General features: G+C 39.5%; 1 protein-coding gene across 4 annotated transcripts; it reads right to left on the minus strand.

Moving 5' to 3' along the window:
• Positions 1–8,244: 8,244 nt before the first annotated feature.
• Positions 8,245–57,198, minus strand: LOC139756100 (uncharacterized). Of its 4 annotated transcripts, none has more exons than XM_071675169.1 (11): positions 56,911–57,198; positions 51,455–51,517; positions 50,217–50,355; positions 47,340–47,454; positions 44,349–44,470; positions 40,252–40,411; positions 37,369–37,467; positions 33,705–33,827; positions 32,800–33,110; positions 28,170–28,426; positions 8,245–17,690 (listed from the first exon to the last, which is right to left on the minus strand). In XM_071675169.1, the coding sequence occupies exons 1-11, from the start codon at positions 56,987–56,989 to the stop codon at positions 17,548–17,550; spliced, it is 1,611 nt and encodes a 536-aa protein (XP_071531270.1). In that variant the 5' UTR covers positions 56,990–57,198; the 3' UTR covers positions 8,245–17,547. The 4 variants fall into 4 exon arrangements, with proteins under 4 accessions (XP_071531270.1, XP_071531269.1, XP_071531268.1 ...); XM_071675168.1 differs by having other exon boundaries at positions 37,369–37,488; XM_071675167.1 differs by having other exon boundaries at positions 37,369–37,509.
• Positions 57,199–72,089: the final 14,891 nt, after the last annotated feature.

Below are 72,089 nucleotides of genomic sequence, written 5' to 3' on the forward strand. Positions count from 1 at the left end.
CCTGGTTTTTAATGACCATTACCCTTAATACATCTCCTGGTGCACGGTACAAAAAATGCTGTAGAATAATCTAATGCCAGATCTTGAGGAAACACAGGAATTTCCTTAAATAAAGAGAGAAAAAAAAAAAGTTAACAAGGCTCCAACAAGGGGTGTGTTCCGAGATCCGAGACCCCGGATTCACTCTCTCTCAGGGTACAATTAACCATTCACACTTCGGTCAATTAATCACCAGTCCTGGGGATATGCAGTGCTCTATATCTATAATCTAATTTGATTAATATTAATACTTCTTATATAGTTATTGTCGTAACTGATATTGAAGCATGTGAGACGACACAGTTGGGTAAAGTATTATGTCGAAATGTGACCATCACTAAAAGTAGGAGGCAGCAGCAGACCATGGCTGTGTGAGGGGGTTCGGTAAATGCTAGTAAATATTAAGTGTTGAGTTAGACCTTATATTGTAAGTTGATAAGAGCTTATTTTTCTCTCTTTTATTGAATTTTATTACATTGGGTATTACTATTACTTAAATGTATCGTTCGAAGTAGATTTTGTTACAATGCGTTGTTATCGTATTTGTTTTTTGTATCAATGTCGGCAAATTAATTGAAAATTGTAATTGCAAAGTCTGAAATGTAATCGAAAAGTCTGAAAGTAATTGAAAGGGCTTAAGGAATATTTTTCAACTTAACTATGTTTTTATGATGGAAATCTAAGTTTTTTTTTTTACATTATTTTCGCAAATTTCATTTGCATTCATATTTCATATAGTCTGTATACCACTTTAACGTGACTACATTTTCATTTTTTACATTTTTTTTCAAGTGATTCTTTAGTGTTTGATATTTGTGTTGGATCCCGAGAAATTCCTGGGATTGTGGGCTTGCGTGTGTTTGAATCCCGTTATGGCCAGACAGGGAACAACCAGGATATTGATAATCCCACACTACCCACACACGCCTGGCCTGGCCGCCACTGGGACTTGTTTGTGACCCACACACGCCTGGGCGCCACTGGGACTTGTTTGTGACCCACACACGCCTGGGCGCCACTGGGACTTGTTTGTGACCCACACACGCCTGGGCGCCACTGGGACTTGTTTGTGACCCACACACGCCTGGGCCGCCACTGGGACTTGTTTGTGACCCACACACGCCTGGCGCCACTGGGACTTGTTTGTGACCCACACACGCCTGGGCGCCACTGGGACTTGTTTGTGACCCACACACGCCTGGGCGCCACTGGGACTTGTTTGTGACCCACACACGCCTGGGCGCCACTGGGACTTGTTTGTGACCCACACACGCCTGGCCTGGCCGCCACTGGGACTTGTTTGTGACCCACACACGCCTGGCCGCCACTGGGACTTGTTTGTGACCCACACACGCCTGGGCGCCACTGGGACTTGTTTGTGACCCACACACGCCTGGCCGCCACTGGGACTTGTTTGTGACCCACACACGCCTGGGCGCCACTGGGACTTGTTTGTGACCCACACACGCCTGGGCGCCACTGGGACTTGTTTGTGACCCACACACGCCTGGCCGCCACTGGGACTTGTTTGTGACCCACACACGCCTGGGCGCCACTGGGACTTGTTTGTGACCCACACACCTGCCTGGCCGCCACTGGGACTTGTTTGTGACCCACACACGCCTGGCCGCCACTGGGACTTGTCTGTGACCCACAGGCGGAGGTTATGAGCATTCGTCAGCAACGTAACGATAATAGATTAGAAAGAAATAGATAATAATCCACTAAGGCATTCCTTGATAAATCATTGTCTGTAAGTCTTAATGTCTCATTCAATTCGCCTCTCCATCCTTTGCCTACTGCTTGACTGTGCAATACAACGGGACGTATTTTATTCCCTCATTTCTCTCTCTTGTGAATGTTCTCAGTAAAATGACACTCACTATTTAACGTTACTATCTATAGTGTTCATAAAACTCTTTAAGTTTCTTATCTATGGTGGATCCTAGCTCTTTAAGATTCGCTCTACATTCAAAGACTTTTTCGCTTTCTAGACATTTCTACGGTAGAGATGAGTTATGTTACTAAACTGTGTTATTTGCTTGTGTGTTCAACTGTTTCTCCAGAATATTTCTTCATGTTCTATTCTGCTTATTCACAGATTTATATTCAGGTATCAATTTGCATTGCTTTCTTAATTTTCTATTCTAATCACTTTACTGACTACTTTGTCGTCGTCTGCAAAGGGTTTAACAATGTTATATATTTTCTCCTTTTTTTATTATTTTCATATCAACAAATATGGATCCTTTTCCTCCCCCGTCGAATTTTTCCATTAATCCGAGGATCTATGGTACATACATCTCCCTATTTTACCTATAATGTTTGGTTAGCTTCTGTTACAATAACATCGTTTACTTTTGCCCATTGCGTAAAGAAAGTCACAGAAAAAGAAAAACCCGGGCATTGTTTTTCTTGATATAAAAACTTTCACTAAGTTATGTTGTAGTGACTTGATCATTGAACTTGGTATACTTATGTCGGACGTAAATCTATATTGACCTTCGATAATACAATCATTGTTGGACATGGGTTACAGTATATAGGTTGCTTTATCACTATTTTTTTTTAATTTACCTTAAAGACGCACATTTGAAATACCCTCGCACTTCCTCAAGGGAAAAAATTGATCTATCGTCTTCGAAAATAGACTGAACTTCTCTTAACCTACTGGTGTGGCAGAGAGTTCCGGTCGCCTAGGAAGGGGCTTGGCTACTCCTTATTTAGATCATTATGAGGTAACCGTCTCTCTCTCTCTCTCTCTCTCTCTCTCTCTCTCTCTCTCTCTCTCTCTCTCTCTCTCTCTCTCTCTATATATATATATATATATATATATATATATATATATAACTATTGCACTTTATTTCATTTTCAGGCGTATTTCGATACATCTATCCTCCTAAAAACCTTGAACACCTTTTTTTTAAGTTAAGGATAATAATTATGTGATCACACACACACTCTCATATGAGTGTGGACCATGAGTCCCTTAAGGCGTCATTTATGTATTTCATTTCTTTTTTGGGACATATTACATGTATTCTTTCTATATGTATTATTCATGCAACTGAATATCTACGAACAAAATTCCATTTAAATATAAAAAGATAATCTTATTCTTTTTTTTCCATGAAAAATATCAACTCTGATACAAGAGGTTTTTCCATTTTAATTCCAAAAACGACTACAATAGCCGGCTGGTAAATCTGGCCTCCCGCCAAGACAGAGCCGGATTAACCGAGGTGGGGGGGAACCGGACACATGTTTTCTGGGCGTCCCTCTCATCCGGGCCTATGGCTGGAATAAAATGGTTGGGGTGTAGTTATAAAGCCCCTCTACAACACAACACAACGTCTATTTTCAGACTTAAACTGGTACATTGCAACAAAACCGACATAATACTGGGTAGGGTGCGAAGGAGAAATGTATTAATTCGTCATAAAACAACAAAAATATGAATTAGAATTTGCTTTAGTCTTTATGGAGGTAAAGTTCACTTTTATGAATTTCTTGTGGATTCTATGAAGTGAATCTCATCGATTTATGTCTCTCGTGGTAGATTTGAAACGGTTCTATATTGATTTGATCTTGGCTGGTAGTTGGCTGGTCAAGATAGGTAAGGCTGATGGGAAAAACTTTCTATGGAACTTTCTACCAATGGAAAAGACACTTTCCGAACTTATAACTATCACCCTATCTGCTTCTCAGTCTTGAAAGTCCTATATGTATATAATCAGTCGTCAAAATAAGTATCGGAAATGCATGATATCTCTCCCAGCTATGGTGACATGTGGCTAGTGATGTCTATTGGTATAAAAGGTGGAGCCAAACCTCTGCTGGCCAATCAAATATGGACGACTCAGGATCAACACATTCCATGTAGCTCTCAGAGCTGCTGAGTGCTCTTAGGGCTGATGTGTCGCCTCACTCGCGTGTGTCTTCACATGTCAGTGTCTGTGATCACATTCTCATCATGAAATGGTCAAACAATTTTCCATTTATCTTATTTTTTTTGAAGATGGATCCTCACTTTTTTTTTTTATTTTTTTTTACACTTAGCTCATTTCACTCATTGTTTTCATCTAAGAATATACCGTCTTAGATATTTTTCTCCTTTTAACTGGTACTAATTCATATTTTGCCGTACTTTCTCATTAAGTATTGTTGTGTTCACATTTTGTTATGGTCTGTAACTTATGCAAATGTAACTACCCCCTACTCTCGAATGTCCTTCCAGGAAGAATGAGCACTCCTCCCTTGGATCCTCCTTGTTCCCTCTTAGAAACTATATATATATATATATATATATATATATATATATATATATATATATATATATATATATATAATATATATATACATATTCATTTATCATACTTAATCGCCGTTTCCCGCGTCACTGAAACATACGAAGAATGGCCCATCCACTCATATACATATACATAAACACCCATACACGTACATATACATATCAACTTACACACACACATATATACACATGTTTTTTTTCCAGGCATGATCTCACTCTATATACTTAATTCTATTACACACGTGTACATAAAAACTGGCCTTAATTTGAAAGGCAACACCTCTCAGACTGATGTAAATACTTTATAAAAGCCAATCTTATTTACCGGGTGTCCCACCTAATAATATTCATTGAGTAATCACTTACTGACAAATGCGCTTGAAGAAAGAAAATGAATAAATACAATTATAAACATTTACCCTGATGGTGGCACAAATCTAAAAAACAAATGGCTTCATAATAGTAAAGCATTTTTATGTTCATATCAACCAGTTTTTATATACGGTATTACAGAGCAATCACTTTTGAACAAATATTTGTAAAAAAATATGTAAAAGGAAAAACAGCCTCACAGATTGATAAATATCAAATATTTTAAGCACTAGCAATATAGCACACACGTCAGCATATTGCGCTGGAAAAAGTTTTCAAATTCACTAATTATCATCATTAAAGTCAAGATCCTTTCAATAAAGGTTCCTGAAGCTTCAAAGCTGTGCTACAATCAGTAGCAAGGAAAGGATGAACTACTTTCGAGTGAGTTCTTCACAGTGACTCTACCATGCCAAAGTTGACTTTTCCACTAATTGCCTAACCACAAGCAGGTAAAGCCTAGTCATGCCATTTCACTGTGGGACAAATACGAATAAATGTAAAATTACATGTGTATGACCACAAACAGCGTCGCAATTTGATATTCATTACACACATTTAATTGCTGGTAATTGTCACAATAAGGTTGTTACATTGTAAACAACTTGTATCATTATTCATTACCACATAACAACTGGACTCATTCTCCAAGAGGATCTTGCTGTTTTCATGGCTGCACTGCAATCAGTAGCAGGGAAAGGACTGACTCCTCTGGAGTGTGAAGTTCTTTTGACATAATCGTAACACTGGTGATACACCCTCACCAAAGATGATTTTTCTGTCACGATATAACCACAAAGCAGACGGAGCAACACCCCTATTTTCTTTACAGTAATGAAGGGTAATCACTTATGAACATATAAATGAACAAAACCAATTTGAACAAATTAATCATGACAGTAAATCTTCATACTTTGGCAGAGCTGTTGATGTATGACGTATGACACACAAAACTCATGACTTGTCATTTTGCTGTAACTCATTCTTTGCACATCACAGATTTTGTTTATCATCATTTTTCTTCCTCACTGCACTCCTATTCTTGATAAACTATGTATTTTCCTAAAAAATCAAAACAGCAGTTCAGAAATGAGTTAAGTAAGTTGTCCTGAAATAAAACAAAGCTGCAATAAACCAGTGAAATAAAAGTGCCCCATGTCAAGGAAAGTAGCTTTTAAGAATCTCAAAAGAGAATCCAATAACCAATGTGATAAGGTAAGTTATATAAATTTGCGTAGAGAAAGTATGAGGGTTATATGACAAACCAGTCATCATATGAAGCATCTATTGCTGAGAACAGCAAAGGAAACCCTATATAGTTTCATAGTTACGTTGAAGCAAGACAGTTAGTACCCAGTTAAGAGGTTCATTAATTAGGAGAAAACAGTGACTTAGTTCAGGAAAACGAAGCCATGGCAAAAATACTGAATATTTTATTGACCTTTCTGAATCTGTATTTATGATCAACAACTCAACCCATGACCCAAATCTAGTTTCACTGATAAAAGAGGGGAACACTCTCCAACAAAGTGACATAAAGCCGAAGACATACTTTTAGTAATAAAGGAAAGAAACTAACTAAAACAGCAGGCCCTTATAAGTTTTATCCAAGAACAATGAGAGTCAAAAATTGATTGTTAATTCCTTGACGGCACCCTTCAATAAGTCACTTGGTACAGGAAAATTTCTAGATATGTGTAAGTTTGTCAATATAGCCGATATTCAGAAAAGGTAGCTCAATATCTGTAATTATAAAACTTATGGAAATCGTTATTCCAGACAAAATTGCAAGCCATTTAGATTTCTTTTATGATATAATCAACATGTATGATGAAAGTAAAGCAGTTGATGTTATCAACCTAGATTTTCACAAAGTTTTTGATCAGGTTGTGTATCAAAAGTTACAAGCATATCAAGTCACACAGCATTTGATGGGGTTGTATTTCAGTGGGTAGGACATTGGCTGACCTACTGTACCATAAGGATCAGTTCTCTTTTTAATATATATATATATATATATATATATATATATATATCAACAATACTGGTAATGGGCTGCATTGTAAAATATCAAAATTTCCTGGTGATACAAAGCTGGATAATAAATCTAAAAAGAATTTGAATGTCTGTTGCTTCAAACTTACATAAAACAAGTTGATACACTGACCTCATAGGTGGCAAATGAATTTTAATATCGATAAGTGCAAAGTTTTACTCATTGGTAGTAATAATGGAAAGGCTAACTACAATATGAATAATGTTGAACTGTAAAAGGTAACAAGGAAAAAGACAGGCATAATGATGTATGGTGACCTAAAACCACGTTAGTAGTGCACAGAAGCAGTGAAAAAGGTGAACAAAATTCTTTGATTCATAAGTAAGGCCTTTGAATTCAAGTCCAGGGAAATCATTCTTATTTCTTACAGTTCATAGGTTCTCCCACATCTTGAATATTGTATTCAGTGTTGGTCACCCTAGCTAAAAAATACAGAATGGAGAGAATGCAGTGTCAAACCACCAAGATGATTCCCAGATGGAGAAGCAATTCCTAAGAGAGCAGATTAAATGACTTAGATCTACTTGGCTTAAAAAGGAGAAGATTAAGAGGTGATCTAATACAAGTATTCACGAGTATGAAAGGCTTGATTTGTCTCATTTTACACTCAGTAATGGATACAAACTTGTGTCAAGTGTTTTACCTCAAATGAGGCAAAAAGCTTTTTCTTCAACAGAATTATCATGTGGAACAGTTTGCTAATTACATTTGTTGAAAGCAGTAATACAGATATGTTTAAGTACAACTTGATATATATTTTGCTTCAAGTCCACGACTTACATTATTTGTGCCTCCTTTGTCACAATGACAGTATGCAGGTTACTGTCTTTGATTTATATCTTTATGCCTTCTAACTTTTATTATATTAATTTGTGCCTTTATGATATCTTCCATCATAACAAACAGTCTGAAAAGGACCCAGTGGTCTGTTGCTGTTTGAATTCCTCTGTATTGCCTATATACTCCTCTTACTACGACACCTCTCTGTTACCCTAACATCTCTTATTTGAGCAGTCTTCCTTACACCATATAATTTCCTCAAACCTGTAATTTCCAACATTCCCCCTAACTTTTACACTTTTGTTTTAAGGCCCATGCCTTACATCCATAGAGCATCAATGGGATTATTTACTATGAAACATATCCATCTTTGTCCTTAAAGACAGTGACCTCTCTTTTCACATAATCCTCAATGCACTGAAGACCTTTGCCCCCCAACCCACCCTATGGCGCAGTTTAGCTCCCATAGTTCCATTTGCTGCCATATCCACACTCAGGAATCTGAAACATTCAACTTCCTTAAAGTTTTCTACATTCAAACTCACATTCCAAAGAAATCATAAAAGTGTAAACTTTAGTAATAAACTGAGCATAAGAGCTCTGATGGTCTGTAAAACTAATTTCCCTCAAAAATTTTCATGTAACAATAAATAAAAAAGGTATGAAATAAAGGAAAATACAAGGGTAGTAAATGATTATATACATTTTATTGTAAAAACTTAAAAAACATATGCTGCCAATGTACACTATCAAGGTCAACCTTCCAGATGTGGAAAATAAAGGCTTTCCTGTTACAATAATTCAAGTTTTATTTCAAAGAAAAAGTTTTTCCTGTTACAATAATTCAAGTTTTATCTCAAAGAAAAAGTATAATTTACAAATGAAAAAATAAAAGACACTAGCTGCCTTGTACAGCTGACATAATAGCTCAAAATGATGCAACAAATAATACTACAGTATCATTAGATGTCTTACAAATTTGGTAAGCAATTCCATTATTAGACCAAGTGAGATTACACTTAATAACAGTTTCTCCTCATACAGGGAAATGCAAGACCCTTATTCAATTCAACACTGTAGTGTAAGTTTCAACTAAATATCTCCGATGAAGTTATGATGACCAGAATGAACCCAGTAAAGCCAAAATGAAATGGTCAATGATTACTGTACTTATCCACATTCTATGGATTCCCTTAATATTTCATGAGACTCTCATTTAAGAAGAATTAGTCAAAATAGATTTCTTAGCTGCCATCATAAAACTTGTGCCATTATCATAGTCTGAGTATATATGTACATTACAAAGATTTGAGTCACACCCACTTCACATTATGTGATTACTGCAGAGCTGCCGACAGTGGAAAAAAAAAAAAAAATGCAAAATGAAACTTACAACCACACACAATACAAGTTGCACTTTCAATACAGGAAATTGTGATATCCAGTGCTCAAGCTTAATGTTATCTCCATTCATTTATCTATATGCAGACAGTTCACAAGTGTTCACTCTAAAACCAACAAAGTATCTACTCAGTAGAGTTTAATTTTTGGTCCTCAAGCTAAGTCAACAGAGGTTCTAATGTCTGTTTGTCCACACATATTCAGTCCTGGTTGGAGCTTTTTATTATAGGTAATGGTTGCCTGTTTAAACTTCTCCAGAAACCTTTCACTGAACTTCACTTAATGGCAAGTTTGCTTTAGCACAACAATACACTTTCAGTGTGAGGAAATCTGATGATGTTTGTGTGCCAAGCTGGGCAAAATTCAGTGGAGTTTTTCCTTACCAAATTGAAAATTCTCTCATCTTCAGCATTGCTGAGCAACTTACAAGATAGCAAACATGATTCTGAGATGTACATACTTTTCCTTCTTAGTTCTGAAACAGCCACCCAGAACTCATCAGGTCTTTGGTCAAGGTACACACCTTCAAGCAGATATACCCGGTAGTGAGCAAATTCAATTTCAAGCTCATCAATCTCCTCTTCCATGAAGTGGAATTTCTTCATAAAGTAGAACAGTGATGCAAACTTTGAATACATTCTCTTCCTTGGGTCTGCAACACTTGGATTCTGAATCAGATCAATCTTCAAGGGTAACTTAAGCACATAATCACATACACAAACAAAGTACTTCTTGGCTGATGTAAAGAATTCTTTCTTCTGCTTTGATGAGAATGCTTTTGCTGTGAGAAAGTTCGTAACATTGTTCTCCTAGATGAGATCCCCATCTGAGCGTTGATTGCACTTTTTCCTATAATTGAACTGTTCAGGTGATGAAGAACTTGCAATCACTAAGGGCTTCACAAAGTGGAGCAGTATCTCTTGTAGTAATTCAAATTTTTCTACTTGGAAGAACAGCAACAGATGGAAGGGAACTAGTAATTTCTTATCCACTTCTATACCTGATAATTTTGTGCAACTTTTTGAAGCCTCAGGAGGGCCTGGCCTAGGAACAGGACTAGCCTGGTTACACAAGCTAAAGATATGATCGGACAGTAAGACTGATGGTGCAACAACTTGTGAGGTCATTTCCACAAAATGGTTAGAAATTGACCAATGTCTGATTTTTATTCTGTACACTGCATTAGTACTTGCATGTGATGAGAACATACACTATACACTGAACAGTGCATCCCAGTGAATTTCCCATACATTACAAACACAATACATGAACAAATGACCAGAACTTAAACAAAAAGTGTTTTACAAAGAAAAATTGTTCTGCCGTATTTATCTAAAAAAAATGTAATGGTTGGCAGCTCTGCTACTGTACAAAGCCTTAAATCATTACCATAAAAATGCATAAAAACAAACTTAAATACAGCATGCATATCCAGCTGCAAGGCACTGATATCTAATGATCATTCACATATGGCAGTTACAATTAAGGCCAGGCTAAAAGTAATAAATCATGTCAGAAGAATCAAGTGCTGTACCAAAGACAGTGCAAAATAATTACATTACTGTCTTACACCCCTTTCAGGATGATTATTTTTTTCATCTGATATTGTCTTCCTTTGCTGTACACATTCAAGAATGGAAAAATGAGAAGCTTCATTTACTTTCAAACTAAGATATTGAAAAACTAAACTAAGAACCACAAGGCCGTCAGAATACATAATTTATAAGTACTTACACACTGAAATCTCTGTAATTACAGTGTCCCTGCAAATTCTGGTGAAAGTGTGGCTCCTGTGGCTGTCTATATTGGTAGGATTTACCTTTGCATACTAAGGTGGTTATCCATCTCCTATAGCAGAGTCAAGTTACTTAAATCTGTACTTACTTAAACATCTGGAAGAGTATGCATCATTCTTTTTTTAAATCCCTGCCAAATGAGTTTAAAAATATGAATAACTACAGCCTCAAAACCATCACTTGTTGGCAAATTGCATTACACGAATCATTCTAATGCATCTGGCAAATATATTGATGTCACAATTCATTCAACTATATATTGTTATCCATCTACTTATATGAACACAATTCACAAAATAACAGAAATCTTAGACTGAACACATGAAGCTCATAGCTGAACTGTAAAACCTACAAGTTATTTAAAAACAAACTTCATCTAAAGCAAACAAATATAGCTAACATATTATACTCTTTTTTATAAGGCAATTTATGATACAGAATGTATTATTAGGTACAACACATGAGCATCTAATGATTAATAAGATACTGAGTGCATCAAAATCAAATATTTCTATTTCAAAATGTTAAATAATCCAAATTCTAAGTTTTGAATTGGATGGGCAATAACTATTCTAAATAACTTCCCTTAATCTATCTAATCTTAAATAATTCTGCATTTCATTAATCTCACCAAAATGCATATTCAGCTTTGGCAAACCTAGGATATATTTGGTTACTGGAATGCTGGTATCAATTAAAAATAATACAACATAAAATAAATGTTTGTTATTGAAATTACAAATTGCTTTAACATAACTGAAATAAAAATCATATTTATTTATTCATTATACTTTGTTGCTGTCTCCCGCGTTAGCGAGGTAGCACAAGGAAACAGACGAAAGAATGGCCCAACCCATCCACATACACATGTATATACATACACGTCCACACATGCACATATACATCTCAATGTATACATATATCTACACACAGACATATACATATATATACATGTACATAATTCATAGTCTGCCCTTATTCATTCCTGTCGCCATCCCGCCACACATGAAATGTCTGTGTGTGTGTATATATATGTATACGCTGAGATGTATAGGTATGTATATGTGCGTGTGTGGACGTGTATGTATATACATGTGTATGTGGGTGGGTTGGGCCGTTCTTTCGTCTGTTTCCTTGCACTACCTCGCTAACGCAGGAGACAGCGACAAGGTATAATAATAATAAAAAAATATATATATAACATGCAATCTAAAATATACTTAGGATACAATATTCATTATAAACTAAAACAATATCTGAGTAAAAATATTGACAATAATAGCACCATACACAACTATGTTCATGCAAAATGTGTCTTCTGAAGAAAGTGAACAAACTTGAAAAAGTTAAGCTAAATGCCCAAATTATGTGTCAGAACCCATCCAAGTTTTAATTACAAATGCAAATCTTATATTCCTTTCATTAAATTTTCATATTTTTTATGGAAAACAACTTTTGCAATGATATGACTGACTACCCAATAATGAAAATACAAACAGTCATGGATTTGGAAATACCTGTTTTTCTCTTGATACACACAACAGGACATTCTCCCTGCTACTGTATTCTCAAGACAATATAAAAACCTACACCTACTTAATTTTCAAGAATTCCGAAATCTTTTTTAAGAATTATTGAAAAAGTGGTCCCAAGTCACACTGGAACTATGCAGGATATCCTACTTCCATTTTAGAAACACTTTCTTATATCTCTGGGTGGAGTAAAAATATATCTATATACTGTATATATTTCTATATTACATTTTGAGACTCAGGAATGAATACTTTGGTTGTAAGTGAGACAATGCACAGCTGAAAAACCTGCAAAACTTTATGCAGCAAGATTTTCCCATAGGGAAAATGCATGAGGTCACTTTCCCATTGACACAGATCACCAAAACAACCTATAAAGAATAATGGGATTCTCCAACACCCACGACCAACCGCATAGGAAAAGTAATGCAGGATATACATCCTCCAATACCTCAAAAGATTGCACTTTTCATGTTACTGCCAAAACAAGCAACTGTCTTATCTAATTCATGAGAAAAACCAGCTAAAATGCCTGTGTTGTTCAGATATATCTCCGGCAATTTAACACTTGCCTCACCTCAAGCCTTATTCCTCACTTGCTTGCCACAATATATATCCTATGTTCACATCTCACTCTTGTCAAACTCACATACACACATAAACTTTGCAGTACACTTAGCAGCATGGACAGGATGGACTCCTCTGAAGCTAGAAGTTCATTACCTGATGATGATATAGCCTCGCCAAAGGTGACTTTTGAGTTGCAGTGCAACCTTGATCGTGCAGAGTCTGTTAAAATCCACACATATATTTTTCTTTCATGTCTATTTACAGTTTCCAGTGTCAGATAGGCAGCACCACGAACAGCTTAAGAAATGGAATGGCCTCATTCACCAGAATCCCTTACCCACAACCAGGTCCCACAGATCTTTCTGTGGTTTCCCGACACCTTCGTATACTCTCATTCAGCCCAGTAACAGCATGTTACACTTGTAAACTACATCATTCCAATTTACTCTATCCCATGCATACACCACACCACAAACTTTCAAAGGATCTTTCACTTTGTCTTTCCACCTTCTCCTTTTCCTTTGTCCACTCCACACCTAACATGTATACCCTCTTAGTCATCTTCTCCTCACTCATCCTCTCCATATGTCTACACTATTTCAGTACACATGTTTCAGTTTTCTCATAAATATTCTTCTTACTACTACAACTCTCTTTTCTCATATCATATCTTATATGATCAATCCACCTCACATGACACATAGTCCTTAGACATTTAATTTCTAAAACAGCCACAGACTTACAAAATTTGTTATATAGAGCCCATGCTTCACATCCATACAAAACTACAGGGACTACTATATAATCAAACATGCCAATCTTTACCCTAACAGACAGTGACCTCTCTTTCCACACACTCCTTAATGCACCCAAGACTTCAGCTCCAATGGTTCCATTTGCTGTCGAGTCCACTCCCAGGAATCTAAATTGTGCCACTTTTAGGCTATCTTTCAAAATCACACACTAACTAATATGTCTCTGCTCAGCTAAACCTTACTTTTATTCACATTTACTCTCAATTTTTTCCTTTCACACAATCTCCTAATCTCAGACAACAGCTTTGGCAGTTTCTTACTTGGAACTGCCACCAGTGCCATATCATCGACAAAGAGCAACTGACTCATCTCCCAAGCAACCCATCCTTAACTGACTGCAGACCTACCTCTCTCTCCAAGATCCTTGTACTCCCCTCCCTCATCACTCAAACCATAAACAGTGTACCAGGGTCGATGTGCAGACAATGGACTGAACCAGGGCATGTGAAATGTCTGGGGTGAACCATGGAAAGGTTTGTGGGGCCTGGATGTGGATAGGGAGCTGTGGTTTTGGGGCATTACACATGACATCTAGGGAATGAGTGTAAATGAATGTGGCCTTTTTTGACTGTTTTCCTGGCACCACCTTGCTGATGCAAGGAGTGGCGATGCTGTTTCCTGTGGGGCAGGATGGCGCTGAAAATGGATGACGGCAAGCAAGTACAAATATATACAGGTGTATATATGTATATGTCTATATATGTTTTTGCATATGCATATATATGATGATATGTATATGTATATGTAAGTGCATGTATGTATATGTGTATATGAACGGATGGGTCTTCCTTCATCTGTTTCTTGGTGCTACCTTGCTGATGTGGGAAATGGCGATCAAGTATAATAAATAAATGAATACATAATATCATCCCTGGGGATAGGGGAGAAAGAATACTTCCATGTATTCTCTGCTGCTGTTTACTGTGGGCATGGTAATGCTGGGAGTGGGTGGGGCATGCGAGTGTGAATGTATACATGTGTATATGTGTGTGTCTGTGTATGTATGTGTGAATGTGTATGTTTTGATATGTATATGTATGTATATGTGCGTGTGTGGGCGTTTGTATGTGTATGTGTGTATATAAATGGATGGGTCATTTTTTGTCTGTTTCCTTGCAAGGTAGTGCCAGGAAACATGAAGTGCACTGCACGTGGCAGCTGAAGACTGAGTGAGAACGAATGGGGCCTTTTTTGTCTGTTTTTCTGGCACTACCTTGCTGATGCAGGTGGTGGCAATGCTGTTTCCTGTGGGGCAGGGTGTCACCAGGAATGGATGAAGGCAAGCAAGTATGAATTTGATTGTCTGGTAACGTCTTCCTTCACCGTAAGTGGAAAATGTCGACGTCTAGAAAAGGTCACTTAATATGTGAATATATGTATATGTCAGTGTATGTATATGTACATGTAGTGTGTGTGTGTATATATGTGTTTATGAGTGGTTAGGTCTTTCTTCATCTGTTTCCTGGTGCTACCTCGCTGACGTGGGAAACAATGATCAAGTATAATAATAGTAATAATACTAATAGAACAACAACATATAAAACAATTATTAAGATAAAGAAACTGAGCATAAATTATTGTCATTAAATTACTTATGAAGAGATTGCTACCCCATGATGAGTTAAGCCAAAGTAGGTCATTGTAACAAAATGGGTACACGACTAACGTGGGCATTCATATTTGTATGTATAAACATATACATTCAAGTTCACCTGACACAAACAGTTCAGGGAATTTACTGCAAAATCTAACAGAACAATATAAAAACCAAAGAACATTATTGTGGAGATGAAGAAGAGATCAATTCATGAGTTCAGCTATGCTCGGCCATTGTAACAGTACGTCCGCTCACCTAACTTTACTCTTGATGTTTATGTAATTCAATACTAAGTAATAAAATTAAACATGAAAAATTTTTAAGACTAAGAAAGCAAGAAAAAATAGTGTAATCAAAGAAGAGATCATCATCACAAGTAACTAATTATAGCATGTCCATTTATGTCCATTCATGTTCACCTTACACTTAAAGTTTGTGTAATTTACTGCAATATGCAATAGAAAAATACACGAAACAATTATCGAGACCAAGAATCTGAGAAAAAATAAAGAATGTTACTGTGTAGTCGAAGAAGAGATCATTTCCTTACAAAAAGTTCAGTAACGTTTAGCCAGTGATACAGCTTGGCATGTAGCTAACAGACTGACTTTTTCTGAGAGTAAATACACACACACATATTCACCTTCATATTACAACAAAAGTTCAAGTAATTTATAGCAGAATGTGACAGAACAATGAGCTAGCCGTGGAGCATCTACCATGCACAGTATACTTGTGGAGCAGCACTCTTGTTAGTTAGAACACAGTGATTTTGCCTGTGACCTTCTCTGTCTGATGAAGTTCTAACATTCTGAGCCCTATTATGGATTCAAAAAAGATACTGCTATGTAATGATGAGTTCAGTAAGCATGTTACACCTACTGCCTTAAAAAAAGTAGCAATCATACAGAATCTTGACAGAGGGGATTTAGTGAAAAAAAAAAAATGTGTGCTGAATATGGTGTTGGTATGTCCATCACCTATATCTTATAGAAGAACTGGGAAATACTATCAAAATCTACACTGTATATGACCCTAAAAGAGGTATTGTTAAATGTAGAACATTAAAAGGTACCAAGTCTAGCGATCATGACAAGGTATGAGAGGTTTCACCAATCTGTAGTGAAGGTGTATCTATTTTCGGTCCAATGCTGATGATAAAGGCCAAAATATTTCATGACACGAAGAAAATTAATGGAAAACGTGAGTACTCAACCAGCTGACTACACAAATTCAGGGTTCAACATGGAATTCGACATATCAAGGTTCATGTTAAAAAACTGCTGATAGTGAGGCTGCTGAAAACTACTCAGTCAAAGGTAAAAATCTTATTTTAGAACAAATGCCTGCTACTGCTACTCTGCTGTGAAGTGTGTCTACCACAATCTTTTCCAACGGATGTAATGCATTCATCCAGCTATTCATCTATGGCACTCAATCAATTGTAACAGAAAATCGATAATGTTCAGTACTGTGATAAAGACGAAAATTATCCTACACTTGCCATATGCAGATACCATACTATACTTCTCTGCCTCGGGCCCAGCAACTATGAAACTGTCAATTACACAGCTGCCATCTGCCTATTTATGTACTCCATTCACCTATGATATCAATATATTTACTTGAATTAAGAATCTGCTGGCTCAACTAGTATTATTGTTTTGTCAGTGTATTGTAATTCTTTATATTTTAGTAGTGTAGATATCAATTCTTTCCCTTCAGTAATTTTCAGTGAAGCGCTCCATAGGACATATCTTTTTAATTCCATTTTTTAAATACACATATGTAAATTAACACAATTTTGTATTCCTTACTGTTTAAACAAACATATTGCTAGAATATTCTTGGTATAATTAGGAAAGGGGTAAGACAATTCAAAATTATTTCTCTGAGTATTTTCTCTTCAAACTAGATGATTATATTCAAATAAAAGCACTGCGATTTAGATTACTATATCTTACCAATAAAATCAGCTGCATTTCTGGACCTTATTGTTTGCTAAACCTTCAAATTCCTTGGAAATATTCACTATCTATACTCTGAAAAAATCTAAGTCTGGCAACTGCATGGTCCTGACCATTCTGAATTACAGACCTTTCACTGTAAGGTTGGGCAAACACTCACACATACATATACATACATATATATATCACACCACACTCGAATGGCTGCAAGTGAGTTTGTCAATATCGTTGAGGTGAAATTTCTTTTCTCATGAGTATCAAATAAATAAATGGTCAAACATTATAAGATAAACCATGGCCTGGGAGGAAAATACTATTGCTGCTTACAACTATCCTTGCTGTTAGATTTCTCCTTAGGTGGTTTAAGTCTGCGGTTCTTCTCTAGACTGGCTGTGCGACGCTGACCCTGGATTGGCATGTATGGGGGTACTGGATAATCATCATCATCATCAAACACTGAAATAAAACATGCAGACTGTTTCAGTATAAAAATATATCTCCTTTAATAATTTTCTTTTCTAAATCTTCACAAAAACCTTTACATATTGCATCTGCCCACTTCTGCTGATACTTATAGCTTTCATACAATTTTACTACCCACAGCATATACCCCTATAAGTGTAGTCATACACCTTAATTACCTTCCATCGTCAATATCCCCGAATACTAAACTTGCATACAGTCGTCTATTTGTGTCAAGCCTCATCCCTGACTCTCTATACTCCTTAACCCTCTTTATTAACCTAATACATCTTTAATCATGCTTATATGGTTTCATCATGATGACTGCATCCATACTTGGATACGTTGCTTCATCCCATTCCCAAATAAATTTGAAGGCAAAATTTTTCAGTATGCAGAGATACCCTGTGTCAGAAGCATTAGGAAAAAAATCCTTCTATGTCAGTTAACCAAAAAACACTAATGGGTAAAGTATGACCCCAGCCCTCCCACGTGTCTGTGCTCACTATTTTCCCTTTCATTAGTGCCAAGCAAATTTCTATGGGGTGCTAATGATGCAGATACTGATTCAGTGGATGTTAAAGTGTTATTACAAAGAGATCGTAACTTTGATCAAAATATAGGAAAGTGATACTGATTTTGAAATAGATGAAATAAAAGTGGAATATTCTGAAACAAGTGAGGGCAAGCACATGCAATGTCTGTAAAAAGCCTTGTTTGCCCCTCATATACATTTAAAGGCAATACACAGCTAAGGTTTACTGTGGGTACTAGTATATAATGTTCTCAGAATGAAATCACCAAACATCTGGTTGCTGAGATTAGAGTTTCCAACAGTGTGAGCACTATGAACCTGTCTCAGTGTGCCTCAAGCTATCTTGAAGGATAGGTGTTCTGTGCTGAATTTCTTCCACCTGTGCTTCAAGATGGTTGTCTCTTACATTGCTAAGGAGGAGAAAGCCCGAATGCTTGCCTGGAAGCAAGAAAATGTAGGTACACAACAGTGCCTCACCTCATTCAGATCAAGACCCTACGAACCCAAAACATGGGCCTAAAATATTTCTAAAACATTGCCAGTTTCATGATCAAACTTCTGCAGATGGTAATCAAGGCCAAAGGAGAGATGACAAAGTAATAAAATGTAAGTGTGACATTGCCTTTGACAATGTATGGGGAGGTAGACAATGTTTTTTGCAAGCACTGTTGATACCTCAGGTCACTGAGCAGTGAATAACAATACTTTATATAAAAGTATTAACATTGTTTCATGGATTTGTATGTAGCATTTATGGATCTGGAGAAGACATATGATAGAGTTGATAGAGATGCTCTGTGGAAGGTATTAAGAATATATGGTGTGGGAGGCAAGTTGTTAGAAGCAGTGAAAAGTTTATCGAGGATGTAAGGCATGTGTACGTGTAGGAAGAGAGGAAAGTGATTGGTTCTCAGTGAATGTAGGTTTGTGGCAGGAGTGTGTGATGTCTCCATGGTTGTTTAATTTGTTTATGGATGGGGTTGTTAGGGAGGTGAATGCAAGAGCTTTGGAAAGAGGGGCAAGTATGCAGTCTGTTGTGGATGAGAGAGCTTGGGAAGTGAGTCAGTTGTTGTTTGCTGATGATACAGCGCTGGTGCCTGATTCATGTGAGAAACTGCAGAAGCTGGTGACTGAGTTTGGTAAAGTGTGCAAAAGAAGAAAGTTAAGTGTAAATGTGAATAAGAGCAAGGTTATTAGGTACAGTAGGGTTGAGGGTCAAGTCAATTGGGAGGTAACCTTGAATGGAGAAAAACTGGAGGAAGTAAGGTGTTTTAGATATCTGGGAGTGGATCTGGCATCGGATGGAACCATCGAAGCGGAAGTGAATCATAGGGTGGGGGAGGGGGTGAAAATCCTGGGAGCCTTGAATAATGTTTGGAAGTCGAGAACATTATCTCGGAAAGCAATGGGTATGTTTGAAGGAATAGTGGTTCCAACAATGTTGTATGGTTGCGAGGCGTGGGCTATGGATAGAGTTGTGCGCAGGGGGGTGGATGTGCTGGAAATGAGATGTTTGAGGACAATATGTGGTGTGAGGTGGTTTGATGGAGTAAGTAATGTAAGGGTAAGAGAGATGTGTGGAAATAAAAGGAGCGTGATTGAGAGAGCAGTAGAGTGTGTTTTGAAATGGATTGGGCACATGGAGAGAATGAGTGAGGAAAGATTGACCAAGAGGATATATGTGTCGGAGGTGGAGGGTACGAGGAGAAGTGGGAGACCAAATTGGAGGTGGAAAGATGGAGTGAAAAAGATTTTGAGTGATAGGGGCCTGAACATGCAGGAGGGTGAAAGGCGGGCAAGGAATAGAGTGAATTGGATCGATGTGGTATACCGGGGTTGACATGCTGTCAATGGATTGAATCAGGGCATGTGAAGCGTCTGGGGTAAACCATGGAAAGTTCTGTGGGGCCTGGATGTGGAAAGGGAGCTGTGGTTTCGGGCATTATTACATGACAGCTAGAGACTGAGTGTGAACGAATGGGGCCTTTGTTGTCTTTTCCTAGCGCTAACTCGCACACATGAGGGGGGAGAGGGATGTTATTCCATATGTGGCGAGGTGGCGATGGGAATAAATAAAGGCAGACAGTATGAATTATGTACATGTGTATATATGTATATGTCTGTGTGTGTGTATATATATGTGTACATTGAGATGTATAGGTATGTATATTTGCGTGTGTGGACGTGTATGTATATACATGTGTATGGGGGTGGGTTGGGCCATTTATTTTGTCTGTTTCCTTGCGCTACCTTGCAAACGCGGGAGACAGCGACAAAGCAAAATAAAAAAATAATAAAAAAATAATGAACATTGTTTCATTTTACCTATCTATCTAGCTATATCTCTTATGCCTGTTACCTCCAGGAACTCCCATAAAAGAGTTGGCCATGTTAAAAGTCTTTGTCTATCCCTGTTCTTACATGCATCCCTTGCATACACTATTCCATGCATTCTTCCTCCAGAACTCTTCCACTCTATTCCCCCATATCATAGGTGGCCTTCCTCTCATAGCAACTCCTTTAATCTTATCATACAATCTCCCTGTAAACTCCCTGTCTTAGATTTTTTCCACATGCCCAAATCACCCCAAAGTATTACATTCACGATAGACTACCAATCAAAACAATTAAATCATAATCAGCGTATGATACAAACAACTGTAATTCTCATATACTTTTCCACACACTTTTTTTCAGTAAGTTCCTACATAACAACTGAACTAACGATTATTGACATATTAAAAAAAATTATGGTGAATATGTGTGTAAAAATTTAAGTGTTGCGGGTTGAACCTCTTTAATCCAGCAAAATTTGGACCTGGCCATTGTCAGACAACAGAAAATGCCAGAAAGCTGATATCAACCATAAGGGAACCCCTTATGTAAACATATGGCCAACCCCTAGTTTTGCCAGCTCATTCTACATACATATTGCGGTCTTATCAAAGGTAAAACAAAGCTTAAGACAGGAAATAATACAAACATTAATGCTTCCAAGCAAGGTTTTTATTACTACATCAGATTACATCATTAGTACCCCCAAATGGAGACTGCACTATCTTGGGCAAGGTTTTTTCATGGCATACAACGCCAATACAGGGCAGATTCGTCAGCATTATACACATGTTCTGGGGCTAAGTTTTCTGCTGGCACTAACTGTGCAATTCACCCAAAAACTTTATTGCAGTTTTGTGACGAGTAGTTAATGTAACGAATGATCACAGGTTGGTAGTTGACTTTGGTTGACTCTTGTTACTATGGTTGTTTTATTGTTATCATCAAGGCAGCCAGCCTGTGCTGCATCAGTCCCAGCCAGGCAGTTGGCCTATACACTATCTATCGCTCCGTACATATTGCTGTTACTTGTTTAAAAGAGAATTGAATTTTTTACAAATTCTTTTAATAAGACCTTACATTACAAGCTTCCCTGTCAGTACTACGCTTATCGCTGCACACATTATGTACTGAAATTCCATGTCTTCACTTAAACTTGTGTAACCATCCTTGCGAATATTCACAGTCATAGTCTAGCTTTAGTTCTCTATGAAAAACCTTAGCTTGCTCAATAAGCATATCGAGAAATGTTTACACCTTCATCACGTGGGAGTTTGAACCGCTTTATAAGTGCATTGTCTAATTGTGTACTCCTGGCACCTTTCAAAGTTTTCCAAAACTTTTAACTTTCTGGCTTTTATTTTCAGCAAAGAACTAAATATAAGAAATTAACCAGGCTGTTGATCAGCTTGGATGCAGTATATACAGATATTGGCACCTTAGCGTTGCCTTGGTGACAGATCAACAAACTAATGATGGCAGATTCAAAATGTGCTGGACCATGGGAGTTACAGGACCACATAGCACCAGATGAGAGAAGTACAACCTGTATATAGAACAGGAATGCTTGCAATCCCAATGAGGAGAGCATCACCTTCAATCAAAAGCTTTTATCTTACTTTTGGTGAATGATGTGGTAAATTGCATTTTTCATATAGCTTTTCTACATAGCTGTCTTCAGTGAGTTCTTAAAAAACATGTAGATATTCACTAAAATAACAGCAAAAATGGGTTGGACAGTACAGTGGACAGAAGAGGTAATAAGACAGGGAAACAAGCAAGAGTGAGAAGCTACTGCATACGGTAAAACAGAAACAATACGAAGTAAATGATAAGGTATATCTTAATTATGTAAATGACTCATGAAACAAATGATGATCTGCATAATGTAAAAAAAATTGGTGAAAATGGAAGGGAGAAATGAATGTGCTACATGATATATGAATACTTGGATGCAGGAAAATTAGTCATACTCAATTTATATTATTATTATTATTATTATACTTTGTCGCTGTCTCCCGCGTTTGCGAGGTAGCGCAAGGAAACAGACGAAAGAAATGGCCCAACCCCCCCCCCCCCATACACATGTATATACATACGTCCACACACGTAAATATACATACCTACACAGCTTTCCATGGTCTACCCCAGACGCTTCACATGCCTTGCTTCAATCCACTGACAGCACGTCAACCCCGGTATACCACATCGCTCCAATTCACTCTATTCCTTGCCCTCCTTTCACCCTCCTGCATGTTCAGGCCCCGATCCCACAAAATCTTTTTCACTCCATCTTTCCACCTCCAATTTGGTCTCCCTCTTCTCCTTGTTCCCTCCACCTCCGACACATATATCCTCTTGGTCAATCTTTCCTCACTCATCCTCTCCATGTGCCCAAACCACTTCAAAACACCCTCTTCTGCTCTCTCAACCACGCTCTTTTTATTTCCACACATCTCTCTTACCCTTACGTTACTCACTCGATCAAACCACCTCACACCACACATTGTCCTCAAACATCTCATTTCCAGCACATCCATCCTCCTGCGCACAACTCTATCTATAGCCCACGCCTCGCAACCATACAACATTGTTGGAACCACTATTCCTTCAAACATACCCATTTTTGCTTTCCGAGATAATGTTCTCGACTTCCACACATTCTTCAAGGCCCCCAGGATTTTCGCCCCCTCCCCCACCCTATGATCCACTTCCGCTTCCATGGTTCCATCCGCTGCCAGATCCACTCCCAGATATCTAAAACACTTCACTTCCTCCAGTTTTTCTCCATTCAAACTCACCTCCCAATTGACTTGACCCTCAACCCTACTGTACCTAATAACCTTGCTCTTATTCACATTTACTCTTAACTTTCTTCTTCCACACACTTTTCCAAACTCAGTCACCAGCTTCTGCAGTTTCTCACATGAATCAGCCACCAGCGCTGTATCATCAGCGAACAACAACTGACTCACTTCCCAAGCTCTCTCATCCCCAACAGACTTCATACTTGCCCCTCTTTCCAAAACTCTTGCATTTACCTCCCTAACAACCCCATCCATAAACAAATTAAACAACCATGGAGACATCACACACCCCTGCCGCAAACCTACATTCACTGAGAACCAATCACTTTCCTCTCTTCCTACACGTACACATGCCTTACATCCTCGATAAAAACTTTTCACTGCTTCTAACAACTTTCCTCCCAAACCATATATTCTTAATACCTTCCACAGAGCATCTCTATCAACTCTATCATATGCCTTCTCCAGATTCATAAATGCTACATATAAATGCATTTGCTTTTCTAAGTATTTCTCACATACATTCTTCAAAGCAAACACCTGATCCACACATCCTCTACCACTTCTGAAACCACACTGCTCTTCCCCAATCTGATGCTCTGTACATGCCTTCACCCTCTCAATCAATACCCTCCCATATAATTTACCAGGAATACTCAACAAACTTATACCTCAATTTATATGTACTCAGTTAATGATAAGGTAGATTATCTTTTTAATTAATTTCTATACAATTTGCTTTGCTTGGTTCTTGACTAATGCATCTGTTATAAATCACATGTATATGCAGAAATACTTTTATAACCAAACCAGAGCAAGGACTCTGATTTATTATACTTCCCTTAGACATATGTTCTATATATCATCCACTTTACATTATTATCCAAATACTGGAAGTCTCTCCCTCCCATACTTCTCACTTGCCAGATACTGTACTTGTACTATGAGATGTCTTTCATCATGCCAGTATAAGATTCTTATTCAGTAGCACTATAGGTTAAGTGTTTAGTAGTTTCATGTGTAATACAGTACACACTAAACATTTTCTTTTTTTTTTTGCTTTGTCGCTGTCTCCTGCGTTTGCGAGGTAGCGCAAGGAAACAGACGAAAGAAATGGCCCAACCCACCCCCATACACATGTATATACATACGTCCACACACGCAAATATACATACATACACAGCTTTCCATGGTTTACCCCAGATGCTTCACATGCCCTGATTCAATCCACTGACAGCACGTCAACCCCGGTATACCACATCGATCCAATTCACTCTATTCCTTGCCCTTCTTTCACCCTCCCGCATGTTCAGGCCCCAATCACACAAAATCTTTTTCACTCCATCTTTCCATCTCCACTTTGGTCTCCCACTTCTCCTCATTCCCTCCACCTCCGACACATATATCCTCTTGGTCAATCTTTCCTCACTCATTCTCTCCATGTGCCCAAACCATTTCAAAACACTCTCTTCTGCTCTCTCAACCACGCTCTTTTTATTTCCACACATCTCTCTTACCCTTACGTTACTTACTCGATCAAACTACCTCACACCACACATTGTCCTCAAACATCTCATTTCTAGCACATCCATCCTCCTGCGCACAACTCTATCCATAGCCCACGCCTCGCAACCATACAACATTGCTGGAACCTCTATTCCTTCAGACATACCCATTTTTGCTTTCCGAGATAATGTTCTCGACTTCCACACATTCTTCAAGGCTCCCAGGATTTTCGCCCCCTCCCCCACCCTATGATCCACTTCTGCTTCCATGGTTCCATCCGCTGCCAGATCCACTCCCAGATATCTAAAACACTTTACTTCCTCCAGTTTTTCTCCATTCAAACTTACCTCCCAACTGACTTGACCCTCAACCCTACTGTACCTAATAACCTTGCTCTTATTCACATTTACTCTTAACTTTCTTCTTTCACACACTTTACCAAACTCAGTCACCAGCTTCTGCAGTTTCTCACATGAATCAGCCACCAGCGCTGTATCATCAGCGAACAACAACTGACTCACTTCCCAAGCTCTCTCATCCCCAACAGACTTCATACCTGCCCCTCTTTCCAAAACTCTTGCATTCACCTCCCTAACAACCCCATCCATAAACAAATTAAACAACCATGGGGACATCACACACCCCTGCTGCAAACCTACATTCAGTGAGAACCAATCACTTTCCTCTCTTCCTACATGTACACATGCCTTACATCCTTGATAAAAACTTTTCACTGCTTCTAACAACTTGCCTCCCACACCATATATTCTTAATACCTTCCACAGAGCATCTCTATCAACTCTATCATATGCCTTCTCCAGATCATAAATGCTACATACAAATGCATTTGCTTTTCTAAGTATTTCTCACATACATTCTTCAAAGCAAACACCTGATCCACACATCCTCTACCACTTCTGAAACCACACTGCTCTTCCCCAATCTGATGCTCTGTACATGCCTTCACCCTCTCAATCAATACCCTCCCATATAATTTACCAGGAATACTCAACAAACTTATACCTCAATTTATATGTACTCAGTTAATGATAAGGTAGATTATCTTTTTAATTAATTTCTATACAATTTGCTTTGCTTGGTTCTTGACTAATGCATCTGTTATAAATCACATGTATATGCAGAAATACTTTTATAACCAAACCAGAGCAAGGACTCTGATTTATTATACTTCCCTTAGACATATGTTCTATATATCATCCACTTTACATTATTATCCAAATACTGGAAGTCTCTCCCTCCCATACTTCTCACTTGCCAGATACTGTACTTGTACTATGAGATGTCTTTCATCATGCCAGTATAAGATTCTTATTCAGTAGCACTATAGGTTAAGTGTTTAGTAGTTTCATGTGTAATACAGTACACACTAAACATTTTCTTTTTTTTTTTGCTTTGTCGCTGTCTCCTGCGTTTGCGAGGTAGCGCAAGGAAACAGACGAAAGAAATGGCCCAACCCACCCCCATACACATGTATATACATACGTCCACACACGCAAATATACATACATACACAGCTTTCCATGGTTTACCCCAGATGCTTCACATGCCCTGATTCAATCCACTGACAGCACGTCAACCCCGGTATACCACATCGATCCAATTCACTCTATTCCTTGCCCTTCTTTCACCCTCCCGCATGTTCAGGCCCCAATCACACAAAATCTTTTTCACTCCATCTTTCCATCTCCACTTTGGTCTCCCACTTCTCCTCATTCCCTCCACCTCCGACACATATATCCTCTTGGTCAATCTTTCCTCACTCATTCTCTCCATGTGCCCAAACCATTTCAAAACACTCTCTTCTGCTCTCTCAACCACGCTCTTTTTATTTCCACACATCTCTCTTACCCTTACGTTACTTACTCGATCAAACTACCTCACACCACACATTGTCCTCAAACATCTCATTTCTAGCACATCCATCCTCCTGCGCACAACTCTATCCATAGCCCACGCCTCGCAACCATACAACATTGCTGGAACCTCTATTCCTTCATTTTTGCTTTCCGAGATAATGTTCTCGACTTCCACACATTCTTCAAGGCTCCCAGGATTTTCGCCCCCTCCCCCACCCTATGATCCACTTCTGCTTCCATGGTTCCATCCGCTGCCAGATCCACTCCCAGATATCTAAAACACTTTACTTCCTCCAGTTTTTCTCCATTCAAACTTACCTCCCAACTGACTTGACCCTCAACCCTACTGTACCTAATAACCTTGCTCTTATTCACATTTACTCTTAACTTTCTTCTTTCACACACTTTACCAAACTCAGTCACCAGCTTCTGCAGTTTCTCACATGAATCAGCCACCAGCGCTGTATCATCAGCGAACAACAACTGACTCACTTCCCAAGCTCTCTCATCCCCAACAGACTTCATACCTGCCCCTCTTTCCAAAACTCTTGCATTCACCTCCCTAACAACCCCATCCATAAACAAATTAAACAACCATGGGGACATCACACACCCCTGCTGCAAACCTACATTCAGTGAGAACCAATCACTTTCCTCTCTTCCTACATGTACACATGCCTTACATCCTTGATAAAAACTTTTCACTGCTTCTAACAACTTGCCTCCCACACCATATATTCTTAATACCTTCCACAGAGCATCTCTATCAACTCTATCATATGCCTTCTCCAGATCCATAAATGCTACATACAAATCCATTTGCTTTTCTTAGTATTTCTCACATACATTCTTCAAAGCAAACACCTGATCCACACATCCTCTACCACTTCTGAAACCACACTGCTCTTCCCCAATCTGATGCTCTGTACATGCCTTCACCCTCTCAATCAATACCCTCCCATATAATTTACCAGGAATACTCAACAAACTTATACCTCTGTAATTTGAGCACTCACTCTTATCCCCTTTGCCGAAATATATCTAGTACAATGTACCTGTACAGTACAAGTGTATAAAGTTCTTTGTTTAAATACCCGTAGGGTAGTGATCAGTAAATCATATTACTAGACGAAGTGTTGTGTTTTACATTAAAATAGTAAAAAAAATTATGAGCACAATGATATTTGGCTCTGGGTCTGGTCTGGTCCTCCTCACATGTCATCGTTCAGTCTACATAATAGTAATTCATATATCATGGTATTTCACATTTCTTTCATGACTAGTGTTATGTTCTTCTTGAAGTATGTAATGAACACAAAATATTCATGAATTATGAATAACCATGAATTTTGGAATATGTTGATGTTCAGAAATTTTCAGCATCTCAGTGATGGTACAGCACTCAAGTAGTTACCTGGAGGTGGCAGTGGTGAGATTGGAGAGGCCATTGAAGCTCCAATCAACCCTCCTGTGCCACTGCTAGTTGTGGATGATGATGATGATGATTGCAAGGTAGCTTGGGGAGAAGCCAGCTCTCCTCGCATAACTCGACGCTGGTACGTTGGGTCAATGGCGCATGCAATATTGGTAAATCCCATTGCTGGGCTTTGCTCTAAGCTGCTGCTGCTCTCGCCTGTTAATTCTACAGCAGGTGTGTCAGGGTCAGGAAGTCTGTAAATAATAAAATCAAGAACATAAAGCTTTCAAAATCTTGCATGTAAATACATGACTCATTTCTCATGCTTTCTCATTATGGCAGGAGAGACAATTAGGTAAAGGTTCTGAGAGTGTTGAAGAATGTGTGGAAGACGAGAACACTATCTTGGAGAGCAAAAATGGGTATGTCTGAAGGAATAGTGGTTCCAACAATGTTATATGGTTGTGAGGCGTGGGCTATAGATAGGGATGTGCGGAGGAGGGTGGATGTGTTGGAAATGAGATGTTTGAGGACAATATGTGGTCTGAGGTGGTTTGATCGAGTAAGTAATCAAAGAGCAAGAGAGATGTGATAATAAAAAGTGTGGTTGAGAGAGTAGAAGAGGGTGTTTTGAAATGGGTTGGTCACATGGAGAGAATGAGTGAGGAAAGATTGACAGAGGATATATGTGTCACGAGGAGAAGTGGGAGACCAAATTGGAGGTGGAAAGATGGAGTGAAAAAGATTTTGTGTGATCGGGGCCTGAACATGCAGGAGGGTGAAAGGAGGGCAAGGAATAGAGTGAATTGGATCGATGTGGTATACCAAGGTTGACGTGCTGTCAGTGGATTGAATCAGGGCATGTGAAGCGTCTGGGGTAAACCATGGAAAGTTGTGTGGGGCCTGGATGTGGAAAGGGAGCTGTGGTTTCGGGCATTATTGCATGACAGCTAGAGACTGAGTGTGAACGAATGGGGCCTTTGTTGTCTTTCCCTAGTGCTACCTTGCACACATGAGGGGGGAGGGGGATGGTATTCCATGTGTGGTGAGGTGGCGATGGGAATGAATAAAGGCAGACAGTGTGAATTGTGTGCATGGGTATATATGTATGTGTCTGTGTGTGTATATATATGTGTACATTGAGATGTATAGGTATGTATATTTGCGTGTGTGGACGTGTATGTATATACATTGTGTATGGGGGTGGGTTGGGCCATTTCTTTCGTCTGTTTCCTTGCGCTACCTCGCAAACGCGGGAGACAGCGGCAAAAAAAAAAAAAAAAAAAAAAAAAAAAAAAAAAAAAAATACATTGAAATGTATAGGTATGTATATGAGTTTAATCTGTTTCCTTGTGCTACCTCGCTAACGCGAGAGACAGCGACAAAGTATAATGAATATAATAAATCATTATCATCATTATTATTATACACAATTGTTGTTTCCTATGTCAGTGATGTAGTGCCAGAAAGCACACGAAGAATGGCCCATCTACCCATATACACATGTATATATACATAAATGCCCATATACATATCAACATATACATACAGACATATACAGATATACCCATGTACATATTCATACCTCCTTGCCTTCATCCACCCCTGTCACTACCCCGCCTCACAGGGAACAGCATCGCTACCCCCAACTTCAGCAAAGTAGAGCCAGGAAAACTGACAAAGAAGGCCACATTCATTCACACTCAGTCTCTAGCTGTCATGTGTAATGAACCAAAACCACAGCTTCCTAATCTACAGCCAAGCCCCAAAGACCTTTCCATGGCTTACCCCAGACGTTTCACATGCTATGGTTCAGTCTAGTGATAGCATGTTGACCCCGGTATACCACATCATTCCAGTTCAATCTATTCCTTGCATGTCTCTCACCCTCCTGTATGTTTATGCCTCAATTGCTCCCTCCACCTCTACCACATATATCCTCTTTGTCAATCTTTTCTCACTAATTCTCTCCATATGTCCAAACCATTTCAACACACCCAATTCTGCTTTCTCAACCACACTCTTCTTATTTCCACACGTCTCTCCTACCCTTTCATTACGTACTCAATCAAACCACCTCACCCCACATATTGTTATCAAACATTTAATTTCCAACACATCCACCCTTCTTCGTATAACCCTATCCATATACATATCTACCATACTCTTTTTATACCATATCTCTATCCTGCCTTGTCATCTCTTACTCAGTCAATCAGCACACCCTCTTCACCTCTCTCAACCATACTCTTCTTATTACTACATCTCTCTTAACTGATCTTGGCATTTCTTATTCAATATATATATTGCGCTCAAATACTTCATTTCCAACACATTCATCCTCTTCCATGTATTCTCATCTATAGCTCATGCCTTGTATCCATACCACACTATAAGGATTAATATACATCCAAACATATCCATCTCTGCCCTCCCAGATAATGACTTCTCTTGTCACACATTCCTTAATGCTTACAAGAATTTTCCCTCCTCATTCACCCTATGACTCAACTCAGCTTCCATTGTTCCATTCACTGCTGTGTTCACTCTTACGTATCTAAAATACTTCATATCAAGTTTTCTCCACTCAAACTCATAGCCTACTGAACTCTCTTTGCACCGCTAATCCTAATAACCTTGCTTTTTTCACATTTAGTCTCAACTTCTTCCTTTCATGCACTCTCTCAAACACAAAAACTTAAATCTGCTACCAGTGCTATGTTATCAGCAAACATATGACTCACCTTCCAGGCCCTCCAATCTCAAGAGACTCCATAAATGCCCTTATCTCCTAGATCCTTGCATTTACTTCCCCTCACCATCTCATCCATAAACAGATCAAACAGCCATGATGACATTAGACATCCCTGCCACAGAGCCACCTTCACCTAGAACCACTCAGCCTCCTTTCTACCTACTCGCACACAGTAGGATATATGTGTCGGAGGTGGAGGGAACGAGGAGAAGAGGGAGACCAAATTGGAGGTGGAAAGATGGAGTGAAGAAGATTTTGTGTGATCGGGGCCTGAACATGCAGGAGGGTGAAAGGAGGGCAAGAAATAGAGTGAATTGGAGCGATGTGGTATACCGGGGTTGACGTGCTGTCAGTGGATTGAACCAAGGCATGTGAAGCGTCTGGGGTAAACCATGGAAAGCGGTGTAGGTATGTATATTTGCGTGTGTGGACGTATGTATATACATGTGTATGGGGGGGTTGGGCCATTTCTTTCGTCTGTTTCCTTGCGCTACCTCGCAAACGCGGGAGACAGCGACAAAGTATAATAAAAATAATAAAAATAAATATATAGGGGCAAGTATGCAGTCTGTTGTTGATGAGAGAGCTTGGGAAGTGAGTCAGTTGTTGTTCGCTGATGATACAGCGCTGGTGGCTGATTCATGTGAGAAACTGCAGAAGCTGGTGACTGAGTTTGGTAAAGTGTGTGAAAGAAGAAAGTTGAGAGTAAATGTGAATAAGAGCAAGGTTATTAGGTACAGTGGGGTTGAGGGTCAAGTCAATTGGGAGGCAAGTTTGAATGGAGAAACACTGGAGGAAGTGAAGTGTTTTAGATATCTGGGAGTGGTTTTGGCAGCGGATGGAACCATGGAAGCGAAAGTGAATCATAGGGTGGGGGAGGGGGCGAAAATTCTGGGAGCCTTGAATAATGTTAGGAAGTCGAGAACATTATCTAGGAAAGCAAAAATGGGTATGTTTGAAGGAATAATGGTTCCAACAATGTTGTATGGCTGCGAGGCAAGGGCTATGGATAAAGTTGTGTGCAGGAGGGTGGATGTGCTGGAAATGAGATGTTCGAGGACAATATGTGGTGTGAGGTGGTTTGATCGAGTAAGTAATGTAAGGGTAAGAGAGATGTGTGGAAATAAAAAGAGTGTGGTTGAGAGAGCAGAAGAGGGTGTTTTGAAATGGTTTGGTCACATGGAGAGAATGAGTGAGGAAAAATTGACCAAGAGGATATATGTGTCAGAGGTGGAGGGAATGAGGAGAAGTGGGAGACCAAATTGGAGGTGGAAAGATGGAGTGAAAAAGATTTTGAGTGATCGGGGCCTCAACATGCAGGAGGGTGAAAGGAGTGCAAGGAATAGAGTGAATTGGAACGATGTGGTATACCGGGGTCGACGTGCTGTCAATGGATTGAACCAGGGTATGTGAAGTGTCTGGGGTAACCCATGGAAAGTTGTGTGGGGCCTGGATGTGGAAAGGGAGCTGTGGTTTCGGTGCATTATTACATGACAGCTAGAGACTGAGTGTGAACGAATGGGGCCTTTGTTGTGTTTTCCTAGCACTACCTCACACACGAGGGGGGAGGGGGTTGTTATTCCATGTGTGGCAAGGTGGCGATGGGAATAAATAAAGGCAGACAGTTTGAATTATGTACATGTGTATATATGTATATGTCTGTGTGTATTTATATGTGTACATTGAGATGTATAGGTATGTACATTTGCGCGTGTGGACGTGTATGCATATACATGTGTATGTGGGTGGGTTGGACCATTCTTTCGTCTGTTTCCTTGCGCTACTTCGCTAATGCAGGAGACAGCGACAAAGCAAAATAAATAAAATAAATAAATATATATATCAAAAGCACATTCTCTTTCACCGAGATACCTTGGCTTATTTGTTTTGCCTAAAGGGAACTGATGATGAGCATGTCTTGATATTTCTTGCTGGGGTACGATACAAGAAAAGTGTGATGTTCCAGGCAGGTCAAGTGAGTTTGGTCTTTGCAGTGGTCTTCCTTGAGGAGCTTGCCAATCTATTTCAGGTTCTTGTCTGGGGGAATCTGGGGAAACATAGGTAGGGCTTGAGATTATACAGTCCCTGACTCCAGGAGATTCCTGATGGGTGTAGCCAGAGGGTCCAGGTTGGTCAGAGGGTTCTGATAGTGATCTTAAAGGTGAGTTGCTGTTTCTTCCACTCTGTGAGGAAAAAGGTAATCATTTAGAACAGTAAATATACAGGGAAACTTGTAATTAAACCCTGACAGGAACTGGCTACTAGCAGAATAGCTTGAATGACCTGCAACTGCAGCTTATTTGGAACCAAATGCAATACAATATCTGTATTTGACAACATCTGTGTTCTACGTTCCTTTTGTTTCTCAGTTGCGTCAAAATATTTTCAAAACACTAATACTCAATATGTACTAAATATAGCTACACTTGTATTTAATGCAACTTCTCAACATTTTCTCTCATGATATCGACAACATAAATAGGAAACTTGTCTTCCCAGATCATTCATAATAGGAAAGATTAGAATAAAATAATAAAATCATTGTAACTGTCATTACTATATGATCAATCTAAATTCAAAGAATTCATTTTGTGAAAAAGAAGACTTTAAAGAGCAATAACAATCCAGACTCTGTTTAGTGCATTTAGTAACAGTTGGCTCCTTGTCTCTATCCCCCATATTTTTTGAGGGATTATGAGCATTCAGTTCACAGTCCAGGTTTCAACCATGCCTGGAATACATTATATAGAGAATGTAAAAGCAACTGATAGACAAACCTGAGAGCTAAGTCCATTGGCATCAGACAAGTCCTCTGGTGGCATATGTGAAAGTTGAGACTGTTTTTTCTGAAGGGCCTTCTGCCGAGCCTTCTCACGAGCTTTTTTAGCTTTAGCGCGTTCCTGTAACATTGAAAACTAATTGGTCTGGATAATAATGCTGAAACACATTCTGTACAATCATTTATCAATCTGTGGCCAGAATGCTATTTCCCACTGTTCAGCAGAGTGACATGCAAAATCTATATCCTGTCACCTCCAAGAAGTGTATAAAACTTTTGGCTTAGCTTACATCCTTCTTACTACATATCCCGTCTCTTTCTTTTCACCTTATTCATACAATTTCTCTTAAGCCTTCCTTTTCATGCACGTTTCTCTCATGCTCAAACCAATCTAACCCACAGTTCTTCACTTCTAGATTCACCCCTATCCTCTTTCATGCCTCATTATGATGTTATTTCTTACTGGCTGCACTCCAAGGAATATTTATTTCAACAGGTTACTATACCTCAACCATGATCCACACATTTGCAAAATGATATCTTAACAACTTATGCAATATCTCAAGCTCTTTCTCTGGCTTCAGGCAACTCACATATCTTTCAAAATTCTTTCTTACATCTCTGCATCAGTTCTTCCACTTTTGCAAAGAAAGGTTCCAATATTTGAAATTTTAGAACCCTCTCCACATCTATACAGTACATACACACCAAGGAACTCAAGGATGGAATCAATAAAAATGAGTATGGACATGAAACTGACATGTATGAAGAGAGAGTGAAGCTCATCAAATGGTTAGCTAAATGTTTAACCTTGGCAATATTATTTATGGAATACTTTGAGAATGAAATTCTAACTTCAATCAGTAATCATCCAAAAATCTGGTTTAGATCAATGATGATGTGTGGTCCTTATGGCCATCTTCCCAAGATTGTGATGTTTTCTTTAATGAATTAAACAACATTCACCCCATCATCAAATTTAAGACTGAAAGCGAAAAAGAAGCCAAACTGCTGTTTCTTGATATGGTGATAACTACATACTCTGATCACTTGTCCTTTAAGATCTACAGGAAGCCTACCTACTCCGAGATTTATATTCATTATTTTTCAGTAAATGATTCTTCTGTAAAAATGTCTGTACTTATGTCTATGTTTTTAAGAGCATTATGGATATGTCATTCCATAAGTCTGGTAGACGAATGCAGTCATAAACGACATATCTATAAGCAGTTATCTTTTCCTAAGTGGTCTGTGAATTCGGTAAATGAATGTAGTCATATATGTCATATCTAAAAGCAGTTATGTTTTCCTGAGTGGTTTGTGAATAAGGCTTACTAGAAAGCTAGGAAGACATTTTATGCATCTAGTAACAAAAATGTGGAAAATGATGATAGGTCTAAATGTTTAGTGTTGCCCTATTCTCTTAACTTAGCTACTGTGAGCCCGAAAATGGGAGTGTATACGCCATCACTTATCCGAAAATTGGGAGTGTTTACGCCATCACTTATCTGAAAATTGGGAGTTTTTACGCCATCAAATGTAGCCACATAAAAGATGTTTACAGTGGCCAAACCAGTAAAAAGTAACTGAGAAATGCTACTGGCACCAGCATTCTGTATGCAGGGATGACCACAAAAATGCGATTGCTAAACAGTGTCATGAAAACGATCACCCTGTAGCCTTTAACAACCCAGTCACATTGTACCCCTCTTCTGATTATGCTCCCCGTAATGTCACTGAATCTGTTTTAATTGCTAATACTAAGAGCTTTAATTTGTCCCCAGGTAACTTTCAAACAGATCCTATTATCAACCAAATTGTTAAGAAAAATTTCCCAAGAGACAAAAACATAAGAAAAATAATTGAACACACATCTTGTTACCCAGGACAACCCCCCCTACATAGCCTCTCTTAACCACAAGGCACCCCCTTTTCCTTTAACGGTCAGGCCAGTGCATAGTCAAGAATGGCAGAGGAAAGAATGAATTTATTTGGTGGTGTTGGGATTTAAAAAACCTTATGAATTGTTTGCTCATGATGAGGCAAATTGTCCCCGGGAAACATGTTGTGCTGCATGCACAGGAAAATTATTATCATTATTATAATCAATTGCCGTTTCCCACGTCAGCGAGGTAGCGCCAGGAAACAAAGAAAGACCCATCCACTCACACATGTCCATATACATATACACATACATACATAAACATACACATACATGAATACACATGTACATATTCATACTTGTTCACTTCTATTCATTCCCAGCTCCACCCCACCCCACCCCAAAGGAAACAGCATCGGCACCCCCTGCATCAGCAAGGTAGAGCCAGGAAACATACAAAGACCACATCTGCTCACATTCATTCTCTAGCTGTCATATATATGCACCACAACCACAGCTCCCCTATCCACCAGGCCCCACAGACCTTTCTCTAGTTTACCTGAGACACTTCACATGCCCTGGTTCAGTTCACTGATGGCATGTTGACCCCAGTAAGGAGAGAAAGGGAAAGGCCTTGGCTGCACCAAGATTGTCTCAGTTGGAGCCTAACCAATCCTTGTGGTGTACACTGAAGTCACCTGTATGAGGATGTGATGAGAGCAGAGCTTCATAGCGAGAAGTCAAATACTCAAAGAGTTGTACAAAGCTGGAGAAACTGGGGGGAAGTAAACCAAAAACAAAGGCAAGGCAATACAGGGTACCTACCAAAGAGTACCTATAACAAGATTTAGCCAGATGGCAGGACTAGCATAAAGCACTTATCACACATCTTTCTTTATGTGCAAGACGTATATATACTTCTCAGATGCCATTAATATTACATGATTATCAATTCTTGGTTCATCTGGGACTGATTTCAACCACACATTAAGTATTCTTTTAAATGTTTTTGTGGAGAAACTCTGAGCCAGATTGAATCAAAGCAAGGAGACTCAAGATCCATGAGGTGAGCAACAGGTGTCTTTGTATTACAAAAGGCACAAACTCCTCCCTTGGAATTGAAATGAAGATAGAAATTAAAGTTGGAGATCTGACTGGGGAAAGGTGAAGCAGCCTTGGACAGTTGGATTTCAGAGTAAAGAAAAAGATCACAGGAGGAGGCAAAAAGGTGGTGTTCTACAAAGGGAAGGTCAAAATTGAGTCTAAAAGCTATAAAAATGGATAGTAAAAGAGCAAGGTCTAGGAGATGTAGTTATGGAAGTGAGTTGGATCCCAGTTGCATGAGTTGTTCAAGTAGGTTTTGGGATCTGACCTACCTAACCCGTTTCACTTGGTGGCATCATTTTGAATCTGCAACAGTGGATTATTTCTGGAGTACTGATAGATGAGATGAAAACAGAAAAAGAAATAAAGATATATGTGAGTTATAAGTTGTCAAGTGTTGTGTATGGAAAAAAGAGGGTGTGGGACTGGGGATGAATGCCAGTAACCCACATGTGGGAAGAAAAAACTAAATAGTTTCACTGTTCCAAGCAAGCAATGTCCACACACAATGTTAAAAAATTATAATTCATAGTGCATCTAATCTTTTTAACATGATAGATACTTTAAGAACAATTACCCAGCTAAATTAATATGAAAACTTTATCAAAGTTTTCTCTGCATCATAGAATGAAATTCATCTCAAGCAGGCAAATCAAAGCTTTTATTCTATACAGACCTGCTCCTGCAGCACCTTGGCCAATTCTCTGTCCTGTGCCTCGATGGCCATAAGCTGATCTCGGTGAAGGAGGTCCCCACGTCTCTTCTTGTCCTGTTCCTGAAGTAGCCGGGCTAACTCCTGTAAATTAGTTGTGCCTGCCTGCACCCAAATTTGACATCGCTAATGCCAATGCCATTAACTTAATGAAAGTTTCAGGGAAAAATAAAAAGCTCAGAACTTCTTAACTTTACTGAAAGTTATTTCATTGTTTAATTCAATAGGTAAAGTTTATTTTAGCCAAATGGGAATCATTCACAGAGAAGATGTAATCCTAATATATGAATAACTTGATTGTCATATACTGAAGCTAATGAAAATGAATATTACTTCCAGTCAAAATAAGATGGCTGCTTTGATGAAAAAATATCCAACATACTAAACTTAGAGGCAACATATTTTAAATGCAGAACAGCTTTCTGTGTGATTAAGAAAAGGGGAAAAACTAGAGTATACAAATGGCTTGAAAAGTTTTCTTATTTTGGTGTTGAACAATTCAGTCCCTGTTACCATTTTCACCTTCTTGAAATCAAATATACTAATCTCAAAAAAGTGTTACCACTTCTATGTTGGCAATATAGACCATACATCACAAAAAAATTTTGTCTGTTCAATCAGATTTCCTTGTCCAGTTTCCACACAGCCAGTCTCTCCATGCTCAATGTGTCAAAAAGAGACATGGGCTTCCAAATCTATAAAACTGCCTCTTACATATAAGTTTTTGCACTATATTACTTCATGAAGTTAGACTGATTTCTATTAAAAGATATAAAGTGAAGAAATGTATCTAAGGATGACTAGGTCCCCCTTCCCCTACAAACATGCCATTGACAAAACACATACATACTACAACTGACCCAACAAGCACTACATAACCATCTTTACAACCAAGTTTAAAACAGAGCTGCACCAAACCTACAATTATCTGAAGCTCCCAAAAAACATATGACTTACCCTTTCTCATCTACATTGTGGATAACACCTATATCCACCAACTTTACAAACACTGTTTCATTATATCTCAAAACCCTTCAGGCCCAAGATGCAACTTCCACTTTGAGTTGCTCACCACAAACAGACACTCTCAAAACCTCATGACACTTTATGACCTGTAGCCCCATGTCAGCACTGTTAAGGTCCCATGAAAGGGACTCCATAGGGGAGAAGGTAAAGTACAGGTGTATGGGTGTACATATAATCATACATCTATACCTCTGATACCTGTTCCCTTCAGGAACTCCCTTAAGGGAGTGGCCATGGCAATAGTCACCATCAGTGCTTAGGAATCCAATCATGTCCATCATTTGTGACAATAGGTCATACTCTGTAGCAAGGTATATGCATCTATGCATGGACAATGCAGGGTAACTAAGTAGTTAGCACTCAGTGTCTTCCTTATGGTAGCTGTATCAAGGCATGATGGGTCTTGGGACATGTTGAAACAGTATTCACAGTGTTGTTGGGATGGGTGATGTCTGGAGCATTGTTCCTCCCAAGTCTGAAACTCTGTGCATGCCATCATCCTCCCAAAAAACTTACTAAGTACACTCAAAAAGCATACTGCTGTAAGTTTGATATTCTTTTTTGTCCCTCTTGCATTTATACAATGGCACTATACAGGCATTCTGCTAATCCTCAGGCACCCTCTCATGATCCACCCATTCACTGAAAATACTGACAAATCAAAACTACAATCAACCCCTTTCTTAAGAAATTCAACTGCAATCCCATCCACTCCAGTTACTCTGCCACACTTCATCTTATGGAGAGCTTTTACTACCTCTTCTCTCCCCATCACACTGTTTTCAATGACTCTCTCACCTTGCATACATCCATGTCCAAAACATCTCACATCTGGCACCCAATCTTTAAACAAATTTAACTACTCAAAATATCAACTCCATCTCCTTTGCACCTCATTTCTGCATGTTAACACCTCCTCAATTGTATCCTTCACTGATGTTCTGATCTGTTCTTGTTTTTCTTATATTGTAGCCTTCTAAAACATTTTCTTATTCGCCCAAAAGTTTGTTGATACTCGTTCACCTCAAGTCTCATTTGCCCTTTTTTCAGCCCTTGCACCTTCCTTTTGACATCCAGCCAATTTTTATTGTACATCTCCCTGTCATTTGCATTCCTTCCCTGTAAATAATGCCCATACACCTCTCTGATAATTCTACTAGACAATAAAATGCATTGTGACAGGAGGTGGGGGCAGCTGCATAGGGGAAGACTGGGAAGGAGTTGGTCACCCATTTAACTTGCCAGAAGGGGTATCATCTAATTGCCAACTTGGTTTTATCATGCTTATGAACCATCTTATTAGAATGGTTTGGTGTGCATCCTTGGTATTCCTAAACTGTCATGTGCTTACCTCAAAGAGACATACACACAACACTACTACTCCTAAGACCTGAATTGTGGTCCTGTTAATTGGTTGTGGTTAGCATTCTTAGCAATGAAGGAGCCCTACAGAGGGGTATCCTACTGCAGAAAAACATGGAAGTATATGTATAATTCATAATATGTGCATAAAGAATTTTGCTGCAGTTTTACCTTATGATAAGCAGTACTGAGTTGCTAAGACAGTGAGCCAAAATAACAGGTCTTGAACTTGCTTTTAGGCTTGGTGAAAGAAAAAATATATGCACAAGCATTTCTGCAACATTAGAATGGCTCTCCTCCTCTTTAAGTTCAAATTCAAGTACATCAGTTCACAAAATAAAAAATATATTTCAATAAAAGTAAGTACAGCACTAATAATATGAAAATTCAATTCTAACTCAAGATTAGCATGAAAATGGTCCATCTTGTGCATCTGCAATGACCTCTTTCTAAACTTACAGCATCTTGTTCCTCCTGCAAGGCTCTTTGCTCTTCTTCATCCATATCTTCTGTAGGCTGTAGACAAAAGTCACTCATATCAGACAAATCAGATGCCAGTGCACTTGCAGTACTCTGTGCCGACTGATCACTGCTTACAGTGCCATTCAAATCACGTTCCCTGGAAATAAATAACTTTTGTAAATTTCTATAGTCATTATACTGTTTCTGAATAGAACAAGAATTTTCAATGAATCAAAACATATTTTTCTGCTCTTTTAATTCAAGTACTGCAAATTTTTCTGAAACATTAAACACCCCATGAACAAAATGTAAAATTTCAGTTTTTTGTCCCGCTTTCAGAATATCTCTTTTATACATTATTGAAGAGAATACCTTAAGAAGTATCATATCTCTCCCTGTATTGATGTAGGAGGTTTTACTGTGTGCTGTGGATGGCAGCATAAGTCTTTCTTGGTGTGATTACATTCTACATGCACTCAAACACATTACACACTGATTTTTATTACAGGCATGATTTCATACATCCTATATCTATCAAAAATTAAATGTATTTCTTCCAAATTTTATTAGCAATATTTCCATATTTCCTAATCACTTACACAGACAGAATATCATCTACATGAATAAATGAAAGTATAAGCTTATTTTCATTATATATATATATATATATATATATATATATATATATATATATATATATATATATATATATATATATATATATATATATATCTTTTTTCTTTCTTTCAAACTATTCGCCATTTCCCGCGTTAGCGAGGTAGCGTTAAGAACAGAGAACTGGGCCTTTGAGGGAATATCCTCACCTGGCCCCCGTCTCTGTTCCTTCTTTTGGAAAATTAAAAAAAAATAATGATAGGGGAGGATTTCCAGCCCCCCGTTCCCTCCCCTTTTAGTCGCCTTCTACGACACGCAGGGGATATGTGGGAAGTATTCTTTCTCCCATCCCCAGGGATAACATATATATATATATATATATATATATATATATATATATATATATATATATATATATATATATATATAAATGAAAGTATAAGCTTATTTTCATTATATATATATATATATATATATATATATATATATATATATATATATATATATATATATATCTTTTTTCTTTCTTTCAAACTATTCGCCATTTCCCGCGTTAGCGAGGTAGCGTTAAGAACAGAGAACTGGGCCTTTGAGGGAATATCCTCACCTGGCCCCCTTCTCTGTTCCTTCTTTTGGAAAATTAAAAAAAAATAATGATAGGGGAGGATTTCCAGCCCCCCGTTCCCTCCCCTTTTAGTCGCCTTCTACGACACGCAGGGGATATGTGGGAAGTATTCTTTCTCCCATCCCCAGGGATAACATATATATATATATATATATATATATATATATATATATATATATATATATATATATATATATATATATATATATATATATATATATTTCTTTCTTTTCTTTTTCTTTCAAACTATTCGCCATTTCCCGCATTAGCAAGGTAGCGTTAAGAACAGAGGACTGGGCCTCTGAGGGAATATCCTCACCTGGCCCCCTTCTCTGTTCCTTCTTAAAAAAAAAAAAAAAAAAAAAAAAAAAAAAAAAAAAAAGAGAGAGGGGAGGATTTCCAGCCCCCCGCTCCCTCCCCTTTTGGTCGCCTTCTACGACACGCAGGGAATACGTGGGAAGTATTCTTTCTCCCCTATCCCTATAAATATATATATATATATTGGTGCAAACAGACTCTATGTAATTAAGGTTACTCAACAAGTGGAAGGTCACCTTTGACAAAGTTGTACCATTAAGAGTACAGTTTTGTTAAAGAACTTATCACTCCATATATATATATATATTGGCGGAATGCGTGCATAGTGCCATTGTACAAAGGCAAAGGGGATAAGAGTGAGTGCTCAAATTACAGAGGTATAAGTTTGTTGAGTATTCCTGGTAAACTATATGGGAGGGTATTGATTGAGAGGGTGAAGGCATGTACAGAGCATCAGATTGGGGAAGAGCAGTGCGGTTTCAGAAGTGGTAGAGGATGTGTGGATCAGGTGTTTGCTTTGAAGAATGTATGTGAGAAATACTTAGAAAAGCAAATGGATTTGTATGTAGCATTTATGGATCTGGAGAAGGCATATGATAGAGTTGATAGAGATGCTCTGTGGAAGGTATTAAGAATATATGGTGTGGGAGGAAAGTTGTTAGAAGCAGTGAAAAGTTTTTATCGAGGATGTAAGGCATGTGTACGTGTAGGAAGAGAGGAAAGTGATTGGTTCTCAGTGAATGTAGGTTTGCGGCAGGGGTGTGTGATGTCTCCATGGTTGTTTAATTTGTTTATGGATGGGGTTGTTAGGGAGGTAAATGCAAGAGTCCTGGAAAGAGGGGCAAGTATGAAGTCTGTTGGGGATGAGAGAGCTTGGGAAGTGAGTCAGTTGTTGTTCGCTGATGATACAGCGCTGGTGGCTGATTCATGTGAGAAACTGCAGAAGCTGGTGACTGAGTTTGGTAAAGTGTGTGGAAGAAGAAAGTTAAGAGTAAATGTGAATAAGAGCAAGGTTATTAGGTACAGTAGGGTTGAGGGTCAAGTCAATTGGGAGGTGAGTTTGAATGGAGAAAAACTGGAGGAAGTGAAGTGTTTTAGATATCTGGGAGTGGATCTGTCAGCGGATGGAACCATGGAAGCGGAAGTGGATCATAGGGTGGGGGAGGGGGCGAAAATTTTGGGAGCCTTGAAAAATGTGTGGAAGTCGAGAACATTATCTCGGAAAGCAAAAATGGGTATGTTTGAAGGAATAGTGGTTCCAACAATGTTGTATGGTTGCGAGGCGTGGGCTATGGATAGAGTTGTGCGCAGGAGGATGGATGTGCTGGAAATGAGATGTTTGAGGACAATGTGTGGTGTGAGGTGGTTTGATCGAGTAAGTAACGTAAGGGTAAGAGAGATGTGTGGAAATAAAAAGAGCGTGGTTGAGAGAGCAGAAGAGGGTGTTTTGAAATGGTTTGGGCACATGGAGAGAATGAGTGAGGAAAGATTGACCAAGAGGATATATGTGTCGGAGGTGGAGGGAACGAGGAGAAGAGGGAGACCAAATTGGAGGTGGAAAGATGGAGTGAAAAAGATTTTGTGTGATCGGGGCCTGAACATGCAGGAGGGTGAAAGAAGGGCAAGGAATAGAGTGAATTGGAGCGATGTGGTATACAGGGGTTGACGTGCTGTCAGTGGATTGAATCAAGGCATGTGAAGCGTCTGGGGTAAACCATGGAAAGCTGTGTAGGTATGTATATTTGCGTGTGTGGACGTGTGTATGTACGTGTGTATGGGGGTTGGGCCATTTCTTTCGTCTGTTTCCTCGCGCTACCTCGCAAACGCGGGAGACAGCGACAAAGTATAAAAAAAAAAAAAAAAAAAAAAAAAATATATATATGAAAAATAATACAAAAGGATTTGCTTCATGTACTGTAATAATGACTATTTAAGATGCTGCATAAATCTTGCCTCTCACTATGATGAAAGTTGCATTCTTTTCATCATGGGTGACTAATGCATGATATCATTTCTAGCTGCACTGTTTGGTTGTTACTGATATTTGTGAAATTCAAATGAAGGTGCAAAGGTTTAAAAACCACAAATGTGGTTCCGTGCAACATGCTATGTCCAATCACAAAAAATGCTCAGTGCAGTGAATGATTTAAACATCAAAGGGTGATCATTCTTCATATCATGTAATGCATCAGCAAGGTAGAATATGCTGTGCTTTGTAAGGCTTGTTAAATAATTTCCTCTTTTTTTTCATCTGAAAGGTAAGACATATTCACCTTTCTTCATAATGTGAGGAAGGGCAGATTAATAATAAAAAAGACTGCAGTAACAGAAAATGGCATACTAGTATGAAAAATGTAATTCATGCAAAATATTTCTAGGAACCACATTCTAAAATGGGGTGATGACCAGTACAAAACTGGCAGCTCTGTCATACCAAGGAGTCAGACCAGGCAAATCTGGGAAACTTTCATGATGTCATAAACATATGCTACCTTTTGGTAAACAAAATATAAGATCAAGAAGAAAAATACTCTACCTGCTTTTTTTGCGAGACAGTAAGGCCACATTGTCACTCCCTGTGTTTATGCCCAGGTAAGCTGCTTCTCTTTCAACTTGACGCAACTCCCGAGATTGTCGTACGGATTCTTTTTCACGTTCCTGAGTAAAGAATTCCTTTGTACATCTAACACTAGTTATTCCCTTCATAGTGAATCTCAAAAGAAAAGCAATGGACAAATTTGCTATGAACAATGGTACCGGGTAAAAGGATGTATAATGAAAGGCAGAAGAAAAGAGCAGCAAAAGTTACAGTAAAAGGAGAAGCATCGACAGAAAAATTTTTTATGCATTATTTCAAACTATATCTTATTCATATAAACTTAATGTAAAGGTATGAAGATTTCTTCAAAGAATCAGCATAGACATTAGAAATGGTACTATTCTCTAGTGGAATGCATGGTCATCTATGTAATCTGCCAATCTAGACCCATTCCTTTGATGAGACAAATGAACACAAGTTGACCAACCAAGATTATGAACCAATAAAAATAACTCAAGAATCCTCTTTCTCATCCTTGGCCTATCACCTACCAGCTATGGTAGGAATTTGCAAACCTAATTAACAGCAAAATAAAAGAAAGGAATCATAACAGTATGAGTGGCAGTAGAACTTTAAATCTATGAGATAGTTCATATATATCTGAAATTTCAATAAAAAATGCCCTTGAAAATATTCTTATGCATCAGGTACAATGAAAACCAAGGCTCCTAATCCTTCACTTGTCAAATTTTTTCCAAGTTTCATATGCGACAATGTATCAAACATCTTAAGTCCCAATACTCAAGCCCAATACACAGTTGAGTTACAGTGGGGCAACTGAGACCACTGTGGGAATGGTGCATATTTACCTCAATAAATACTCATATGTATGCTACATTAACATAAAGATTAAAGTACAAAATATTTGTAATTCAGAGATGATTATTATTATCATATAGTTTTCCCTCAATAATCTACACTGCCATGGGTGGTTTCAAGTGCCCCACTCTACAATACTAAAAACAAAGACCATTCAGAGTATGTTAGTAATCCACAAGAAATGCATGGAAAAGCACATAACCAGACAATAGTGCTTGCAACACAATCCCGTCCCTGGTTGGTTCATCAAACCAAACTCTTGCAATGTCATCCTACTGATAGCATTTACCCCTCTAGTTGGCCTATAATGTAATTAGAGACACTTCAAGTGTGTTGACAAGACTTGCAATGACAAAAAACATTGTCTACCCTTCATATATTTTTAAAGGCAATAGATCTCTAAGGTTTATTGTAGGTACAAGCATAAGACATTCACAGGGTGAGATCATCGTACATCTGGTAGCTGAGACTAGTGTTCCTAATGGCGTGAGCATCAGCAGTGTGCCTTTGGCTATCTTGACAGAATGTTCTCTCTTTACTCTTTCTGGCTGCCACTTCATTTTGGGAATTTCACTTCTGGGTGCTGTATTTCTTCCATCTATGTTTCAACATGGTTGGCTCTTACCTTTCTAAGGTTTCCATGGTTCAATCATTCCTGTTCTATGGTCATTTGGGAAAGGAACATGGTTAATTAGATCTGTAAAACCCTCCTTCCCATGACTCACATTCACTTTTAATCTCCACAAAAAATCAATGCAGATATATCACTTGTGAAGTGAAACAATCCTTGATCCTAAAGAAGTGTGCCTCTGAGCTGGCTCTAATCCCTGCTCATAAATTTTACCTACATCTAAATTCCCAAACTTTCCTTTTTTAGAAGCATGCCCTGGTTCAGTCCATCCCGATGAGAGGAGACTGCTGTAACCCCTCTAACTATCACCTATTGCTCTCATCTCTAATCTCCAAAGTCTTCAATATTCTCCTTAACCCACAATTTCTTAAACACTTAGAATCTCCTTCCCTTTTTTCAGGTCACAATGCAAAGCCCAATGGTGATCTATCCTGTATGACCCATCTTTGGTCCTCCTCTATTGGGGAGTTTGATAAATCTTTTGTTGTGATCCTCAACATCACTAAAGCATTTGACACATAGCAGCACAAGTCTTTGCTTACTAAACTTCCACACATTTTATATTTCTCTTTGTTCACTTATGTATAGTTCTACATCTGACAGCATCTCTGTAGGGAAGATTCAGAATTATCAAATTGGGAGTAATTCCTTGGAGCATACTAAAAATCTATGAATCCTACAGAAAGACTGAGATACTATTTCAAGCAATAGCAGGAGGATTAAGATCCATACATGGAGTGACAACATAAACATTTAAAAGACTGAACTTATGGTTTAAGTCAATCCCTGATGAACTTCAAAATAATAATAATGGAAAAGGAGCAACAGCTGAGAGAAACAGTAAATCCTAACAAACATGATATGCAGTGGGAGCTATGGACTAGTCCTGCTGTCATGACAAAATCTCATTGGAGGTACTTGTAGGTAAGTTACTCTGGGCTTTATACTTTACACTCTTGACCCTCATTCATCACTAAAAGTCAAAACTATATCAAAGAAGTCCTCTAACAACTTCAGTGTCCTAATATCTCATGTCCTTTAAATGAAACTACTGTCCACAGGGATTCATAACAGGGTAAAAACATAATAAAAGAATATACATATCTATGAAACCAGAACAAAAGCAAATGTAGAGACACCACACGACACACCATAATGGAAAACCAAAGGGACACTGTGCAGTACTCCATTACATTATCCCCAAACCATAGGACTGGGCAGGTTAATGTATGGTTATAAAGTCTCTGTAACTGAGCATCTCCCAGCCTCAGATGATTTATGATTTTCTGGAGGTAAATCCTCATTTTTTGTGGGGTGAAAGTCTTCTAACCCCAATCAAGCATGTGCTCTCTCAGCAGCTCATATTGCTCTTTCCTTAGGCTAGAAAATTAGATCTATAATAGCAAATAACAATAAGAATACTGTGGACAAAATATGTATATGGCAAAGCACAAAATTAACACAGGGCACTAACTGACCATTAGGCTACGAGCATACAACATATCTTGCTCCTCTTGGTGCTGCTGTTTCTCCAAGTCTTCTACATTCAGCTTTAGAGCTAAGGTGGCTGCCAAGTCTGCATCACGAGCTTCCCTGAGTAACATTCACGAGTCACAAATCCAACAGCATAAGCTTTGCACAACAAAAGTTTACATAATCCCTCAACATACTCAAGCACACTTGGTACATAACATTTTCCCACATGAACTCTGACTTACTTTGAAAAAGAAAAAAGTAACCTAATAGTAGAACAAAATATCTCAAATCATTATAAGATGATTACATGAAACACAAAGGATCAAAATTTACTCCCAAAAACAGATACATAAAAGATCAATTGGAAAACACTTTGTGGACACTAATTTGACACCCATTTCCAACACAGTATGTCCGTTATCAACAAATACTTTCTATGAAGTTGGGTCGGATATTTGTGAAAAGTAATTCATGTGCACACCTGGTAATCTAAAAATGTAATGAGTCTAACTTGATTCAAAAAGTAAGATTTACATATACATACATTATCATGCAAAAAACTCTTCAACAAAATCAATTAACAACCACTGCTCTGGGATTGCTGGTATTGAAAATAGAGGTGGTAATGCCATTCCAGTGGTTGTCTACAAAGCATATGATCACAGTGATTATCTATATCATTTCTGCACCAGTGTGTTACTTATCTTACTGTTTTGGCAGTAGCTCTCTATCCTCTTGAGCAAAATGCATTTAAATAAACTGAATACTTAATAATAAATCAATTATGTCCAACTAGGGGTAGATAACCTCCTACTACACTGCATAAGAATGACCCTAAGGCCCAAGAAAAAATGCATGTGAAAAAATGGTCCAAAGTAAGGTTCGAGACAGTAGGGTGGGCCCATTTGTGTATAATGAAATATTTGTAAACAGGTCAATGACCCTTGACTGACTGCCTGAGCATGAAGTTAGTGGTAATAGAAAATTGAAATCCAGAGGAGAGGCCAGGGAAGAAGTCAACAGTTTCATTGATAAAAAAAAATCTCAAATTTTACAAAACATTTTCTTAATATCTTTTTGGCTACACTGTACACAAACATCCACTGGATGTATTTCTTGATATCTAGGGGGTGACTCTGGAACAAGGTAAAGTTGCAAGTAATTTTTTCAAATTGTGCATACCTGCATAACCAATGATTATTCAAAAAAAAAAAAAAAATAAATAAATTTCCCATTGGTTTTTGCTTCATAAAAATTTTTTACTTCTAAATATACAAAAATGGGACCTGCAAAAGCTTAGCACTAAGGCTAATTAGATCCTTAATCTGTTAATATATAAAAAACATTTATCACTACACAAAAATAACTGAGTAACTGGTGTTAATGATCGCAAGTCATTCAATTTTCTAAACTTTTCTCAACTTTCTAAACAAACTATCCAATAATAAGTTATGTGGAACCAAAAAATCAAAATCAGTTTCAGCAGACTATATCTTAAAAATATGCTTATGAAACACAAAAACATAAAAAAATGCAGTAACCTACAATGATGCAACATCAACAGACTCAAAAGCTCCTTATATTGTCATTTTGGACTGTTGCTTCCCCTAAACCATCACCCTAGACTATGTCACTTCCCTTTCTCCAACTGTGCCTCATGTGACTGGTTAAAAGCTTCAGTTAATAAAAGAAATTATCTTCTGTAACATATCTTATCTATTGTATCATATCAAGAACTTTGTAGCTGTATGTGTGAGAGAAAAGTGCAAATTCTGGGTCGGGGCTAGAATGTAACTTTTCCCTCACTATGTAATACTAGTACTTGGTTTGCTTTACATTTTCTCTGCACACATTCCCAATACAATCCTTCAATATGGAATATCATCTATATGGCCATAATATCTAAACAATCTTTTGTTTTTGCACTTTTTGCATCACTTCTTTAAACTATTCATTTTTCTCACATCTACTATATTCAAATAATTCATTTAATACCTCCAATGCCATGTACGTTACACATCTCTACTGCCCTTATTATCATACCTTAAGTATCCATGAAAACTTAGCTTTCACTTCCTTACCTAAGAAATGGATCACATTTTTTTTTTGTAAATTCATTCTCAATATCTTGACATTCAAATAGATGCTGAAAGCACATCCTACTCTTCTTACCTGCATTTCCTCTCCATGGTTCACCCTAATTGCTTATATGCCCTAGTTCAGCCCACCATCAGCATGCTATCTCTCGTATACCACATAGCTCAAATCACTCCACCCTTTGCATGCCTAGCACCCTCCTGCATGTTCAGGCCCTGAACTTTCAAAGCATTTTTCACTCTATCCTTAAAACTTGTTCCTGGTTTTCCCGCATTTTCCTGCCCCCTCCACCTCTGACATGTATACCCCCCTTAGTCATCTCTAATATATTCTCTTACTACCAGACCTCTCTCTTACTCTATCATTTCTTATTCAACCAACCTTCTTCATACCACACACTGTCTTCAAACATTTCATTTCCTAGACATCCATCCTCTTTACATTTTTCTCTTATGCTATGGAGGTAAAGGAACATATCTGTTATTATGAACATATAACAATCAAACAAGGCTAGCCATTATCTCTCCATTTCATAACCAACCAGTCAAAAAAACACTCTCTCTTTTACATAACCAACCTCCACTGTTCTTACCAACAAAATCATTACCAGTACCCACAATTATGCTATTGCTATAGTATTACATAAAATATTTACAAACATCTTTTTATGCAATTGTTACATTGGGAAAAATAATATGATGTCATTTCTTGGCATGATCACTATTCTAAAAAGAATAGTATCAAAGGATGCATTTATGAAACCATTTCTTCAGACTACTTACTGCTGAGCTAAAGCTAGCTCATAAGCGGTTTGAGCTAAAGCAGCTTCATGATCCTCCCTTATTTGTTCTTCCCGTGCCTTAGGAGTATCTTGACGGAGGAGTTGATTTCTTTCACGATTATTAACCAAATGGCTCTGATCTGCAAATACTTATAAAGCTATTCTTCATGCACAACAGGTACTTCTGTGTATATGCCATGTTCCTTTACCCAGCTGAGAGTTATATCAAATGACAAATTTCATTCAATGCACAAAAATTGATAACATTAGACACTTATACCTATAAGGAAAATATATGCTTGAGAAACTCTAAGTCATTCAAAAGTGGGAGAGAGCACTACAAACAATAACCAGCACTACAGGTATATTTTCAAACCAGGTCATGTGAAACAAGCAGAAAGCATCAAAAATTACAGCTATAGTATGAAATTCAAAATCATAAATCATCTTTAACTGAATCATAGCTATGGTATGAAATTCTAGTCATATTCATACAATGTTTACCAAGATGTCTAATGATTTTTTCTTGTTAGAGGCTCCAGTCATGGACAAAAGTCTACATCAAGGCTCGGCCTTAATTGAAATATACAGAGGCTTAATGAAAGGGAAAAAGCAAGGACAAGAAAAAGTATTCATGAATTTTGGAGGATGTGAAAAACCTGTCTTTGCAAGAGATGAGATTGGTGCATCGAGAAACCAAATGTAAGCGGTTAAGTGAGGAAATACAACGGGAGAGTGATGTACAAACAGGTGAATGCAAACTCTTAAAGATGACGATGGTTACAGAGTCTGTAAACACCACATATCAAGTAATAAAACAAAATACACGAAAATTACTTTATGTAATGGTGCATATAACCTAACTACAAAAAAAAAATCTAAAATTATACAGAAAGCTCTCAATACTACAGAAGAAAAATGCTGATACACTATTTGGATGTTTTCTACACAAGCCTAAAAAAAACTTTGAAAAAAGTATGCTCCACAGCTTTTCACCTAATCCAAAGGAGGCAAAATTTCAATGAATAAGTATCAGCCTATCTATCAGTTTAAATCATATACACCTGTCATGCAGCAAGATGATTCATGCAGACTTCATTGCTTCAATGAGATACAGTGCCCATAACACATAATCCCTCACTGTGTCCTTCCACTTTATCTCTCATTGCATTTCTTTTCCCAAGTTTTCCAAGAAACATGGATATACTGTAGCTTACTACAATGACAATAAGTTCTTACATTCTTCATTCTGTAACCTGTAGGCCAAAGCTTGGTCCTCATGCAACAGCCACTCTCGACAAACTGAAAGAAGGAGGATATTATGAAAACACTAAATGACTTTTCATGAATCAATAATGAAGAATGAATGAGACTCCTATAACAATCATGTAGTATTGTATTTAACTGGTGTGTAATACCAAAAGGACTTGCGTAGTATGGTGTCCTGCCACAATTCAAATACAAGAGAACAAAGTATTATGCTAATAAGTTTAATATTTGCAAATATTTGCCATTTGTTTATATATATGTTATAAGTTTGAATTATCCTTCTTCACAAAATGTAACACTTCTGTAGTAAGTTTTGAAAACTGATTAGCTCTTTCTCTCCAAGATGATTTCCCACAAGCATGAGATGTATTCCCTTGGGAATATCTAGATTAGGACCTTTCAACCATAATGATTCCCAATGAGGTGCCACCTTCCCACAAACAAGCCTCAAACATCTTTCATGGTTTCCTCGAACCACTTCAGACCATTAACAGTATGTTGCCCTTGTGTGCCAAAAGACACCAATTTGTTATATCCCATTCATGCCACACTTCTTGCGTGTTCAGGTCCCATAAATCAAATATGCAGTCTGTACAGGATGAGAGGGTCTGCAAAGTAAGTCAGTTGTTGTTTGCATATGATATAGCACTGTTGGCAGATCAGAGTGAGAAACTGCAGAAGTTGGTGACCAGCAGGAAGTGAAGTGTTTTAGATACCTGGGAGTGGACATGGCAGTGAATGTAACCATGGAAGTGGAAGTGAATGGTGGGCAAGGGGGCAAAGGTTCTAGGAGTACTGAAGAATGTATGGAAAGTGAAATCATTGTCTGGGAGGGCAAAAATGGGCATGTTTGAAGGTATAGTAGTACCAGCAATATCATACGCATGCGAGGCATGGGCTACAGATGAGAAGTGTGGAGATGGGTGGATGTGCTGGAAATGAAATGTTTGTGGAGAATATGTGGTGTAGAGTGGTTTGATTCAGTATTAAAAGGGCAACAGAGAGGTGTGGTAATAAAAAGTGTGCTTGAGAGCTGAGGGTGGAATGCTGAAATGGTGTTGACATATGGAGAAAATGAGTGAGGAATGGTTAACAAAGAGGATATATGTGTCAGAAGTGGAGAGAACAAGGGAAACAGGGTGACCAAATTGGAGATGGGGTGCAAAAGACTTTAAATGACTGAGGTCTGAATGTGCAGGAGGGTGAAAAGTGTTCACTGGATAGAGTGAATTGGAACAATGTAGTATAAAGTTTGTCTGTTCCTGGCGCTACCTTGCCAATGAGGGAAATGGCAATCAAGTATGAAAGGAGGAAAAACAAAAGAGCCATCTAGGGTAAAGAGAGATAAGGAAGAGAGCAGTACTGGGTAGAAGTCACTGGGTCCCTTAACAGAATGATGAAGGGTAGAGGAATAAGTGTACAGATGAAGAAAGGACTTTGCCCTATGCAGCTGAAACATGGGCAAGGGGTCCCTTAACAGAACGATGAAGGGTAGAGGTGTAAGTCTACAGATGAAGAAAGGACTCTGTCCTATGCAGCTGAAACATGGGCATGGAACATGTTACCGAAGTCAAGAATACAGGCTGTGTAAATGACCTACTTGAGAGGAACATGTGGTAAGACTAGATGGAATAAAGAAAGTAATGAGGGGGTGTTTGAAAGATTTGGTAAGGTAGGAAATGCAAAGGGAATAAATTGAGGAGTGGTAGAGCAAGTGAAGCATACTTTGAGGTGGTTTGGGCAAGTGGAAAGAATGCTAGATGGGGAGTTTACAAGGAGAGCATATGATAGTATGATTAAAGGGATTGGTGTGGAGGAAGACCACTTGTGACATAAGGAGACAGAGTGGAAGACTAGTGGAGTGAGAAATGATGGAAGAATGAGTGGAATGGGGGAAGTGCTGGAGGCATGTAATGACAGGGATAAATGAAGACTCCTTTGCCATGGCCACCCCTTTGATGGGTATTCCCAGAGGGAACAGGCATCAAAAATATAGATAGACATATAGAACACTTCCCACATATTGTACACAAACATACAATGTGATCATAAAGGGGCAGCAACAGGGGTGGTTGAAAATCCTCCATTTCTTGTATTTCAATTTCTAGAAGTTGTAACAGAAAATGAGTGCTCATCCTCCTCAAAGGTTGAGGTTGGGGTGTCCGAATGAGTGTGACTGTAACCAAGATGGGAAGGGAGAGGTAAGTAATATGACCGAGAAGCCCTCAGAATGTGACCAGCAATACTCAGATGACAAATTAGGATGTATACGATCAATGCCCAAAAATAATGTTATAAGTCATTATATGTCAAGTTATAAGTCAGCCCAGTCAAAACAATGAAATCCTACCAAACTAACAATGCAAGTGAGCAAAGAGGTATGAAGAACATTCTACTGCTGTGATCCCACTGAAAGCTTGCACCCCTACAAAACTATATTAAGACCTCTGTTCATTAATGTTTATCTTAGATATGAAGTCACCATCAGAAGTACTCTTATAAGAAAGAGCCCTGGTTTAATAATGGTAAAGGCATTCCATGTTAATGGTGTCAAAAAATACATATACTAGTCAAACAGGTAAGGAGTCAGGAGACCATCTGATCATTACCTGGTAAAGGAGAGGGTGAAGATTTGTTGACGCTTATGGAGATGGGTTAATAATGTGGGTGAAAAGAGGATGGTTAAAGTGAGCTTGGAAAAGAAGCTTGTGTGAAGAGATGCTAAAAGAGGTTGAGTGTAGAATGGCAAAAAGTGAGTGAACAAAGTTATGAGAAAGGCATGAACAAGAGAAGTGTGTGGTATGCAGAAGGTAGGAAATGAGACAGGATAGTGAGCAGTGGGATGACAAAGTTAAGCTGCTAATGAAGAGAAAAGAAAGGTGTATGGACGTTACTCACAGGGAAAGAGTGAGAGTTAAAGGGAGATGTACGAAAGAAAGTGACCAGTCAAGAAAAAGGTGTGGGGCAAGTGATAGTAGGGGTCAAAGAGCACCAACAAACTTCAGGAAGAATAAGCAAATGTTATGGAAAGAGGTTAATAACACAAGAAAAACAAGAGGACAAATGGAAGCATCCACGAAGGAGGCAAAAGGGGAAATAGTGACAAGCAGAGATGAGATGAAGGGGAAATGGAACAAGTACTTTGAAAGATTACTGAATGTGTCTGATTGTAGTGTAGCAGATGTAGGGAGTTTGGGTTGGGGAGGTTGTGAAGTCAGAGTCTTGGTTAAGTGGTGTGATGAAGGCCTTACATAAATGAAAAGTGACAAGGGCAGCTGGATTGGATGGTACTGCAGCTGAATTTCTTAATAAATGAAGTGACTGTGATGTTGAGTGGTCAGTTAAGGTTTTCAGTGTGTCAATGGATCATGATGAGGTGCCTGAGGAATGGCAGAACCACAAAGGTGAGTGTTCATATTATAGAGATTTAAGTATGAGTGTACCTGGTAAACTGTATGGATGAATGGTGAGTCTGAGGGTGATGGAATGCACATAGCATCAGACTGAGGAAGAACAATGTGGTCTCAGGAGTGGTAAAGAGTGTGTTCATCTGGTGTTTGCCTTGAAGAATGTGAAAAATACATACAGTAACATGGATTTGTATTTGGCCTTTATGGATGTGGAGAAAGCATATGATAGGGTTCATAAAGAGGTACAATATACATATGGCACGGAAGGAAAGCTAATAGATGCAGTGAGGAGTCTTTTTTGTTTTGATTTTTAAGAAAGTAAGGAGTGTGTGTGAGTAGATAGAGAGGATGGTGAGTGGTATGAGATGAAGGCTGGTCTGCAGAAGGGACGTGTGATGTCACCATGGATCTTTAATCTGTTTATGGTTGGGGTGGTGAGGAAGGTAAATACAAAGATCCCTAGATGATTTAGAATTTTCATTCATTAAGCAATGATGATTAAGGCAAAGGTAAACACAACCATAAAGTTCAGGAAAATGCAATTAATTGATTAACATAAAAGTAGATGAAATATTTGTAGAAATCTACAGAACCTACTGAAATCCCAACTAACTTTACCAAACTGCCAATACATACCTATTTTCGTACATTACTTAAATATATAATTAAGAGCATAATAGCTTGTGTTCTCAAGTACTTGCTGCGTACTATATATACTTGTGTAGAAACAAAATAATGATTTACAGTTTGTGTTCTCACGCACTTGCTGCAACATTGCATATACCTATGCAGACATGAAATAATGATTTGTGTGGAACATTCTGTTTAACTGTGGTACTGCCTATGTTTGTATATTCTACTTACAGCATCAAAATTCAAAAATAATCTGGGTTCTTAGGGGAAAGTAGGTGAGGTTTTCATAGGCTCTGTTGATTCTCAGACATGTTTCACCTACTATTACTTTTCTAATCCTAAATTTTCCCGAATCTTCTCAGCCCTCCCTGTTAAAGGTACCACTACCTTATTATATCTAATATTGTAGAATAAGATTTAATGCTTCACATCACACTCCATCTTTCTCCATCAACTCTAATATGTGTAGGGAATTTGTGGCGTCATGGCTAATAACACTACAAATACACTAATACCAGTTTCACCGAAATTCATACAGGAAACCATGGTACAGATCTAATTCCACCAATTTTGGTTGCCAGGGGAAGCTAAGAATTTTTTGGGGGGGGTTTGGTTGGTTTACACATGCTTCATCTACACTTAAACTGAGTTATTCTAAACTTTTTCTGATCTTCACACTCTATCACTAATTATCATCACAAGATGAAAAAAAAATTAACCTTCACACACACTTCTGATTTGTATTTTTCCTTCAGACCTAAGGTTACCACTCCTCAAAATACTCTAAGAGATTCCACACTGCACACAGATGCAGCACTAAAGTACACTTTTGCCAGGAAAAAAGTAATATTACCACCTGCAGGTCCAAAATTTATTCTAAATACAGTAAACTAACTTCACAAAACATGGTAAATAACGCTCCAGTCTCGATCCATATGACCTTAAACTTAATGATCATCCCCGAACTTCATCATTTCTATCACGAATTTAATCATATCAACTTCTAATGAGCTGCCGAGGCAACAGTCGAGCAGGAGGAGCATGGCAACTGCGGTAACAGATATCATAAGTTAAAGGACACGCTTACCATGGAAATAGCTTCAGCCATTAAACAAATCGAGTTCTTCATGAGAATTAAAACCCACAAATACCAATAAGTATTTGTACTAAGCATTCGCCAATTACCATAAGTGGTTAAAAACTTGGGCGATGAAGTCTTGTTTTCATATGCTGTATAACTATGACATAACGTATTTCAATCCTAAGAAACAAATCACTACGGCTACCAAATTACTTTTAACCTTTACAACCGTAAGCCAATACGAACACCCAGACACTAAAAGCTGAATTCACACGACTTCAATGGCCGAGTTTGGGGCTTACCTTCTGTGACTCTTCCGCGCTGAGGGAGGTCTTCTGGGGTGCCCCCATCTGCCATAGCATGGACCTGGAACTCAGCCATGGCCTTATCTTCCACAATCCCCACCTTAACCTTCTTTTCACCCCCAACACTAACGAACACTCAACTGAACTCCTGATCAACAACTTTCCCTTGGGGTTACCCAAGTCTCCTGCAGCAGGATGGTGGACGGGTGTGTTGCATCGCCGCCAGCCCAGCCCAGCCCAGCGGTCGTAGTACGCTGGGGCGAAGGTTCACATGGGTGGGGGGGTTTGTTGTGGTAGTGGCCGACTCGGCTCACACGGACAAAGGAACCGATTCATGACGTCATCGTTTGAAAGGCGGTGACGTCACATTCATCGTACTAGGGGAGGGGGGGAAACATGGGGATTCAGTTGCCTGGAGGTCGGCCAGACACATTTTTTTTTTTTTTTTACCTTTTACATCTGGAATGAGTTGATTGATTTGTAAAGTCAAGACTGAGAGGTAAATGAGTGTCTGTGACATTACTGTTTTTTCATTTTTGTTCTTGTAACGTGTTTTTATGCAGAAAGTATGATTGTTGCACTTTCGCGATGTAAAAACAGAAAATGAAGACATGGCTCGTTTATCCAAATACATTTCTGTAAATGATTATGTTTTGAGAGAGTGCATTTTATATTTTCCGACCTATCTTTCAGTTCAATCTGTGATTTATTTATGATCTATCTTTCATGCATTTTATTTGTATCCAACTCGACCATCCTTTCTATGATGACGATTCAAGTATATTTAATTTGGATCAAATATTACTATTGCTACATCCCATGATAACATCAATTATCTCATTCTTGTCGGCAATGATTGTAGTTTCAGTGAATCTTGTGTAATACAGTCTTAATTCTATATCGTACAAACTACTGATTTGCATTTAGCTGGTCCACATCCTATCTTAAAAACTTCCTCACCAAATTGTAATACATTTTTAGCCTCACTTTTACCAAGAGCATATTGTTCTGCAAAGCTTATTCGAGATTTTCTTCCATGAAATTTTAAGTTTAGGTTAGGTTGATGTACGTTATTTCTTCCCTTTTTTTATGAAGTTAATGGAGGTTTAACGAGATCGTGCAATTTGCCAGATGTTCATTTTTTTTTCATGTTTGTGGATATACGTTGACGGTCATAATGAACACAGAAGTGCACTAGGCGTTTTTGTGGAGTTGAAATCCACGTAACGTTTATGTCGTTAATACTTGCAAACAACTCGTAATAAAAAGAAAAGAAAAAAGATATTGTTAGTAGAAAAACAGAAATGTAAAGAAAAATAGGTCGGGGAAAGAAAAAATGTAAGGAGGCGTGCATTATCTGTGTTTACAGAACACCACTGTAATGTACGAGACAAATCTAACATCTGTGGATACTCTTTTGATGAACATAAGATTGGGAGACAAATATTTTTAGCAGATAACCAGAGACTCTGGGAGAGATTGGTCAAACCCTGACAATTTTATCAAATGAGGGACACACACACACACTATATTTATCATACTTAGATCAGACTGTCTAGTATACCTCCTGATATAGTCAATATAGCTTCAGATGTAACCTCCATTGTGTACATGCTGGTGTAAGACGATGCAACATATATGTTTGTTTGAAAAGCTATATACTAAATGTGGTTTCACTCCATAACACCCACACTACCATGTTCGGCAGCGATACCTCACAAGGTACTAATGTAATTATCACATTGATTAAGCAAATTTAAGCAGCTGGTGACCCCCACCCCACCATCTCTCTAAGCAGGGCCGTCTCTCACGTATTACCTGACCTTATTAAGTCCAAACCGTCCACCTGCATAGTGTGGGATCAGAACTTGTGACTTGCGACCCTGGCAAGTAAGCCCCCATTCGCCCGATATGACGAAGCCTCGTCTGCTCCTGCTTGCACCAATCCGCGGACGTCTCCATCGCCCTGGTGGAGTGGTACAGCGTCCGTCTCCCACTGACCTCCTTCGTGAGCTCACTGTGCTTCACCTTTACACCGGGGCATCATCAAACGCAAGCAGTCAAACTGTCAACCTGGCCCGTTGACTTCACAGTTTGGCAAACTATTACCCTGACGTCTCCCACCATGGAAGTGACTCAAGGAACCCTTGTGTGGTTTCTCGTACCGTCGGTAGCTGTCCCACTTGTGGCTCCTGACGCTGCTGCACCTTCATGCTACAATCCTACACCTTCTACAGCATTATATACTGGCTCCTGACGCTGCTGCACCTTCCTGCTACAATCCTACACCTTCTGCAGCCCTATATACTGGCTCCTGACACTGCTGCACCTTCCTGCTACAATCCTACATCTTCTGCAGCACTATATACTGGCTCCTGACGCTGCTGCACCTTCCTGCTACAATCCTACACCTTCTGCAGCACTATATACTGGCTCCTGACGCTGCTGCACCTTCATGCTACAATCCTACACCTTCTGCAGCCCTATATACTGGCTCCTGACGCTGCTGCACCTTCCTGCTACAATCCTACACTTTCTGCAGCCCTATATACTGGCTCCTGACGCTGCTGTACCTTGCTGCCACAATCCTACACCTTCTACACTGTACATTACTCAATAAAGCACTATTGTTTGTCACCCGTTTTCTTCTGCCCCTCAGCTCCATCACCAAACATATTTGAACTGTGGAACCTTCTAATTTGCACCTAGACACTTCAAGATAAAGTATGAAAAGTCTTAAAAAGTACGACGTCATAAAGTGACACAGTGGTCTTGCTGATGGCGGGGGTACGCAAGCAGCTAACTCTCGGGAACAAAATGAATTAATACTGTCAAACACCAGATGGCTGATAGTGAACACGCACTCACTCACTCCGACGTGGGGTGGATGGGTTAAGTTGGGAGGTTACACTGGGAGAGTTGATATGTTGGAATGCTTCGAACTCAATTCTCTTTTTTAGTATAAAGCGGTTGAGCATCCTCAGATGTGAGAACAGTACCCCATGCAAAGACAGATCAATCCTTTGTCTAATCGGATCAAGTGTTGAGAAGAAGGGGATTTACAGAAACCGAACGTCCCTCCCAGTTTTAGAGGCAAACTTAGCTATCTGTGTAACGTAAGGGGGGGGGCCCCCCTTTTTTTTTTTTTTTCAAGATTGTTTGGTTTGAGAAGCTACAGTGAAAACAAAAAAATGTTTATTGTTCTGAGTGGTGGTGGAATTACAGATATATCAAAGAGAGATAAGAAATATGTGAAAGAATCCTACGGAAAAAAAAAAGAGACGATTACAAAATTGGTTAACTGTCGTTTTGGAGACATTTCACCAGTTTGAGGTGTCTACCCCACTGAGTCATCCTACCTCAGTCTAAATTTACGGAAGCTGTGCTGAGACGAGATGCAGATCGAGCAACTGTAAATGAATGTTGACATTCACACTATCAAACATAGTGCGTGCGTACTTCCCAGACTGTGTTGTCACAACAGTTTGAAGATAAAAACCGTTGTGTTTACATTGCTGACTAGCGGGAATGGGTAGGTCAAACAGTATCTTGCCAACAAGGTTATTTTCCTTTATCATCACTTCATCACTGGATCAATCGACTTGTCCTACATAAGAAAAGTTTCTGCACATATTTAAATTCATATAAATACCGGTCCTGTTAAGAAAAGAAAAAAAAAAAAGGAAAAATAATTCTAATTGCTTGGGTTTCGGAGGAGCTCAGCGTCATCTTGAAGTCTAAACAAAACATTGGATTGAAACAGACCTACCAATCCTCCACGAACGTATTTATGGCGAAGTGGAAGGAGGGGATATTGTCAGGATTCCATACAAATGAAGTAAATCTTCTATTTCTATAACATAATAGTGGTGTTGTCTAACAATTTCCTGGTGGTGGCGAGTGTTAAAATTTGTAGCGGCTTTTGGGAAAGTGGAAATGACTCGGGTGGGACGAAGGCGGTGAAAGTGAGTGAGGTTGGAATCGAGACTTTTGTGCAGGGCTGCCGAGTGAGACTGAGTGAGGAGTGTGATGAGAGTAAACAAACGCAAGGGAGTGGGCGAGGAGCGGAAGATATGATCGTGCTGGTGAAGTGTGTGGAATGCAGGAAGTGGGAGGTGGGCGTATGAGATAGGGTAATGGGAGAGAGGAAGATGAGGTTTGTTGCCTGTAGCAGAGGAGAGAGAGAGAGAGAGAGAGAGAGAGAGAGAGAGAGAGAGAGAGAGAGAGAGAGAGAGAGAGAGAGAGAGAGAGAGAGGTGTATAGGCCATACCTGCAGGGAAGAAGTATGTGTGACTGAGAGATGTACAAGAGAAAGTGGAAGGTCAAGAGAAAGGTGCAGAACCCGAAGAAAAGAGCACACGAGAGATGGGGTGAGAAAGTATCGGCAAACTTCAGGGAGAAAAAAAAAAATCCAGGAGGAGAACAAGAGAACAAATGGTAGGATCCGTAAATGGAGAAGATATCCGGAAAAGTGGTAGCGGGGCAAGGAACAGATGGAGCGAGTATTGTGAAGGACTGTTGAATGTGTCAGAGGACGGGTTGGCAGATGTGACGTGTTTGGGATGAGCTGGCGTATAGAGCGAGACAAGTGGCGTACTGAGGGTTCTGAGGGCCTTGGGGGCAAAATGTTCTTGTCTTCACCCACTCCTTATACCAGATCTTTGATATATGCAATGAAACCATATGTCGTACAGAAAACACATTTCCAAAATCATACAAACTTTATACAGTTCCAAATTTATGGTGATTCCCGCTTCATCATAAAGACATAAGAGCATTGATAGTGTTAAGTGATTCAACCTTCTCTTTTTCAATCCCCCAAAAAACAATATGGCCCTGGGGATAATCTAAGGAAAGCCGCACCTCTGGTTTTCAGACGCCCTAAACTATGCAAGTGGGCCTTGGGATATAACTCAAGGAAAACAGATTTTCTTTGGGTCCTTAAATCATCTGGACCCGAGGTCTGGCCCCCTTTGTGGCGCCATAGGATGGAGAGTGCCATGGCCTAAAATGGTCAAGTGAAAAAAGAGGAGGTGGCGAAAACCGTACGTAAGATGAAGCGCGGCAAAACTGCTGGAGCAGATGGGACTGTCGTTGAAGTCCTTAAGTCATGAGGAGTGACAGTGTTATTTACTTGTTAGTCAGAACATTCAGCGGGTGCATGACCTAAGCTGAGGTGTCTAAGGACTGGCAGAATGCCAGTGTAGTGCCTTTGCACAACGGCAAGGATCATAGAAATAATTGCTCGAGTTGTAGAGATGAGTTGAGTATTCCTGGTGACTGAGAGGGTGGTGGCGTGCTCAGAGCAACAGCTGGAAAGGAGCAAAGTCACTTCAGGAGGGATGGAGGAAGCGTGGGCCAGGTGTTTCCTTTGATTTTGCAAGTGAAATACCTCGATGAAGAGAACGATTTTGTCCGTGGAATTTACACATCTGAAGAAAGCGAGTAATAGCGTTGACAAAGAAGCCTCTGTGGAAGGTGCAACAACTATATAGTGTGGGAGGAAAGCTGCTGGAAACTCTAAGGAGTTTCTATCAGGAGAGCATGACCAGTGAGAAGAGAAGAGAGTGAATAATTTCGAGCGTAAGTAGGTGTTAAGGATGTACAATGTTACCACGGCCGTATGAGTTTGGAAGTGCGTGGAAGGAGGATGTTGAGAGTCAATAAGAGTAAAGTATGAAGGTTTAGCAAGGGGGTGAGACTGGAAACAGGTTGGTGTGAGTGTAAATTTGAATGGGAAGAGCTTGGGGGATGTGAAGTGCTTTAGAAACCTGGGAGTGGATATGGAAGCAGATAGAACTATGGGAGCTAAAGTAAGTCATAGGGTGGACGAGGGGGCCTAGGGTCCTTGGGTGCACCGAGGAATGTGTGGAAGGATAGGTCACTGTCTGTTTCAAAGATGGACATGTTTGATGGTACAGTAGTCCGTGCGGTGCTGTGCTGGTGCGACTCTGGGGCTCTGAGTGCCAAAGACTGGAGCAGGATGGACGTGCTGGAAATGAGACCTTGGTGTACCTCCTCATTCGCTACCTTATCCTTTCCTTGCCACAGATCCTGGTAACGTACGTACTCCGGACGTCGTTTCCAGGAGAGTGGATGATGACCCATCAACTGGCCTGTTGTTATCTGAAATCTCCCAGACCCTCCCTCCTTCCTCAGCCAACTATATAGCCTTCAGTTTTCTCCCCAGGTCTTCCGTCCTGCGAACTACACCCCGAACCACCATGGTGATTCAGGTGTTGGGGGGTTGGTGCTCAAATTACAGAGGTATAAGTTTGTTGAGTATTCCTGGTAAATTATATGGGAGGATATTGATTGAGAGGGTGAAGGCATGTACAGAGCATCAGATTGGGGAAGAGCAGTGTGGTTTCAGAAGTGGTAGAGGATGTGTGGATCAGGTGTTTGCTTTGAAGAATGTATGTGAGAAATACTTAGAAAAGCAAATGGATTTGTATGTAGCATTTATGGATCTGGAGAAGGCATATGATAGAGTTGATAGAGATGCTCTGTGGAAGGTATTAAGAATATATGGTGTGGGAGGAAAGTTGTTAGAAGCAGTGAAAAGTTTTTATCGAGGATGTAAGGCATGTGTACGTGTAGGAAGAGAGGAAAGTGATTGGTTCTCAGTGAATGTAGGTTTGCGGCAGGGGTGTGTGATGTCTCCATGGTTGTTTAATTTGTTTATGGATGGGGTTGTTAGGGAGGTAAATGCAAGAGTTTTGGAAAGAGGGGCAAGTATGAAGTCTGTTGGGGATGAGAGAGCTTGGGAAGTGAGTCAGTTGTTGTTCGCTGACGACACAGCGCTGGTGGCTGATTCATGTGTGAAACTGCAGAAGCTGGTGACTGAGTTTGGTAAAGTGTGTGGAAGAAGAAAGTTAAGAGTAAATGTGAATAAGAGCAAGGTTATTAGGTACAGTAGGGTTGAGGGTCAAGTCAATTGGGAGGTGAGTTTGAATGGAGAAAAACTGGAGGAAGTGAAGTGTTTTAGATATCTGGGAGTGGATCTGGCAGCGGATGGAACCATGGAAGCGGAAGTGGATCATAGGGTGGGGGAGGGGGCGAAAATTCTGGGGGCCTTGAAGAATGTGTGGAAGTCGAGAACATTATCTCGGAAAGCAAAAATGGGTATGTTTGAAGGAATAGTGGTTCCAACAATGTTGTATGGTTGCGAGGCGTGGGCTATGGATAGAGTTGTGCGCAGGAGGATGGATGTGCTGGAAATGAGATGTTTGAGGACAATGTGTGGTGTGAGGTGGTTTGATCGAGTGAGTAACGTAAGGGTAAGAGAGATGTGTGGAAATAAAAAGAGCGTGGTTGAGAGAGCAGAAGAGGGTGTTTTGAAGTGGTTTGGGCACATGGAGAGAATGAGTGAGGAAAGATTGACCAAGAGGATATATGTGTCGGAGGTGGAGGGAACAAGGAGAAGAGGGAGACCAAATTGGAGGTGGAAAGATGGAGTGAAAAAGATTTTGTGTGATCGGGGCCTGAACAGCAGGAGGGTGAAAGGAGGGCAAGGAACAGAGTGAATTGGAGCGGTGTGGTATACCGGGGCTGACGTGCTGTCAGTGGATTGAATCAAGGCATGTGAAGCGTCTGGGGTAAACCATGGAAAGCTGTGTAGGTATGTATATTTGCGTGTGTGGACGTATGTATATACATGTGTATGGGGGGGGGGGTTGGGCCATTTCTTTCGTCTGTTTCCTTGCGCTACCTCGCAAACGCGGGAGACAGCGACAAAGTATAAAAAAAAAAAAAAAAAAAATATATATATATATATATATATATATATATATATATATATATATATATATATATATATATCTTTCATCTTTCATACTATTCGCCATTTCCCGCATTAGCGGGAGGGCGCATACACAACCTCATCGAAACCTAGTCTGCGCAATGGGAAGACTCTCTCTACCTAGTTAGATAAATGTCCGCGCCTTCCGTCTCAAGATGACGATGAGGAAGGTAAGGTGGAGATAACCGAGGAGGAACTGCGTCGTGGCCTCATTCCTTCGGGTAAGACAACACACGTCCCCCTGCTCATCATAATGGTGTCACCTACTCAGTGATTGTTATTATAATTTTGATTATCATTATTATATTATATGGTTGTTGTTAAGTACAAGCCGTACATCATCACAAAATTCCACACCCCTCCCCGCCTTAGCCACCCGACGACGACACATCACTACTGCCTTGCCTGCGTCGACCCTGTTTGCATGCATATCATGTTAGCATCAGCGGTAGCGTTCGTAGTAACAGCAGCAGTTGCCACCGAGAGTGTCCCTAGCAACACTCCCTCCTCCTCCTCCTCCCATCCTCCTGCTCGCCAATCTCCTCCAGTACAGTAGCTACCCATGCCAATACAATGGCACTGCCAAATGCAGACATTATCTCCCTCACCCCGTGCCTCAACAAGGTCCAACGCTGGGACGTGATTTCCCGACCCGTCGCCTGTTTCGGCTGGTGGACGAGCTCTCGCCAAGACTGTAATATTTTCCTACCGCAACAGAGTACGAAACACTATCTTATGATAAAACTCTATACCCGCCTCTACTACCCCTTTACGAACGTCGTAGCCCTTCATCGATCGTAAAAGCGCGCCTTTTGGTTGTCGCAAACAGAAATATGTCATCCCCGATCAGCTGGTAGACTACGGTTGCCCGAAGGTAAATAATCTCTCACGATGGATCAGGGATGACCTGCGGAAACAGAACCTCCCATGTCCTACACTCTCAAGGATCCTACAGCTCCACTAAGGACTTTGAACCCGGTCACTCTGTGGGTTGGGGGTGGTTCTGTGGTACGTTCGGGGTAAAGGTTCTTGACTTCAGTGAACCCATCTGCCTAGCCTTACTCCCATGATGCAAGCAGTGTTGCCAGATGGATGACCAGGGATATCATCTTGCGACAAATGCTTCCACTGATCTAACGTGTTATAAACACAGGGGTTGTAGTTTGTGATTAACCACACGTCAGTCAGTGTTCTTCACCATATTTTGAAGTCAAGGCCTGCTTCACCTTGCTTACACGCACCTGCGAACCCGATTCAAATTTCGCCGATATTCCACTGTTATAACCTATCATCCGCTGAAATGGAAACAAACTAAAATCTTTCTGTTCACACAGAAAGGTGAAAAGGAATTGTAACACCATAATTATAAAACAAATTCTTATAAAATAGATATTGCACTTTTTCATTTTTTTTTTTTTGTCAAATTGGAGCGATAGCGCCAATTTTTTCCTTGTATTTTGTCTTTTCGACGCACATTCTCACGACAGACCGATTGCTAAGTAAAGTTATATCATCCCAAAGATGAAGTATCGAATCAAACGTGGAGTGACACAGCTTAACCCTAAGCTGACAGCTTTTCGTATCATATCTCACAAAAAAAATTGATTACAGTACACAGAATAGGTTCATTCAAAGTGATTACGTAGCATAACTGTGCGTGTCAGGTTGTGTTCAGCTTTTACGATGTACATGAAAGATGATGTCTCGTATTCCTTCCATATGAACTGGAGTTCGTGTTTGTATGAAGTAGTTTCACTTGGCTGTTTAGAGTGGCTCCACCAATAAAAATATCGCAGCTAGGTTTGTCAATGAGACTCATGTTTCTCTTATTTGCTAGGATTGTCAGTGATTGCTAGGTTTATCAGTGAGTGTGGCTAGGCTTGCTATTTTTCTCTTACTCTCCTAGGCATGTCAGTGAGACTCGAGTTTCTCTCTTTTTTATTTTTCTCCCTCTCTACGTTGGCCAGGAGGCTGCAAACCTATGTGCTCGCAGCTCTCAAACACCTTTTTTTTTTTGAATCTCAATTGCACCACTGAGACTACCGCTGGAGGAAGACGACTCCAAAACATCGGGAAATAAGAATGTGTGTCTATCCCTTTCCACACCAAACGTCACTGGGAAAAGTCTTCCTCCTTGGATGATACAGGCACGGAGCATGTATATATTCCTCCCTCCCTCCCTCCCAGCTGGCTCCAGTGCATGTATTATCTAATAGCCGACAACAGGTGTTTCAGTCTCCGGCGCGCGCCACCACTCACTCCTCACCACAGTCAGTCAGTCTCATAGGATCAAGACGCCGAGAATTAAAGCATCGCAATGAAAATGAATCCAAATATTGTCCTTCGGGTTCTATTTCTTCAAACCGTTATATTTCAAGCATATCAACTCAATCCTCAAGTCTGTTAGGTTGCTTTCTCTGCCTCGATATTAACCGCGTTTTCTGTCTCGTAAGTGGCGTTCCCTGCCCTGTAGGTCGCGTTCTGACTCGAAGGTCGCGTTTCATGCCTTGTAGGTTGCTTTTTCTGACTCGAAGGTTGCGTTCCATGCCCTGTAGGTCGCTTTCTCTGACTCGAAGGTTGCGTTCCATGCCCTGTAGGTCGCTTTCTCTGACTCGAAGGTCGCGTTCCATGCCTTGAAGGTCGCTTTCTCTGACTCGAAGGTCGCGTTCCATGCCTTGTAGGTCGCTTTCTCTGACTCGAAGGTCGCGTTCCATGCGTTGTAGGTCGCTTTCTCTGACTCGAAGGTCGCGTTCCCTGCATTGTAGGTCGCATCCCCTGCCTTGTAGGTCGCGTCCCCTGCCTTGTAGGTCGCGTCCTCTGCATTGCCAGTCGCGATGTCCGCTGTGGTGGTGTCTTGTTTACTGCAGCTGCTCGTCTGTCAACACCTTAGAATGAGTGTCACTTTTTCCTCACCCTCTGCCACCGTGTTTTGCTTGACTACCATCAAAGAGGGTACACGGGATAACGATATCTTACCACTTTCTACATGAAACAATATGACACTGAGGACGAAGGATAAAAGGACAAAAAACTACTCGTTGGCATATTCACGCTGACCCCTCAAACAACCACTCTTCCATTATCACCAACGCACTTTCTAACTTCCTGAAAGTAGTAGATTACAACACAGCATCCAATACAAATGGTCCTCGGATAAACAAAACTATCCAAAAGACTATATAGAGAAACAAAAGCCGCGTCATACCGAGACCCTAGCCTCACGCGGAAACAAGAGATGGTCACAAACTCCATCTTGGCAACGTCGTCGGAAAAACATAAAATCTTTTGCGGTCCACAGCTTCTGTTTCCCTGAGACTTTCCCCATCACCAGCGGTATTACACCTGAAAACACTGAAGCATCTGAGTGAATATTAGGTGTTAAGATTTTAATTCATATTTAATCCAGGAGGTCGCTGGCCGTAAAACCCTACAAACATCAACAAAGCTCATCTCCCACTGGTGCTCAGTGTTCGAGATTCAGACGTGGTATTTTTAAACGATTCTCAAGTCAGGTGAGGAAGTGAGGGTGGTAAAAAAAAAAAAAAGAAGAGTCAGAACTTGAACTGGATGTTTTTCTATTGCAGCTCAGATCAACAGATGAAATAGTCAGTTATTGGTAGCGAAAACGTCCATTCAAGTTAAAAAAAAAAAAAAGGATTTCAGGTCTAAGCAACAGAAAGAGTTCTTGAACAAGACAAATATAGTGTAAAGATGGGTCGAGGGCGGTTCTATTATTCACCATTACTGACTGGTAAGGTTTATTGGTTCCACTGATGAATGTAAATAATGTCTCTCCCACAGAGCCAAACAACACACACACACACACACACACACACACACACATGACATTCACTCCCCCCCCACACACACAAATCAACACAATAGCAACACACGAACTAAATGCTCCCAGAACACTAACTGGCACCAGATTTGGACAAGGAAAAAAAAATCCCTTATCCTCTAGCAACTGTTCATCCACTCCACTTTAAACTATGACTGGTCTTTCACCGTCTCGACAGCAAATACAAACAAAGCTCCAAGCTACACAAAGTACGTCCTGCTTAGCAACCACAAACACACAACACCAAAATGAAAGACAGATCCTCGCATTACAGCCACTGTCTCAAAATGCTCGGCACTCAGTCCCATCCAAACCACTCTAAAACTAACCACCAACTCTCAACAAATTTAACACTGAAAAATACACACACACACACACACACACACACACACACACACACACACAGTGAAGTAACCCAACAAACGCTATACATCTGACCTCCCAACTCAGTCTTAAACTCCAGCTCACCAGATAAACACCAAAGAGAAACCACACTCCCTAGACGAACAAGAATCATACTTAACCACTTACAAGCCCAAGTTGCATCCACCATACAGAACTGAGAACAGGTAACAAGACAGCTGGCTATCTCGTTATCCTTCGTGAAGATAATGCAACTGAAAAAAAAAGAATGAAACATTCATAGAAAAGGTCGAGGTGATCATATTATCTTCATTCTCTTCCCTTAATCTAAAAAGATAAGGAAGTATAGAAGAAGCGAAGCTTCCCTTCCACAGTTAGGAAGGGAAATACGTGGTAGCGAGGTATGCAAATGCATAAGGGCCATATACGCAGTGAGTGTTTCTGAGCTCTTGCAAACACACGAGGAGAGTGTTCAAAACTTTCTTATTGGCGGTGATAACTGAGTGCTGACGACCTTAATGACCTTGACAGTCAGAGAACAGGCTACGTTAAGCCTAGCCAATCAATCATCCACAAAGTTGTAGACCAACTTTTGATCAATAAAGGATGGATTAATAGAGGATGGATTTTTAAGCGAATATAGATACAATAAACTCATATAGTTAAGACCCGGGTGTTTGTTGGTAACTTTAGTCATTGATTTTTTTTTTGTGCCAAAATTTACCGAATTGTTTTTCATTTGCAGACGACGACCACGTAGAAATCTTCTCACATGAACGTGGATCCATGTATTAATATCAGTCCGTGTGAATATATTTAAGCGAGACTATCTTTTGTTTTAAATGTCCTCGTAGCCCGTGGACAGATGACATGAGGAACATTACGCACCGCCTCTCCCTCCTTCGTCTGGTAGGGCTGGACGCACGCACTCACGCCGCTACGATACAAACGGCATTGGAGTTCTGTTCCGCTGTACGAATTTCCATGTGTTGGTCTGTGTATCCGCATCTCTCTCTCTCTCTCTCTCTCTCTCTCTCTCTCTCTCTCTCTCTCTCTCTCGGCCCCAGGGTTGCTTGCCTTGTCTCACTACCAGTACGGGTAGTGGAGTGGCGATGGGAATGAATAAAGGCAGACAGTATGAATTATGTACAGGTGTATATATGTATATGTCTGTGTGTGTATATATATGTATACGTTGAGATGTATAGGTACGTATATGTGCGTGTGTGGACGTGTATATATATACATGTGTATGTGGGTGGGTTGGGCCATTTCTTTCGTCTGTTTCCTTGCGCTACCTCGCTAACGCGGGAGACAGCGACAAAACAAAATAATAATAATAATAATAAAACGAATATCTTTTGTTTTAAATGTCCTCGTAGCCCGTGGGTCAGTCCACCAAACATGCAACCTCTCACATCTCTCACGTAACACTTGTGACAAACACGTAACTCATACGACTTGTTCTTGGTAACACAAGATTTCATGTGGTGAGCAGCGCACCTTTCGTGTACATATTTATTCATATTTGATGTCCGTTTTCTGCGTTAACGCTGTATCTATCTATCTATCTATCTATCTATCTATCTATCTATCTATCTATCTATCTATCTATATATATATATATATATATATATATATATATATATATATATATATATATGAGTGAGGAAAGATTGACAAAGAGGATATATGTGTCGGAGGTGGAGGGAACGAGTGGGAGACCAAATTGGAGGTGGAAAGATGGAGTGAAAAAGATTTTGAGTGATCGGGGCCTGAACATGCAGGAGGGTGAAAGGCATGCAAGGAATAGAGTAAATTGGAATGATGTGGTATACCAGGGTCGATGTGCTGTCAATGGATTGAACCAGGGCATGTGAAGCGTCTGGGGTAAACCATGGAAAGTTGTGTGGGGCCTGGATGTGGAAAGGGAGCTGTGGTTTCGGTGCATTATTACATGACAGCTAGAGACTGAGTGTGAACGAATGTGGCCTTTGTTGTCTTTTCCTAGCGGTACCTCGCACACATGAGGGGGGAGGGGGTTGTTATTTCATAATGATAATATATATATGTATATATATATATATATATATATATATATATATATATATATATATATATATATATATATATATATATATATATATATATATATATATATATTATCATTATTATTATTTTTAATCGCTGTCTCCCGCGTCAGTGAGGTAGCGCAAGGAAACAGACGAGGAATGGCCCAACCCACCCACGTACACATGCACATACATAAACGCCCATACACGCATACATACCTACATACACATTTCAACGTGTAGATACATATACATACATAGACATATACATATATACATATGTACATATTCATACTTGCTGCCTTCATCCATTCTCGTCGCCACCCCGCCATACATGAAATAGCATCCCCTGCTATTTCCCGCACAGAGGCCACTATCCACAACCAGACCCTACAGACCTCTCCATACCGCTTCATATTCCTTGGTTCAGCCCACTGTCAGCGCGTCGTTCCCTGTACACCGCATCGCTCCAATTCGCTATATCCCTCGCCTGGAAAAGAAACTTGCGCGAAGACGTACCAGAAGAAGGTTGTCTGTAGAATGACAGAAGGTGAGAGTCAACGAAAGTAAGGGGGAGTGGGTGAGGAATGGGACGTTTTTAGGGTGGCAGTGATAAAATGTGCGAAAGATGTGCGTGGCATGTGAAACGTGGGAGGTGGGCGGATCAGAAAGGGTAGTGAGTGGTGGGTTGAAGAAGTAAAGTTGCTAGTGAAAGAGAAAAGAGAGGTGTTTGGGCGGTACTTACAAAAACAAAGGAGAGAAAATGTTTGAGAGATGCATAAGAGAAAACGGTAGGTCAAGAGGATGGCGCAGGGGTTGAAAAAGAGGGCAAATGAGAGAATTAGGATGAGCGAGTATCAGTACATTTTTGGAGAATAAGTTGCTTTGGAAGGACTTAGACAATGTGTGAAAAACAGGAGAACATTTAGAAACATCGGTGAAGGTGGCAAAAAGGGAAGTGGTAACAGGTAGCGATGATGTGAGGCAATGAAGCGAAAATTTTGAAGGGCTGTTGAATGTGTTTGATGATAGAGAGGCCGATGTAAGATGTTTGGGTCAGTGTGGTATGCGAAGTGAAAGAGTCAGGGAGAGTGGATTT

This window comes from Panulirus ornatus, chromosome 20 (genome assembly GCF_036320965.1).
Source record: "Panulirus ornatus isolate Po-2019 chromosome 20, ASM3632096v1, whole genome shotgun sequence".
NCBI classification, from domain to species: Eukaryota; Metazoa; Arthropoda; class Malacostraca; order Decapoda; family Palinuridae; genus Panulirus; species Panulirus ornatus.

What these genes read in the sequence shown, in the direction of transcription:
- LOC139756100 (XM_071675167.1), bottom strand. Translation starts at nt 56,989, where the DNA reads ATGGCTGAGTTCCAGGTCCATGCTATGGCAGATGGGGGCACCCCAGAA. An exon ending in CCAAGGTGCTGCAGGAGCAG is followed by an intron (nt 33,828 to 37,368) that starts GTCTGTATAGAA and finishes TCAATGTTACAG; the next exon opens with GAACGCGCTAAAGCTAAAAA. An exon ending in GGCAAAACAAATAAGCCAAG is followed by an intron (nt 28,427 to 32,799) that starts GTATCTCGGTGA and finishes TATTATTTACAG; the next exon opens with ACTTCCTGACCCTGACACAC.